Genomic DNA, 61145 nt, shown 5'->3' with positions numbered 1-61145 from the left:
CATAATTTACACATGAGGGATTCATCAATAAAATAATACAAAATCTCTCTAAATTTTGGTTGTTTATCATTTTCTTAACTAACTTTATTTATTTATTTATTTATTTTGGCAAAAAGGTAAAACTAAGATTTTAACTATATGTAGTAAAACACCATAAGTTCAAACCTGCAACATTTTGGTGACCAGCTTGGGTTCATTTTCATCAAAATGAATATCAACACATAAAAAGTGCCACTAGAATAGAATAGAATAGAATAGAATAGAATAGAATAGAATAGAATAGAATAGAAGCTTTTTTAGTCATGTGATATGACACTTATAATCAAGCTCAGTTCCATCAGGTCACATTAGTCAACTCGCATCAGCTGACTCTTAGCTGATCCACGTCTACCTATAGGAATACGACGCCTATCACTGTATACATATAAACTCCTTCAGTATTATCAGCAGCTATCACATTTCTCAGGAGCTAATTCCCTCCTCCATCCCCAACTCCTCCTCTCGTCCAGTCAGGATTTGGCATTCTGATTCCCCTTGAATCAGAATAAATTCTCGAAATTCTCGATTAAAGATATCTGCAATACATTCATGTTGGTTCTGTTCTGTTTACCCTAAGGGGGGTTATTGCTGCTCGCCCTGCTCTTATCCATGCTAGGCTGTATGGATGCGCAGGGAGTTCTTGCCCAGAACAGAACAGAACCATACCACCAATCCAAACTGTATGCTAATTGTCAATCATATTTGATGATAGTGGTCCTGACAGAAATGTAGATGGCAGCATTCAATATTTACATTTTGGGTGACAAACAACAAAGAAACCTCAGAGAAAAGTGACATCTATTGGAATGGATGCTGTGTCTAAATGAGTTAGAGAGACATGAGGGATGTGGGACCTCTGGAGAACTGTTTCTCTGTAAGTCGCTTCTTTGCAGCTGAACATGCCCGTTCCAAGAATGGGGATTTTGGCTGGAACTGGAGCTGCTTCCCCCTCCTCTTTCAGCATACGTCAGCGGCTGGCCTCAATGACTCGCTGCCCATGTCAGACTGGTGTTTTTCCTCCTGGGAAATAAAAATATGAATCAACAAAGTTGGGGCACTTGAACTCTTTAAAGAGCCAGACCCCGCGACGACCAACATGTGCGCACAGACGTCACAACAAACCAGCTATATAGTTAATTTATAGTTCAGTGGAACAACAAACAGCTCAAGTTGTACCTCTTATAGTCATCTGTTTCTTGTAGTCTTCTAACTATATGCTGTTGAACAAATACAGCCATTCACGTCCTACATGGTTAGAATAAGTCAATTACAGCTTAAGGGAATATAAAACCCTTTGACTGAATTTGATTAAAAACATTCCACGTATGGAGTTAAGTTAAACTGACATTGGAAGACAACTTGTTATAGTCTTTGTAAAAGCGGTGATGTTTTAGTCTCAGTAGGGGAAAAGCAAAGTGCAAACAAGCGAGTATCATGTCGTGGGCTAGTCTTTGTTCCTTAATTCCAGCACAAAAGGCCTGGAGAGACTGAGCCTCTTGTGGGGTGAGTAAACTTGCCTCACTACCAGTCTTGTCCTTTCAGTCTGGGAGAGAAACCTTTCCCAGAACCTTTCCGATCAGACTCTGGGGACACTGTAATACGCATGTGCTAAAGTTGTACAACTCAACCATACATTGTAAGCTTATCAAAAACATAACAGCGACTCATTACCTAAACCGACTGGCATTTGTGTTGGCAAGATCGGCCACCCTATACAAAGACTACGTCACAACTGCACAATCAGTGTTATGAGAAAGTTTCCCTATGTTTCCGGTTTAATGACGATCATAATCGTTCTTGGAATACAGTCCCTCTGATGATAAGAGGGTATTTCCAATGAGTTACACTTTGATGTGTACATAGAAGTGTTGTTGTAACATCATATATTAAGGGTGAGAAATATTAGCAGACATGTTGTGGTTTCTGTGTCTGGGTTATGTATTAGTCAAGTGTCTTACAGTTTTTTTAAATGAAGAAAATGGGTTTTTAATGTACTGTGCTGTGATAATGAGATGTTTAATTAATGTTTGACCAACCGATCAATCAATCAATCAATCAATCAACGAAACAATCGATCAGTGAATGAATGAATTAATAAATTATTATTAAACAATGAAAATGATTAAAAAAAAATGATTTATCACTTCTAATATTTGATCAAAAACTAGTATTTTAAAAGTTCAAATGTGTTGTGGAAAAATGCTTCCAAGCTCAAAGTTCAGAGAAAGAAGAAGCTGTTAAAGTCCAACTGAAATCAAAATTGACCCTATTTACTTTGTTAGCGCATATTACTAGTCTTGTGGTGAAAAATTAATCCGTGCAAGTTAATACACAGAAAAAAATTGTTTGCCGTCGTAATCTTTAATCAAAGTCTGAAAAGTTACTTCCGGTCTGGAATGGCGTTCCTTCTCTGATGACGTAGGTTTGACGGCTTGGGTTGGGAAACGCTTAACCACTCCCCTCAAACCGTTAGTCCGAGATGAGCGAGAGATGGAGAGGAAGAGCGCTAGAGTAAAACCTTGCCCTCTGTTCAATATTCCTTTTCACTGGGAAATACGTCACAACACTGGAGAAAAGTCGTTTGCAACTTCCGGTTCACGCGGACTTTAAAATGTGCACGGGTGATTTTTCCCACCAGTTATTTTAACTTTAAATGTATATATACAGTATGTGTCAATTGTGTTCAAATGTTTAATGTTCGTGCAAAGATTTTTATGAAGACAAAAATTGATGGTATAATGCATTGGAATTTTTTAAAATAAATGTAGTAGTGTGTGTGTTTTTAGACACATAAAATGTATCTTTTATGAGATTTGCAGTACTGATTTGCAGTACTGCAGCAAATCAGACATTTTGCTCAAACCACACTTTTACCGTAAACATTTTAACAGTAAAACATAACACAAAACGCAAAGTTAAAACGGGTCCGGTTGGTACTGAGAACCATGAACCATCAAACAGTTCAGTGTTAACTCATCTCAAAGTCTTTCTGCAGAGTTGTTCTGGGTTATGCAATATCCATTAAATGAAATTTGTAAGGATGTGATGTTCCCTGAAAGGACATTTATATGGCTTTCTCTGTTTGAACTTTAATGCACGAACTTTATTTTGTACACTGACAGCAACGTTCCTTCAAACACTGCAGTGGGCCTGAAAAGAGGCTGTGCTCTGGAGGGAAGAGGTGGTATCAGAGCCTTTCAGCCCATCCTGCAGACGCCAATATAATCTTCTGAGACTCTCATGAGCATATGGTGGCAATAAAAGACTTGACATCCATCAAACAGCACCTCACAATAAGCCACCACACCATCAATGGTCCAAAACGTCGCTGAGATTCCGCTTGTTGTTTTAAAACTCTCAGCAGTACTGTGGGACTCTGTGCATTAGCAACGTGGTAAAATGCTATACAGGAATAGAAATCTTAAACTGTAACATATGTCTTGTCTTCCCACCATGAATGTGTGTCATTTTGGGTGGGAAATGAGCACATTAAACTGTAAACCAAAAAACAGCATTGTGGTTAAATTGGTCCTGAACCATCGACTCATATTCCATATCCATCAGTCTCTGCGTCATAAACGGTTTCTCCTCATTAAACAATTAAAAGCATTAAATGCATAATTTATTTACGCATGAGGAATTTGATATAACCATATTTATCTTAATTATTTTTTGATATTATTCATCTGGGAATAGGGGATAGAAACATTTTGTACATTTATTAGTTCGGTGTGTATTAATCTGAATGCAATCTTTGCATAGTTTGGGGAAATTACATTAAATTGTGTTCAGCTATTACATGCTATTCTAAAGATTCCACATTTTTTAGTTTTTTGTTTTTTTTGAGTCTCCTACAATAGGTTTACATGCATCCAATGTAAAAAAAAAACTTAATTTTCTCATAATATACATTGCAGCAATACCTCTTTTCTCACAGTGTCTGAAACGCTTCGATAAAGGATTCAGTCTCTCTAAACTCTAAAGCCTACTCTCCAGTGATTGGTCAGATGGCTCAGTCTATTGTAATTGGTCGACCGCTTACAACGTGAGCCGTGAGCATGTTTATATACTGATTATATAATGTATCTGGAACATATGTGTGCATATTTTTGGTTTTAACAGTGTGAACAAATATGTGTATATTAGTGATGGTGTTCCCAGATATCAGGTGATTTACTGCAGCTCTTCTACACACCATTTCCTTTGCTTCTGTTATTGGAGGGCCGTGTGTGTCTCTAAGGCCCCTCACCTTTGACCGCTGTTATAGCATGATCCTTAAATCCTGTCTGAATGACATGCAGAAACACAAGGATGTACCTTAACCTTTCTGTACTTTAGTAGTGGCATCTGGATATCATGATGGTTCAAAGACTGTTAATGACCACCAGGCCTACTGTAGGTAGTTTTTCTGCATCTTATTTTGAGGAAGAATCAGTGCAATTCTGTAAAACGTGTTAAGAAGAGCTGAAGTTCCCACATATTTCCCTGTGGAAATCAGAGACAAAGAACTGTGTATAGCTGATTGTTTTCTTTATAGTCCTCGAGGAAACTGAATGTAACAGATAATATTGTATTATTTGGACTATTTACTGACTTTTATTTTTGGTCATGGAAAACCTGTAAATAAATAAAACTTTTTTTTTTTTTTTAAATGGAATATGGAGTGTGCTCAGCTCTCAAATATTTGATCAGCACATTGTACTCTTTGTTATTGTAACGGTCACCAGCTGGAGTGCCCTTGAGAGCCACCAGAGGGCACTCCACACCAGACTATTATCACTCCCTCACAAGCTACATTTCCCATAACTCACTGCCCGGACTCATCATCACTGATTGCATTCACCTGTGTCTCATTACCCTGTTAGTCTCAGCCTATTTATACCATGTTCACTCATTCACTCACTGCGAAGTTTTGTATGTTGTTGCACTGCATTTCCGAGTGTTTTCCCTGGTTTTATGTCTCTTGGTTTTTGGATTTTTTTTTTTGCCTGTTCGGTGGATTACTCTTTTGCCTCTGACCTTTGTTTGTTTGTACCGCCTACCTGTGTTTTGACCTATTGCCTGTATATTGGATTACGTGTCTGGATTTCCCCTTAATTAAAGCTGCATTTGGATCTCAACCTTCGTGTCTCGGAGCAGTTCGTAACAGTTATGTTCCAAGTAGCCTGACATGTATTTAATGTATTTTTCTTTCAGCTTGCTTGACGCAATAAACATTTGTCCTTTTCTTTTTCTTATCTTACACATTAGAAGCTTTTTGCATAATCCTATGAATTAACTTAAAAAAATACTGAATCAAATCATCTAAATTAAATGAATTGAATCGAAACTCATTCTGAATCAGATTGAATCAAATCATTCTGAATTTGCAAAAATCACTTCTGAATCGAATTTACAATTGATTTGTGAATCAAATAGATTCACTGTTTACCCAAACACTCAATTTCTGCACTTGCATGAATGCTTTCATCATGACTAACACAGTGCAAACACAATATAAATAAGAGCTTCATTGTGGAGTGTAGACAGCACCCTTGATTACTTCATTACTTCAAGTATTTTTTTGTAACTTTCTGAATAGCGTGGCATTGTGCAATAACTCCATGGCCTAATTTTTAAGAGAAAGAATGATTCTCAGTTTCCACAAACACTCCTCCAGTTGTCTGTTCTCCAGCATCACCAGACCTTATTCCCTCCTTTCTCTCATTCTCCAGAGTTAATTTTGATCAAAGAGCTCATCGATTCTGTTGAGTTCTACTTAAATCCTGTGTCCTCCTCCATGACAGTCCTGGTCTATCCTACTTCTGCCAAATCATCAATCCAGCTTAAAATCGGTTTTGAAATTGGAAGACCAAAACAAAGACCAGACTTCTGGGATAAATGAATATGGCAAACATAGTACTGCAGTTCCCCTCATAGTTTTGAAAGTATGCCTTGGCTTTGCTCATCCTATTTTCCCTTTCCAAGAATCCTCACAAATACTAATGCAAATCCTGCTCCTGCAATAATTCAATCTCTCTTGCATGCAGAACAACAAACCTCCCTGGAGTTTTTGGGTTGTATATTCTCTTCATGTCAAATGTCTGTACTGAAATTATGTGAACCTATAGTGACTGAGCTAAAAAGTTAGAAGTTGAAAACGGTTTTGTTCTATGATTCAGTCTGCCGTTTAAGACTGCTGACTGCTGCCTTCGGCTAGATTGTTTCCATCATGCACAGCAGAGGGTTTATAACCAAAGCATGTGAATTAATGTCTCTGAGTCATCCCAAATGACATTTTCCAATGCCGAAGTGTCAAAAACTCAAGTCGCAAACTCAATCAAACAATCTTAGAAGTAGGGCATTGCAGCTGCAGTAACACATTTGGAAAAATGTGGGACTGTTAAAGATTTTAATATATAATTTGATAACCTAACATAATAATCTCATGATCCTATAAATATATGGATATTTAAGTTTGCATTCACCATTAAAGATGATGTGCATCACACGAATCACCATTTTTGCATTTTCCAATTCATTTCACATAGCAAAAAATGTCCCATTTCGAATTGCACACCGCCCCGGAACAGACTCATATTATTAACAAATGTCATATCCTAGATCTTCTAGCTTTAAAACGAGGAAGCACAAGCAACCGTGAAATGCCAGGGTAAGAACAGCTCTCTTTAATCATAGCTGAAAGATTTATGTTGTCCAAAGTAAAAGATTTCAGACCCTGATTATGACCCATTACAGGTAATCATTAAAGTCATTCAAAACAATAATACATTCCGCTTTATCCACAAGACATTGAAATGCGGTTTGACAGTAGACTCTGGCAGAGCTTGGGTGTCTTAGGACAAAACTTTAAAATAAAGATAATAATAATAATATTTGGTGGAACAAAATAGAGAAGTATAAATCTGAAAAACAGGAAAATGTAGCAAATGTTTCAGTTTGCTCTCGTTGCTGTTTAGAAGGAGTTAAGACATTTAAGAGATCTCTTTTTTTCTGTCCTATTAATGTCATCATAAAATCATCACCACAGCAGACATGAGGTTTCTATACACCCAACACTGTTCTTGCGCTTGTCGGTTATGTTCCAGAGAGTATCCGACCCTTTAAACAGCAAGCACTTTCAACAACAGATGTTCAATAAACACAGGTCTGAAGTGTCAGCATGTCTTAAGCATTCAGAGATGCTATTATGGTAAACCTGACAAATTCCTTCTTGTCTCCGTCATGAAGACCAAATTAAAGGGCTGAACAGAATCATGTAACTAATGAAAAACCCCTGTCTACCATAATAAATAGTTAACAAAATGCCCTTAAAACAATATATGCAGTTTTTCGTTTTTTTTTTTACAGATGAGGGCATGCCATGCAAACTGTCCATGCCTAATATAGCTTTCTTTCATCAAGTGGCAGAAGTTGTGTATAGATTTTGATTCTCATTTTAAGAGGTTGCTAAGCCAGTTTATTTTTGATAACTACCCTTGTGAAAAAGAAATGCGCTTACTTGTATTAAATGTGCAGTTCAATTCTCCCAGCTAAACAAAAATATGTTCTTTGAATGTTTTGCTGAGATCCCCATTATGTTATGAAAATGTTATTTCTGAATGTTTTTTAAACATTCAAAATTGTCCAGTTTTTTTATGTATTAGGAACTTTCTTTTTTTTTTCTTGGTTAATGTGAATGTTTGAGGAACATTCCATTCTATCATTTTTGAAAATGTTATTTCTGAATGTTTTCTGAACATTCAAAATGTCCAGTTTTTTAAATGATTTAAGAATGTTTTTTCTCAACATTAAGAGAACATATATTAACTATTAATAACATTATAAGAATGTTCCATAAACATTATTTTAAGAACGTTTTGTCCTTACATTTACATAACTTTTAAAGAATGTTAGTGAAAGTTATGGGAACATTCCCTGTTAGCTGGGATGTTTCTTAACACACTTAAGTACTCTTTTTAAAAAGTGCTTTTAAGTCAATAACCTTTTATAATAAGATGTACACTTATTTTGAAGTCATGTCTAACATATTATTACAAATTGCACGTGTTATTTGATATTACATTTAAAGTTAATATATTTTAAATATACTAAATTGCAACTTTATAATTATAAATGTGTATAAAACGGATACATTTAAATATATATATATATAAATGTTTTCATAGAAAATATATTTTACTTTACCATAAATGCTTCAGTACATTCAGCAGTAGCCTAAACTTTAATAATGTTTCAAAGACAATAGAAGTATTATGAAATGACATAAAGATATCCTTAAGTCCTACTTAAGTGGGTCAAAATACACCCTTAAATTCAACCAATTGCATTTAACATAAATTTTAACTATATTGTCATGGATTATCAAGGATTATCTGTTTTAGTTATGGATGGTTTTATCACGTTCTAGTTTTCAGTTACTCATCGTTTGATTACCTGTCACACATGATGTTAATTTAGTTAATTAGTCTGCTCTTGTGTTTAAGCCCTGTGTTTCTTTCAGTTCATTGCCTTTCCTCGTCAAGCTTATGTTGGTTGTTCTGTTCGCGCTTCATCTAGTTCAAGTATCCAAACTCAAAAGAGTATTTTGTTTCTTTGAGTTTGTGTTTAATAAAAGTAGCTGCTTTTCTTTATTGCTGTAACCAGCACCTGAAAATTATAAATTAAAAAATTATAAATGCAGTTTATTATATATAGCCTACATATAGCATTGTTTTTGCATTGCCTGCTGTGACTCCATCATCGGACGTCCTAAATGATTTAGCAGAGTTAGACATGTTCCTGGGTCAGCATATTTTGTTGATCCTGGAACAACATTCCTGTCTGAAAATGTAATCCTAACCATATCCCTATCTCTAAACCTAACCTGACCCATAACTTATCCCTATGAGGGAAATGATAAGTGAATAACACTGATATAGAAGCTCTAACCCTGGTTGTAAGCCTAAACTTGACGTAAACTGTAGACTTGTCCCTCAAATCTGATTGGTTGATTAGAATGTTGTTCCAGGATGAACAATGTTGATCCAGGAACATGTTGGACTACCTGCACCGGGCCGGAGTGTGACATAAAACATGCATCTCCATGCGCTTAGACAACCTGTTTTATAAACTGTTCAGTAAGAATGTGTTCTGGCAAAGAACCAAACTGCCACTCTCGCTGAGAACTGTTTGTCTCAGATTTTGGACAGGCCTCGTTCAGTCTAGCTCTCTTCCAACAAAGTACTTGCTTCCAGGTATTCGTACCAAGAATTCATTTTATAACATGTCGCGCATCCACCGATCACCCCGACTGAAGTCTAAATCATTTATATCGAAATATCTGTGATCTGTAAACTCCCACTATTCTCTGTACACTTAAAAAGAGACAGTATGAAGTGTCAATGGAGTATGAAGAGTCGACCAGTGCTTGTGTGGTCTAGGGGAGTTTTTCATATGGTTCTCAACATATCCTGTTTATTGGACAGTATTTAAAAAAAGTCCAGTGACCTAAATAAATTTTTTTTCTCAAGCAAAAGACAGACACAATCGTAGTATCATAGTTTTTTATAGCCTTATTTTCAATTTGTGCAAAAAACAATTATCTTCTAGCTTTAAAAAGAAACCGAGGACATACACTGTCATCCTCTTACAATACTGACAATACTGAAAACAAAGCACAAATCTGAATATTTACACAAACCATTTTTAAAGACTGTACAAACATCATACTCAAATATATTGCTGCACTGAGGTAACCAATTTCAAGAAAGTGAAAAAAGTCAAATAAAAGTAGGTGAAAAGTACAAAAGTAATATGCTCCTCGGCCCATATTCCAAGAACATCTATATTTAGTATGAATCCTGGACTCTGAACACTATACAACTAAGAAATATGCATTTAGATAAGACATACTGTAGACCGCAGTCTCTTTCCTCTCAGAGGTATGACTTTACATGCTTTCAGCGTAAGTACCTTTTTATAATGTTGCAGTATAAAAGTGGTTTAAACAAATCGATGTTCAGCCGCCACTGTTCACTTGAGAAATAAAAAATAAGTTAAACTTCCAATGAAATTGCTTTTAGCAGTAATGTCGGACTCGGGGTTGACATTTGATTCTCAAGTGAGCACATATCATGTGTCACATTCATAAATATTTGGTTCTGTTCCACGTAATTTGCAGTTCTGAGCAGGGATTGAAGGACGCATAATAATAAATAACAAAAATGAAGGTGCCATAATGAAAGATGAGCCTAAACATGCACTCAGTGACGCTGAATTCTCCCAGGACTGCACACTGTTTCAATGTTTTTGCACCTTTACCATAATGACTGAGTAGTGTTGACTCTGGAAGGCTCACATGCATTATGAAGGGAAGTTCTCTTTTGCTTGGAGTTCTGCCTCCTTTTCTTGCCTTCCATTTCTCTGCATAGCATCTGTTTGCCCAGTCCAGGTCCAACAGATCCACACTACTGTATTGTACACACTCAACTACTATCGCTATAGAGCGCAACAGTCGGGTTCCGGAAGTAAAATTCCCATTCATTTTCTTTACAGGGAAATTGATTTTAACAATAAGCCTTTGAGGCTTTTATATTTACATATTTGTAATGTTGTGATTCATCTTGGAAATGGTTGGTTTGGTTCATGACTGAGGTTTTTTTCCCCTACGGATAAATTGAATTCGAAGAATAATTCTCGAAGCAAAACCGCAAAAAAAGGTGTGTGGTGAATGTTGCACTCTATTCCTGCTCTGGCTTAAAAAAAAAAATGATTTGAAATAAAGCAAAAAAAATTGAAAACCTGTACAGATTAAATACAGTGTAATCAATATGCATTTTGTATGGAAATGAGAGTTTTTGCATGTATTCAAAACTAATAGAATATAATCCAAAAAATAAAACTGACTTATTTGATTAAAAAACAACAACGATTTAAACCAGCACTGCTGTTAAAATACCATTTCTACCACACTGCATTTTGTTAAGAGTTGCATGTGTGGTCAAAATATTATTCACAATTGTATATAAAACATTTGGAAGCCCATCGATTTAAATAGTTTGAGAAGACTTTGGTCTTCTTTAAATGTCTCTTTCCTCCAAAAGTCAGAGAAAGATGGAAGGGGTTGCATTCCACTTCTGTCTTTCGAGAGCAAATCTTTTGTGTCCCGTCAGTGGCGTCTCACTCTCTAACAGCGAAGACACGGAACGAACCACCTTCTGTATTGGTTTTACTGCAAGACAGAGACAGAGAAAGAAACAATTAAGAAACTATTTAAAAAAAAAAAAACACACAATACATGCTACTTTATGAATTGGCCCTTGTGCAACATATTTTTAAAAATATGCTTAAGTGCTAACTGAATGGACACTTAATTTGATAAAAATGTTAAGTGTTATTAAATGAAAAGTGTAGTTTAAGTTTATATTACTGTAAATGCAATTATTTTTTTATCCCCAAAAGTAGGACTTAAAGGTTAAAGATAGTTCACCCAAAAATGAAAATTCTGTCATCATTTATTCACTCTCATGTTGTTCCAAACATGTATGACTTACTTTCTTCTGCTGAACACAAAAGAAGACATTTTGAAGAATGTTGGTAACCAAACAGTTGATGGGCCCCATTGACTTCCATAGTATTTTATTTCCATACTATAGAAGTCAATGGGAGCCGTCTGGTTACCGACATTCTTCAAAATGTCTTCTTTTGTGAAAGAAATTCATACAGGTTTGCAACAACTTGAGGGAGAGTAAATGATGACAGAATTTTCATTTTTGGGTGAACTACCCCTTTAAGTACATCTTTATATGTGAATTCATAATTACTTCTATTGTCTTTGAAATATGATAAATTATAAAGTTGCAATTTAGTACAGTTAAAAATGTTTACTTCACATGTAATGTCTAATATTTCAAATGTATTTTAAAATAAAACCTTTCATTTGACATTATTACAAAGTGCACTTTTTAAAAGTGTAAGAAACAGTCGACTTTAAGTACACTTAAGTGGCGTTTTATTTCATTAATATTATCTGCAAGTACAGATTTTAAAAGTGTACTTTTAAGATCTGAAGTACACTACAAGTGCACTTTCATTGAAATTAAGCACACTTCTTTTTCACAAGGAAGGACAGTCAGAAAGGAAACGACAAGAATTCAGCTTGGTCTGATCATCTTCTTAACTCTTGTAGATGTTCAATTCAAGAGTGTCAATGTCCTCTAATCGACGCGTACCTGCTAGATTCAGATTAGCTCTGGAAACCATGACATTAACACTGGCCCAGTGCTCGTCTCGTGCTGTGGTTCCATTCAGTTTTCTTCCAGCAGCCATTATTGACTACTGTTCTTGGCCTGGCCTTGGCCTTTTCATTTATTCATAAATGGATTGGCCTTCAGGTGCTGGTGTATTGGACATGTTGCTTCGTTGGCATCAGATGTGCTGTAATTATCCTTGACCGGGACCACTGAGTCAGACACCAACAACTTTTCCATCCAATGGTAATATGGAGAGCATGTGAATACTTCCCTGTTAATAAAGTTCTCACGACGGGCTGCCCCCCATTTCCCATAGATTGCATCATATGAATAGCGTGCGGTGAGGAGAAAATCTATCCAAGCTGTCAGTGAATGGCTTTACTATGCTCAGTTTATAGGCCGGTCAAGGCAACCGTTTAAGAGGCGAGGATCGATTCCTTCGATGATGGTGTTAGATTTCATTACACTGGAGCCGATTTTGTCGATTTAAGCACTTTGCGCGCAGCACTGGAGAATAAGCAAAGAGTCCCTGTGTGGTCCATCCTCGATGAGAAACCACACCATTACTCTTTAACCACTAACGTGCCACAGGCAGATTTGGCCCATCATGGCTTTTGACCGCTGAATTGAGTTACTGAGAGAAAGCAAAGGGAAGAAACCAGAGCAGAGGTGAAGCGAGATACAGGACGTGTACCTCTCGGACTGGATGCCATTCTTCATGGTCCCGGTGTAACTTTTCCTCTTATCCAGAGCCAGGAGGTCCACATATCCCCCGCCGGCTTTGATCACTCCAGCGTGGATAGCAGCTCGGCAGATACTGGAGCCCTGGACATGAAGAGACAAAAGCTTATTCTTTTAGTCGGCATGCTCTCCTGTGCCATTCTCTCACAGAGAGGCTTCATTAGTAGTTCCGTTGATTGATATCATGCTTCCTCAAAGCACACACTTGCACGTGTTATATACTACATACACTGTCGGTCAAAGTTTGGAATTTTTGGAGTTTTTGATGTTTTTGAAAGACCAACAATGCGTGTTCTGAAACCAGCTCAGATAACAGGATTTCACAGAGAGTATGTCCCCATATTACACAACGCAACTTCTGTGAAATCTGTCAACACAAACTGCCAAAATCTTCAGATTGCTCAGACTTTTTTGCAACTGGTGTCAATACTTCTGTAAATCAAAGCAAACAAACTGGACCAGAGTTGCAAGTACGAGCAACAGTAATAGTGATGCTTGCCATAGCACTGTGCAGCTATGTTTTTCACTCTCAATTCCACAGTCCTTGAGATGTAAACAGTCTAAAGGAGCCTAGACAAATGACATCACTTCGAGGTCTACAGTACACACACCAGCAAGGCCAGAGCTCAAGAGCTCCAGAAAAGGCAAGTTGGCCAGACGCCTGGCAGCTTCAGTGTGTGTATGAACTCTCTGGAACTTCATGTACCTACAGTTTCTATTCTTTTAACCTGGAACGTAGGTTCAATTCTGTCTGCTTCTGTCCACTAAACACTTCAGTATGACCCTAGAGATTACCCCGGTTTAAAGTAATGAATGTGCACAGCTCATCGCACATGTCTGGGTGGCATTATCTTATAATACTCATCCAATTGCTCATGCATTATAAGTGCACTTTCAATCAAAGGCTACCTTTACAAATGACCAAGTCCAAACCACTGTATAATGAGGGTTAATTAGTGCTTGCTGGAGAGCGTGCTCTGATCTGAGGCCAGCTCGACAGACGCTCAGCTTTTACAGAGGAATGTGGCCGCAACAAGGCCAAAAGGCAAGTTCATTTGAGTTCACACACCACTAAACAGCCAGGCCAGGTCTCTTCTCCGGTGAGAAAAAGACATGTGAGAGAAGCGAATTATCCAGATTGCAGAGAATCTTAAGTTTAAGTAAGAAATCATCTTTTCAATGAATCTAGCTGATCTATTTCACTTGTTGGACTTATTCAATTTTCAAGTTCACCTCACAGATTCAATGAGCCGGTCACAGGGTTTTATGAATGTTTGCTAGAGAGAAGTTGTTTGAAGTTATCAGTGAATAACTATACTTCTTTGAGAATGAAATTTATTGACAATCTTTGGATTTGGCGAGAGGCTTAGGCCCAAAGGTGCTCAAGCTGCCATACTAGAGAGCTTGAGATGCATCCTTGAGACACAAATCCCCCAAACCTTTTAATAACCAAATGTTTCTTAGCATATGTTTACAGAAGGAGATACAACGATTACGTACATAGAGTGAACTTACACTGTCTAAGCTGTTCCCTAAACAGTTAAGTGTTCCATAAGGCCAAGACCTGACCTCAGGCATGCATGAGTCAGTGTAAGAGAGCTGCTCTCCAGCTCCACTCACACAGCTGCTGCTCTGTGGTCAGTCTACACTCTGGGAGAGAAATTAGTGGCGACAATGGAGCCCACCTCCACCAACAACTCCCTTAAGACTCACACAGACAATTCCCGCGGTCGACCCTCACCACAAGAGTAGCACGCTCACTTTAGCCCCATAAGTGCTTGAGTACGAACGCCTGTTCTCCCTCATTTCCCATCTCTCAGCCCTGTAACGCTCACGGACAGAAGCGGGTACTCACATCAGCGTAGATGTTGCTGCCGACCACTGGAGCCCAATATGAAGGTTCGTTTATGCAGTTAGCTTGGCAGAACACTCTGATGAGATAGAGGTGAAACTGGTAAGGTGCATTAGAAAGTACTTCCAGATGACCTATTATAGAGTGTAATCTATATGGTGAGTATAACAATTCATTGAACTGTACCTTGGACAATGAGAGGTGGACGTCTTGAAGGGACAAATCTCTGCTACTGTCGTGTAGCAGTCTATTGTTTGCTCTAAAAAGGAGGAAAATACATCATTGGTGAACCAGACCTTCTCTCAAAGATAATGAAATGTTTATTATTATTGATAAAATAATATTAATATATGAATTACAATATACAGTATGTTATAAATATAATAATTACATTCATATAATACTATATCAATCAATAGATCAATTATAATATTTGCCTTCACATAATAATACACTTTAGTATACTTTTAAGTCAAGTCACCTTTATGTATATTGTGCTTTATACAATACAGATTGTTTCAAATCAGCTTTACAGTGATAACAGGAAAATGATACATTTCAGCTGAAGTCATAATTGTTTAAATTTAAATGAAATGCAATTAGTTGAACTTAAGTGTTTTTGACCCACTTAAGTAGTACATCTTTATATGGAATTTCATAATTCTATTGACTTTGAAATATGGTCTACTGCTGAATACAAGTATTTATGGTAAACTAAAATATACTTAAATGTAATTTCTATTAAAACTTGTATGTCATGTGTTTAAATTTACTTGTAATTACTCATTTGTAGTTATGCGATTTAGTAGGTTTAAAATGTAATAACTTGAAATGTAATATATATGATTGCATGCTGAAACAATTATAAGATCAATGAGAATATTTGCATTTACACAAGAATTATTAAGATAAAACAGTAAAAATCCTCACCTTCCACTTTTGACACCATAAATGCATTGCCAGGTTTGTATTTACTACAAACAAACGAAAAAAATCACAGAACACAGATTAGATTTAATATCTATCAATGTGGATAATTAATTGTGGACAAACTTAATTGAAATGACTATATCATCATAACATTCAGACTACCTGAATGACTCTACGCCATTCTTGGTTGCCTTTACAAAGAACGGGAAGCTGTCTTTTCTTGTGACGTCAACGAGGCCTCCATTGTTGTCAATTATTCCATAGTGGATTGCAGCACGGCAAATACTTGATTGCTACAATAACAGGAAGAAAAAAAATGGAGTTATTAAATAAATCGAACATCATCATCAACAACAGGACCATGTGAAATCTCAGAGTAACACTTACAACATCATAGTACAGCGTTCCCCACACTTTCCCCTTCTTATTTACACAGTTGGCTGGGCAGTTGTACCTATGAAAGAAGAAAAAGACCACCAGTAAATTTTCAGAACTTATCATCTATTAAAATCTTTAAAGAAACGTCTACTTCATTCAGACTGACCTATTGCAGGTTGCACCTTTACATTTGTCCCTCATTTTTGTCTCACACTTAATAATTTGGGCTGAAAGGCAAAAATGAATACTTTAGATAAATGTACATTATTACTAAAGTTATATTATTTGAATGGTTTTAAAATATAATAAATGCTAAAAATCGTTAAATTATTATTATTATTATTATTAATTATTTAATAATTATTCAGTTGTTTTAGAATTTCAAGTAATATTATTCACACTAACCTAGATAGGTAGTTCTTGTAGTCTTGGGTGAGGAAGGTTTGGCATTTACAGTTTTTTTAGGGGAGAAAGGCTTGGACTGAGGCTTAGTTGGAGTAGTTTGAGGCTGTATCGGCTCCTGAGGCTTCTCCACCTCATTCATATCTGGAGACTCAGGGACTCCTAAAAACAAAAAACTCAAAAATTAGATTTCAATCTTTACACCTGGTATTAAGTTTGGTCGATCGGATCACAAGTGGACGACGCTAAATACAGGTGTAAACGAGTTCGAAAACGTTCTGAGCTTGTCCACTTTCGACCACTTCCAGAGATAGTGGAAAACACATTCGACCGGATTGCTTTTGTAGTGTAAACGGTCATGTGTTTGAAAGCCTCTTCTCTCCGTAAGTCTCTGGTCGTGTTCATATGTAAATTGTGCAAGCTTATTTTGTCCATTAGATCGAAAGATCTGAAAAAAGCCCATACATTTACCCGCCCATAGACAGCAGTGGTTGAAAGTGAGATGGATTAAAACAGGTGTTAAACGGGAACGTGTCTCCCTCGCCTACTTGTAATCCGATCGAACAAAACGCATCTTAATACCAGGTGTAAACAGGGCCATAGACCCCTATATAAACTGAACCAATGATAAGTTGTAAATGTGTTCAGAAATCTGCAACAAATATTTTATTGCATAGACTATTTTAAGTCAAAAAGTGAGCAGGGAATATACGAATTTAACGTATGTCTTCGGCAGGCATGATGTATTATGAATGTATTATGTATTATCAGGGCAGCGAGTGCCTGAGTCCTCCTCTACAGCGCCCCACAATTTTCCAATATAAATATGTGGTGAAAAATGGAACTGCAGCGTGCTCTCATAGAGAGCCATTGGGGCAGATTTCAGACTGCCCCGCTTATTTTCACATTACCTTATGTAAACCTCGCTCCAGACCAAGATGATATCAATTGGCTTCAGCTATGTGTATATTAGTCTGCATCAGGTCAGTAACTAGTTGGTATTGTCTGTTCTTCCTATGTGGAGTAGCGTATCAAATTAATGAAAGTATAATATGAAAGTATAATATATATATATATATATATATATATATATTTCTGTTGTGTTTGTTTCATGTTTGAGGTTGAATAATGCAACCTCGCCCAAAAGTGTTCTGCATGTGTTCAGCAATTACACAATATAAAGCTTACAAAATGTTTCTCATAAACTGCCACCAAGACCCAGAATCTGCCCTACCAAAATATATAGTCAGGAGCTGCTACTGGTTATACCTTTGTAATCATTCTTCTATCCTCATTCATCATCCTTACCTTTGTAACAGAGGTTGTCTCTGCAGCCTCCTCCATAGCTTGGTGGACATTGGGAGCAGGGGCGGCCATGTTGGTACGGGGCTTCCCCGATCCAGTTTCCCCTAGAAGAGGGCACAGGTTCAGCATGAGTTTGGAAATTACTGCAAAATCTGCACATTTGACTGAGCACTCAAAACACATTATCACACACTCTCACGGATCTCAGGACTGATTTAGGAAAACAAACCCCAGCTGCCAAATTAAATCATTAGCTTGGAAAAGAATAGCATATTCTGTCAATGTTTTCCTTTCCGAAAATCCTTCATTTACCTTTCCATTTTCCAAAGGATAAAACTTTGCTTATAGCCTCTATGTTTTGAAGGATGGAATCTTTGCTTTAAAAAAAGTTTTGTTCCATATAGGATAATCATCAGGAATAGTGATTAGCCATCTGGTGTTAAGTGAATAAACGTCAGCAGAAACAGCACAGTTACTGGTCTTACTTTGGCGAGTAGTTGCAGACGAGATAGACAGAGTTCTCCCAGACCTCTCCCCAAACGTTCATACGTGGACACGTGTGTACAGCACAGCCAACACGATTGGTTGTGGCCCAGACCAGCTGCAAACGAAGAAAAATGCAGTAGTATTAGTGATGTTTGAATTCAATATTCCTAATATTGAACCTTGACATGTAAGTTGAAGCAATGATGGCCTCAAATAATCTGGCTTGTTGAATAGAACTGTTATTTCTTTTGTAAGCGATCTTGTAATTACAATTTTCATCAGAAAAAAAATAAAATAAATCCAATACACTTACATTGAGGATGGACCCAAGCCAAGTCTAGAGCTCTTTTTACTTGAGCTAGTAAGCAACCATATACAACATGTTTATATTAAGTGTCTTTAACTACTATAACATTTAAACTAATCATTTGATACCATCCACTTATTATGTACATACATTTGTACATAGTACTTATGGGTAACAATTGATCAATTTATTGTCATTGTTACACATTACATGTAGTTACTGTAGTAATAACTGTAAATTGTGCATAATTACATGCAATTAACCCTAAACCAAACACTCATCCTAAACCTAACCCTATAGTAAGTAAATGTAGTTAATTATTATTACTCAGTACTTGAATGTATAATAACATTGTAACACAGACACCTTAAAATAAAGTGTAACCTACTTATTTTTTACAAATACCTCCATGTAATTACATCTGTAATTAATATTTGTAGATATTACACGCCTACCCCTAACCATTAACCCACTCTTAAACCTACCCATACCACCAAACCAGTCCCTAACCTTACCCGTATCCAACCTCAATAGCAGCAAATGTGTTTTGCAATATAAGAACACAATAAGTTCATTGTACCAAACAATTATTATTATTATTGACGTAATTACATAGTAGTTAAAGAAACCTAATATAAAGTGGGCCCAAAAAAAACGTTTTAGTATGCACAAAAGATGCAGATCTCTTTGCTGTTGTTGGTGTTGAAAGAATAAAAAAGACATCCATATCAGCTCCCCCCAGACCAGAGGAGGAAGTGTTCCCCAACAGGAATCGGTCTCCGTTCTGGGGCAGCAGCAGAAGATTGATGGGGCCACGGGGGCCATGAATAGAGACTGCCCTCTTTCATTCTGCACTGAAGGGCGGAAGGAGAAGCACCTCAAGTGTGACCGGGCCAGTTTCCTGAAAAACGTGTGTGATCCTTCCCTTCATTCACTCTTATCCACACAAACAAAGTAATGCCTGCGTGCAGCCCATGAGTTGTGGTCAAGGCCCAAGCTGATTCGCTTAAACACAATAGAGTTCACCGGGTACAGTCCTGCAGCACGAGCCAAACCATTTGGCTGTGAAATGAAAGGGAAGTGCTTAGTCAGGCCTTTTTTTTTTCATACATACAGTTAAACCGTAGTGGGGTTGCATCCAGCCCCGTCGAGCACAACCCGAGGGAACACGTCTCGATGCTCCCTCGGGAATGCACTTCCTGTACGGGGGCAAAAAAAAAGAGGCCACAGGCGGTGTCGGCCATGGGACAATGATACAGCAAACTAATCAGTCTCAAAAAACACAAACTCAGGTTTATCCCTGATGGATCGTTTGGCAGAGAGAAGATTGAGGGGCCCTTGCACAGCACGTGAGAGAGGAGCAGAAAACAAGGAGAATTGCTGCGTGGATTTGGCATGGATCCCCTACGACTCTGCATCTTCAAAAGAATTCGGGTCAAACAGGAAAATGATTCAGGAGTCAAGGAACGCTTTCCAGATGCTGGTGACCTGCTTTTTGAGGGCCAGCAAGCTGAGAGAATGTGGGACAAATTCATTCCAGTGAAGTAAAGTCTGAGAGGACATGAGGCCATTGCCCAACCCCTCTCTCTTTCTTGTTTCATTTTTTTTATTATTATTTTCATTCTCAATTTTCTCTGTTATTCTCTCTTAGACTTTGGAAGGACCTCTCTTTCCTACTTTTCTTTTCTTTGTGCATTTTATCTGCTTGATCTGGCACGTTCAATATGTTTTGACAGTATCAACATTCTTTTTCAAATACCATCATTTAAAGAAAAAGGGATAATAAGCTGTTAAGAAGTGTAGAATGAAACAGAATGAGGGCTGCAGCAAACCACTGGTTACTTATAATAACCTACAGTGAATCTAAATAGTATTTGGACACTACAAGGGATAATTCCCAAAAAATTCACCCAAAAATGAAAAATTTGTCAACTGCCCTCATGTCGTCCAAACTCAGACTTTCATGCATCTTCGAAATGCAAATGAAGATATTTTTAATGAAACCTGAGAGATTTCTGTCCCTCAAGAAATTTGGCAATAAGAAATCGTATATGAATTGAGCGGTTTAATCCAAGTCTGAAGAGATGCAATCACTTTATATGATGGACAGATATAATTAGCGTATAAGCATTGATCAACGAATATACCTAGAGCATCAGAATCTCATACATTACATGCTTGGTGCATGAGAAAGAACCTCGATGGACTGTCAATGGATGGACAAAAATGATTCATTTTTCATTTTCGGGTGTAATTGCCCTTTTAAGATTAATTTACAATAGCATTTTTAGGACTCGCTTAAGTGTCCAAATACATTTTGGGGCCATTATATATTTATTACATGTGTGATACAAGACACTGTTCTGTGCCAGGTTAATGAACACCAGTGGTCAAGGCTGCACTCCATATGCTGTTTTCAATGGCACTTCTGTTTTAATGCAGGTCACACATGCTACTTATTAAACACCGCTGATGAGGCGTAAACTCAAGCTAGCAAGTGCACACCTTCGCACGCGAGTTTTAAAATCATAAACAAGGTCATGTTGTTTAGTCCCACTGGGATAATTGTTAGCCAACTAATCTTTCTCACTCACTTGTGTGTAGTGGGTGCACATGGGTCCAGAGCAGCGCTCAGGGCACCACGGGTTGCACTCATGCGGGTAAGGGTAGGTGTAGTCCTTCACCTCATCGTACCAGGCCTGTACATGGTAGGCAGGAGAGCGGTACCTATCATGAAAGAGACACAATTATTGAATATGATTATGAGTATCACACCACTACTTAAACAAGGGGCAGTCGTGGCCTAATAGCAGGGGCGCAACTACCCAGTGTCAGAGGGGTATGCAGCAACAATTTTGGCAAAATGTTGAAAACAAAGTATGTCCCCAGATCTGAATGAACAATTTCAATCTCTAGAGACTTTTTCAGGCCTGAAATCACAATTTTAAAATTCAAATATTCTAATATATCCATGTTTTCCATGACTGTGGCCATTAGTAGCACCTTGCACAACCGGTTATGATACAAGAACAGACTGATATGGTCTTTGTAAATGTGTGTGTGTACTCATACCTTCCCCAGTGCACTGCAAGGTTCTGCCCGATGGACTTCAGAAGGTCTTGAGGTCCATGTTCCCACTGGCATTGTTCCGCCCAATAGGTTGCCGACTTCTCCAGTTCATCATCCCAAACCTGGTCATACACACACAAGCTAAATCAAACTCCCAGCAGAACACAACAGATTCATAATTCTCATATGTTTGCACTGAGACTTTAACAAAATACTGAACATGCTGAGTTTTATTCCCAGATAATTCCCTTTGCCTTCCTCTCACTCTTCATCTTCAATATAGGACTGGGAATCAGGCCCAATACAACTAAAATATTGGTTACAAGCACGCACATCAGAGCTTGGCTCACATCCATTGTAAATCCCCAGCAATCAGGCTTAAATGAGACAAATTTCCCCAGCTTATTTCTCCACCTGTAGGGAGAGAGGACTCACTTCGCCCCACAGAACAGGGTTCTTCACCTCTGAGGAACTCTCAGTAAATTTCCAACTGCATTATGGGCACAAACACTCACACATTCTGTAACCTCAGTTCTAAAGGTGCTGTTTGGGACTAAGCCACATTTCTGAAACCCTTACTTGTTCGCTGAGGCCTGGCAGCGGTTCTGAAACCCCTGCTTGTGGTAGACTCCTGTCTTTCTTAAAGGCATCAGCCCAACTACATTAACCATAAGGCCTTTCTCTTTGTATCTTTCCCTTAAAAACTCACTACATCAACATTACATTCACTTTCAATGTACCATATGCAAAGGTACACAGGGCAGAGTAATAAAGCAAGGCTGTGCTCTCAGTAGGTCCCCAGAACACCTATGATTAAAGCGTTTCTTATGAAAAAGTTTTTAAAACTCAATTTCCTACAATACTTTGCATTGGCATACAATTAATGCTGCCATCTTGTGCTATCGGAATTATGGTAAACATGAGTTTCCTAGTTAAAAATTCAAGGCAGTCTACTCTCAAGTTGTATTTACCAAATACTGAGAAGCTCGGGGAAGTCCCCGAGAATAATCATAATCATGCGTATTGTATGTTTTATACAGTGAAATTAACCTGTATTTTAAATTCTGACAATCTAGATAGCTCGCTGAATGTTTGTATGGTTGTCAATGAATGGGATGCTAAATATCATTTTGGCTTTAATATGATTTTCCCAATAAATAGGCAAGAATAAACTTTCCAACAACAAAGCACTTGATTGCGACGAGCTCGTACACAACTTCAGAAGTGGGAATTAGAACATTTCCGATTGCACATGAAGGCAGCATAAGGCCTTCAAACTGTGTCAGTCTTTGTCAGAATACAGCTAATGAAAAGCCAATGTCTCACCTTTGCAATTAGCTTGTGTAACAGTGTAGGAGTATCATCTACTGGTACAACATAACCAAGCTTTTGCTAGGTCAGCATTACTTCTAACTGGAACTTCAAAAAAACTTCTTTTGTGTTCCACAGGAAGAATCGTACAGGCTTGGAACAACATGGCCAATGGTGACAGCATTGTCATTTTTGGGTGAACTATAGGCTAACTTGTGAAATAGAAGTGCACTTAAATGTATTGAATGTGCACTTGTAACGTACTTCAAATCTTAAAAGTGTATTATTATTTTTTTAAACTATACCTGTTGATAATATAATATTAAATAAAAGGCCACTTAAGTGTACTTAGAGTACATTTTCATGACTATGTTTCCTAACACACTTATTTTGATGTTTTGACAAAGATACTAAAGCACATGTAAAATATTTTATTATAATTTTAACTGTAGTGTGTTACATATTTATAGTTTATACATTTGAAATTGCACCATCATTACAGATGTGTTATTACAAATATATTTAAATACATCACATGCATTCAAGTAAATGACATTCAAATATATTTTAAGCATGAATCATGTGATGCTAAATATTATTTTGGCTTTAATAAGATTTTCCCAATAAATAGGCAAGAATAAACCAAGAATTCAAGGCAATGATTAACCATATTAGGCAAGAATTACCCATATTTCGAAGACAATAGAAGTAACAAATGAACTTGCATATAAAGTTGTAGTCCTACTTAAGTGGGTCAAGAAACACTCTTAAGTTCAACTAACTGCATTTCATATAAATGAAAACCATAATACATTTTCATTTAATTGCATTTAAAATGCAGTTAAGTGTCCGAAAACGTAGGGACAAACAAAGGGAATCCCTTTGACACGTGCGATTTCAAGGCAGCATACAGTACCTGCCATTTTTGTCACATAACTGGAGCCTCGTATCTGTTCCAGTAATGTCACTAATCTTTGGCTCTGTTTTCTACCTGTGTCGGGACTCCTGTCTCAGCCGGCGGCTATAAGCTACAGTGCAATTGTCTCCACAGTAAAAAGGCACCACACCACGCTGACTGCTCTGCGTCCCAGTGAGTTCATCTTTTCCAGACAAGATTACACTTGTAAAAGCAACGTCTCTCCCCATGAAGCCTGTATTTGGCCCCTAAGCAAACCTAAAGATATTTACTGCACCAGAAAAAAAAGATGACTGATGCTAACACAAAACGCAATTAGTATAAACCAGGGTCATTAATGCAGAACCGAGTGTTGGTTTTGTACAGCTGTGTGGTCGACATAAAAATACCTTTGCTGCAGACTAAACTCACAGCATCTCGGTTCTAAAACCAACTGAACTGTCTTGCTATCTACATTGACAGTTATATTCTAACGCAACTGAAATAGAACCTCATTAGTGACGGCTTTGATACACTCTTCATATGCACAGACAGGACTGGGAAACTAGACAAACTAATAGGATCTAATGTTAGCATGTTGCTAAGTTAACCCTGCTGAAAAATGCATGCTGGAAACAGCATGAGACGCTGGTTTGCTGGTCCCCAGTTTGCTGGACCAGCTATTCCAGCCCAATTTTGTTTGAGAACAGCATGACTGCTGGTCCACCAGCTATTATACCAGGCCTAACTAGCATAATACCGCTTGGACCAATATGGAATTCATGCTTGTTTATGCTGGATCTGTCAGCAGGGAACAGAGTATTAATAAGCGTAACAACCCTTGGGGAAAAAGAAGTGTGCTTAATTGCGCTTTGTATGCTTACATGTACTTCATTTTCACAAGGTAATACATAGCACACACAGAAATGTTGGGTAAAATGATGCATTTTCAAATAGATTGAACTATTTTGAATTGATGGTATTTATTAATGAATGAATATCAAGAATAAATCTGCCATCGTTGGTAAAAATGTACAGCTTGTCACATTCTGAGGTTTTCTTCTCAGTGTCTCTTTAGCCAAAATAAGGCACTTAGATGTCAGCATTATGTTATTGCCTACGTTTTGAAACAATCTTAGTGTCTGCCGCACACTTATGATGGCGTTAAAATGCTTTCTAGATAGTTAACTCCCTAGGTTTTGGAACAGAACCTTCTGAGTTTTCAGCTCAGTTAATTTTAGTGTCTCTGTACAGACCCTTGATGTTACAGTAAATCATAATAAAGTCGGATGTGAGTAAAATGACATTCTCACCATGTACTCCATGTTGGAGGCAGTCGGGTACACCACTCCTCTCAGCTTGTTGTGCAGTTGCAGGATCTCCTCCCTGTCCGTCCACTTGATGGCTCTGCGAGTGCGCACAGGCACTTCAGCTTTTGTGCTGTTGGGTTCCAGCTCATCCTGGTAGCGTTGCATTAACTGCCTCAGCTCCAGGGAGTCGGGAAGGACGAGGGAAGCAGACAAGCTGGCACCCAGGAATATCAGGGCGATGGAAACGAGACTGTTCATGGCAGCGTTGATGCTTTCAGGGTCGGATCACAGTAGACTGCCTTGTGTGAGCTGGTCTTCAGCGCTCTGTTCTGGAAAATCTGGAAGGAAATATGGTTTCCATGAGGATAAGTGTTGGGAAAGTTGTTGGAGAAAACGATGGATAGTAAACACATGTCTATGTGTTTACTTAAAAAGAGAAATTAGTGCTTCAAAGAGGAATTTGCAAAATTGGCTTCATTAGTCACTCTTATTGCATCCTGACTAAACATACACCACAAACAGATGAACCCAATAACAACAGAATCTGAGTTGCTATTCTGGGACTACATAAGATTCATCCATCCATGTTTTGCAGTAACTGCTCCTTTGTTTAAACTCTGCTTATCCATTAGCTGAATCAAACAAAAACATGTCCAGGTTACATTTCACATCCAAATCAGTAAACAGGTCATTTTGCATAAAGCAAGCACAATTTTAAGATAAATAAGCTTCACTGTCATATTACTTTGAGAGGTCAAATTCTTGATTTAATTAAAGTAATAAGAATTGCACTTAATTGTCATAAGAATATGAAAATAATGTCAAAATGCAAAACATCTTAATGGTCCTAAAAGAGACAATTCCTTGTTGGTTTCTTATGATGGTGCTGTGAAATGAAAGCTTTAGCGTAAGTTCTGCCGGGACGACTCAATTGTTACGTCAGTTATTACCTTCTCATCTATCCAATCGTGTTCTAATACTTGTAGTATAAAAGATCGGTTCTTCCACATGTCTGAGTTTGCAGATGCTGATGCCTACATTCACCTCCACCTTTCCCCACCACCACCACCAGGATGGTCCCTTCCCATACCTCCAGGGGGTCGGCCGCGCCCCTGCCTTCGTCTTGAGGGAGGAAATGCAGATTCCTCGGATTGCGAGCTACGGACGGGGTCTACGCCAAAGAACTTTATATCATAATACTTGCTTGCTGGGCTGTTAATAAGTGCATACTTGTTACGTTATTTTGCCTCCCGGGTCTTTCTGGCAGAAAAATGACAGACAGGAGTTTTTGATAAACAGAATTCAACCCTTTTTTTTTCTGCTGAATTGCCATAACTTGCTCAGATTAAATTTGCCATCTATCCTCACTGGAGCAGCACTCACACGTGAGATAATGAAATGGCCCACATTGATCCACATTAAATGAATAGTTTTGCTCTAATTTGAAGAATGTTCATTGTTTGTCATAGTCAGTTCGCCCCAGTTTGGACATGTCAACCAAAGGTCTCATCATTACAGTGAAAACTATCAAAGCCCCTCCATGACAAAAACCCATTGTAATCTTTCATCACTACTCAAAAGACCAAACTACTAAGCCTGATCTCCTTTGATTAGATGTGTTAGTTTGATGGACCAGCAGGTCTGTTTGATCTCTGCATGTTCAGCATCCATCCATACGCTGACCTTTGTTTATTAAACTCATTAATACCCTGAGGTGACAGTGGGACAAAGGATAATTCATTAGCAATAAGGAGAGGAATAAATCCACACTCAGCAGTGGTTTTACTCACATTTATCAAAGCAGATTCTTCTCTGTCCTAGACTGACTTTCTCTGGGAATGGAATTGTCCTGGATTGGACAGCGACTGGAGGAGGTGCAAGAATGGGAGAGAAGAGCAAGTGAATTAGGGTTATTTATTGGAGGAGATGGAAGAGAAAAGTGGCCACCTCCAGCCCCACACATCTAAATGCAGATGAGCCAAACACGTGAAACACCAAGCCCCAGAATCGTCCTGCTTATCACGATTTATTGAACAATCCAAATCTCTCTCATTTTTACTTCTCACACTTTCTCACTCTCTCTGCATAGCCTTGACATCCAACACCAAGTCTGAGTAAACACAGGCACTGCTTCAGTTCCAGCTGCCTCCCTTTTTTTCTCTCTAGTTCACATTCACTTCTGCTCATCCCTCTCCTGGATTTTTATACTATGACAGACAGCACAGCCAGGAAAATGCCAACCGGGCACCTAGTCCACATAAACATTGGCAGGTGGTCCATCTGCACTTTATAAGGCAAAATGCTTTTCGGTTTGTGCACATTGTGCTTTGCACAAATATTAAAGTTTAAAATGGCAAGAGATTGTTATGACAGCATGACAGTCGAACCACATGCACATTTTCCATTTTGGCAATGAGTGCAACTAATGTCCAAAATCATGCTCAAATTGTATTTTGATACTCATCACCTGAGCTCTTAGAACTATATGCTGATAAACACTGACTATCAATGGTTCATTACCAAAAAAGGAGAAAAAAGCTTCTCTCTTGATACTGAACTTCAATTCACTATGCATCTAAATGCAATTAATCAAGAATGCCTATGTAAAGATAACTCTCTCTGTGATCTCTTTTATATAATAAAAAGTCAAAAACATAGTTTACCTAGTCTGAATCTTCTCCACGAGCTATTCCTGAGGTTGCTGCAGCTCAGTGTCTTGCGGCTGGAGTATTTTCCTTGAAAGTCAAACAAGTGTGAGTAGTTGAGGCCGTTTGGCAGCTGTGGACTCTGACTGACTCTGTGGAAGCAGCTCAGCTCCTTTTATAGAGGAGGAGAGGAGGGGGAGGCTGAAGAAGGCTGTGTTCTTGGCAAAACTCCGTCGCTCTGACGAACGATGTCGAGATGAAAACGCAAAGAACATAAATCATCTCAAACTACCTCCAGAGACACAGAGGATTACTCAACACCACACGACAGCAGGATGTTTGTCGACAAGTTATCGTTTTGTAATTTGTCATTAGTTCTGTCAATACATTAATGGTTTTATAAATGCTTACAAATATTTATCAAATATTATTTTGCTCCAGGTTTAATTTTTTTATACTTTGCACTATTATGTGTGGTAACCTGCTGTTAATTAATATTTTAATTCCCTTTAATATATATATATAAGATAATAAATACAGGTGTAATATAAATACAGACTCTATATGAATATATATTTAAAGAAATTAATACTTTTTATTGAGCAGGGACATGGGCGGCACTAGGGAGGGGCTAGCAGGTGCTTCAGCACCCCCAAGAAAGACCAAAGCTCCCCAATAGCACCCCCAAAAATAATTTCTGGAAGCAATTACATTAAGGCTGTATTATATGGAAGCCCTGAACCGCATGGTGAAGAAAAAAAACGAAAACTTATCTTGTTATTTCGACATAATAAGTCATTATTTTCGACATAATATCTGTTATTTCAACATAACTCGTTATTTCAACATAATAACTCGTTATTTCAACATAATAACTCATTATTTCAACATAATAACTCGTTATTTCAACATAACTCGTTATTTAGACATAATAACATTCTAATCTGCCTTTAACCACATGAAGCATTCTTATAAGGGGTTTTTATGGGAGGAAAATGCTTAACGTGTAATTAAACACGTTAAGTGTTTTCTAGGCTCATCTGATTTGGGCTCATCTGATTTTTTTGTACAAAGTATAGCCTACTTTATTATGATTTTAGTATCATAATGATTATTAAATGCACGCACAATTATACGTGAACTTGATAAATGTTGCAGATAAGTTTTACTATGCACAAACAATTCAATTGATCAAAAGTGACAAAGGCTTTTGTAATGTTAAGACTTCTGTTTCAAATAAATCCTATTGTTTTAAACTTTCTTTTCATCTGTCATGATCACCAGTTGGAGTGCCCTGCATATCCACCAGAGGGCACTCCTCCCGAGACCACTGTCATTCTGTCCTGGACTACACTTCCCATTACTCTCTGCCTGGAGTCATCATGCCTGATTGTTTTACCAGAGTCTCCAGCCGTCATGGATGCCACGCCAGAGTCTCCAGCTGTCAAGAAAGTTGCATCTGCAACTACCAGGGCAGTCCCTCGTCGTTTGAGACTGGCTTAAAGTTTGAAGGACACACCACTGATGTCGGTGCGAGCAGCTGGCATCTCTGTTGGTATCTCATTTGAGGGTCCCAGAGGTTCTTCTACCGTCAGTAGTACTCCCTGTTACGGCGATGGCCATTTTGTGTGTTTGGGCCGCACACTGCTGTCCAGCCCAGGAGTCCGCTCCAAAGCCCCCACCAGCCCATGAGTCAGCTCCAGAACCTGCTTCAGCCCATGAGTCTGCTCCAAAGCCCCCACCAGCCCATGAGTCAGCTCCAGAACCTGCTTCAGCCCATGAGTTCCCTTCAGGGCCCACTCCAGCCCCATGAGTCCACTCCAGAACCTGCTTCAGCCCATGAGTCTACTCCAGAACCTGCTTCAGTCCATAAATCCACTCCAGAGCCCACTCCAGCCCATGAGTCTACTCCAGAGCCCACTCCAGCCCATGAATCTGCTCCAAAGCCCACTCCAGCCCATGAGTCAACTCCAGAACCTGCTTCAGCCCATGAGTCTGCTCCAGAACCTGCTTCAGCCCATGAGTCCCCTTCAGAGCCCACTCCAGCCCATGAGTCTGCTCCAGAACCTTCTTCAGCCCATGAGTCTGCTCCAGAACCTTCTTAAGCCCATGAGTCCCCTTCAGAGCCCACTCCAGCCCATGAGTCTGCTCCAGAACCTTCTTCAGCCCATGAGTCTGCTCCAGAACCTTCTTCAGCCCATGAGTCCACTCTAGAGCCCACTTCAGCCCATGAGTCTGCTCCAGAACCTTCTTCAGCCCATGAGTCTGCTCCAGAACCTTCTTCAGCCCATGAGTCCCCTTCAGGGCCCACTCCAGCCCATGAGTCCACTCCAGAACCTGCTTCAGCCCATGAGTCTCCTCCAGAACCTGCTTCAGCCCATGAGTTCACTCCAGAGCCAACTCCAGCCCATTAGTCTACTCCAGAACCTGCTTCAGACCATGAGTCCCCTTCAGAGCCCACTCCAGCCCATGAGTCCACTCCAGAGCCCACTCCAGGCCATGAGTCTGCTCCAGAACCTTCTTCAGCCCATGAGTCTGCTCCAGAACCTTCTTCAGCCCATGAGTCCCCTTCAGAGCCCACTCCAGCCCATGAGTCTGCTCCAGAACCAGCTTCAGCCCGTGAGTCTGCTCCAGCCCATGAATCCACACCAGAGCCCGCTCCAGCCCATTAGTCTACTCCAGAACCTGCTCCAGCCCATGAGTCTGCTCCAGAACCAGCTTCAGCCCATGAGTCTGCTCCAGAACCAGCTTCAGCCCATGAGTCTACTCCAGAACCAGCTTCAGCCCATGAGTCTGCTCCAGGCCATGAATCCACTCCAGAGCCCGCTCCAGCCCATGAGTCTGCTCCAGAACCTGCTCCAGCCCTTGAGTCCACACCAGAGCCCGCTCCAGCCCATGAGTCCACACCAGAGCCCGCTCCAGCCCATGAGTTCGTTCCAGGGCTCACTCCAGCTCAAGAGTCCCCTTCAGAGCCCACTTCTGCCCCAGACCTCTGTCCTGTGTTGGCTTCAGCCTTCATAGATGCCACGCCAGAGTCTTTATTTAATTCAATCTGCTCATTCACATCATTCTCTGTAGGGCACAGCTGATTGGTTCCTGCTGTATCAGTAGCCAATGCTCAATGCTCAACCTTCAAATACTCGGTCAGCATTTGCTGTAGCAGTTGCAATGAACCCTCCCCTGCTCCACCTGTATAGATTTACTACAGGTAATTCATGTACACTATATTGTACAGCAGCAGCATGTCTTACTTGCTCACAGCAGCGTGTCGTGTATGTATTTGGCAGTAGCAAGTTCTGTACTTGCTCAAAATTACATCTGGATAAATAATTGAACCATTAAATGCATGAACCATCACTGACTAATAAATTACTGTATAGCTATGTGTGTGTATGATGAAAGCAAACCTGTGCTTCTGCTCTTATTGGGTCTTTAGTTCACATCTTCAGACAATATAGTTTTATATTTTATTTGTTATATAACTTATTTGCCTTAAGAAATAGGTCCAAGTGGGGCAACAAGATTACTGTTTCACTCTGTCATTACATGTTACCGATCTGTCATTAACCCTAACCCTAACTCATTCAGCAAAAATCCCATGAAGCAACAATAGTGCATTATTGGCAACATCTATATTCTTGTCTTTACTTGTAAGCTCTAGCGTGTCATAAACTTGTCAATAAAGGATATGATTGTGAATAAACATGTCAATAAAGTATATGATTGTGAAAGTCTAAAATGATACTCTGAAATGCTTTTGTCACAGAAGTCGACTACAAATTAGATGTGGCTATAAGCAAAGAAACCCGGCATGTTTGGAAAAAGCTGAGTCAGATGGATTTGCTTGATGTTTGCCCACCACCAAATATTTCACATCCTCGAATCAGGCAATATAGGGTTTAGATATTTGGCACAAGGGTGTGCAACTTTGGATCATATAAACCAGAATAGGATTAGTAACTGGCTGACAACTTCTAAATCCAAAGCATCATGAGGTTTGAAGACATCTTAACCCTATAAAGCCTTCTGTATCATATTTGATACACACATTTTTAAGGCTTTTAAAGTATCAACATGATCAAAACTTTGCTGAAAAAACTCTTGTGCACCATCTACTACAGGGTACATGCCTTCTGCTGTCTAATTGATCATTTATATTTTTTTGCAAGTGAAAGGCCTTTTATATCATTCTAAAATGTCTTTTATATCATTCTAAAATGTCCACCATCAGGTCGTGGTACACGTCTTTTTGATGTGAAATCTTTACTGTTTTTTTTAATTAGTAATATTTCAAGAAGAACACTTACTGCACTGAAGCAATTTAGGTTTACTTGATTGTACATCAAACACATCAAAATACTTTTAAAAGGTATCAAATATGATACTTCAGGCTTTTGAGAAACGTTTATTTGTTCATCTCTCATTGGATTGCATTGCATTATATTTTTCTACAGAGCTTTGATCATAAAACTTAGCTTTTAAATATCATCTTACTAAGATATATTATTGGGACATATAGATTGACTGATTTACATTACAAGCTATCAGAACTTCTTGGACGTATAAATATCAGTAACTGCACCAAAATGTGTATTTTTGTTCAGTTTGGGCCTCTAAACAAAATTACGTTTTTTTTCCTACATGAGTGAGAACTCCATATTCTCACTATATCAAACTTTAAGAGCCATAAAAGGCTAATGTATCAAATATGATATTCAACAAAAAACACATCCATATTTTTGCCTAAATTCATTAAAAAAAAAATTCTGACTATTATTTTATATATCAGACTTTACAGGGTTAAGATATTATTTTCATGTAGTTGCTATACTGTATATAAATATAGTAATATGCAATATGTATTGGGCATTTTATTGACATTGGCATAGCAGTATAGCAAAAGATCCTCATATATCAGTACAGCACAGTCAATAACTACATTTGGTCCATCAATGTCTTGTTAATATGAAATGTTAGGTCTGGCTCTAGTGATTGGTACAGTAATGCTGACCTAGCAGCCGCATACTAGCTTTTTCCAAACCAGACTTATTCTCTACTTTGTGTATTCAAATCCCTTTTTCTTTTATGAGAAAACTGAGCTGTGACACTCTAAAGTCCAAACACAACAATCCCAGAACTCAGCGGTGAGAGAGGAAGCCATAATCTCAGGCTTATATAGCCGAGTTTGAGGCTCAGCCATTGACCTATTAAACATGATGTTTTTTAATGAGGGGGGAAATACGGGGACCAGCGCATCCCATTTTGCGTCACCAGAGAAACCTTCAGTGAAAGTCGACCGTTCAAACACATTGACTGTGCTTTTTTGGCGCTCAAACGGCAAAGAGTGTCCTTGGTGGTTCCTTTTCATTGTGTTTACACTGGCTCCTTTAGATCAAGCTGTGATTCATGGACAGCCACACATGGCAACATCACAATTGTGCATATAAAGATGTTTTATTGGCTTTCAGGAGCATAAAAACAATAACTGCGAATGATTGGTTTCTATTACGTTGACGTTTTATTCAGCAGTTTATATGTTCAGGCAAGATTTCAACAACTCCCCTAGTGAGAATTATGGGATGTTTACACGACAACGACGTATTAAAAACGGAAAAGTTTTTCCTTTACGTTTTCCACGTACAGATGACAGCGTTGTCAAAACGATCCCGGTTCACATGGATCCGTGAAAACGATTAAAATCACTGTATTCTTCCTTCAGGCCAGTAGTTGGCGATGTCACTTTGTAAAGAACACGTAATACGCATGTGCATGACGTCATTGTTTCCACAAATTCATGTTTTTGTAGTTTACATGGAGACGATAACGTTTTTGTTTCGTTTCGGTATAGTTTTCAAAAACGTGCACTTTTGAAGCCCGTTTGCAAAAGTTTGCGTTTTCAGGCCAACAAAATGCTGTTGCTGTGTAAACGAACAGCCAAAATGTTTTCTGGTTTCAGTTTCTGGTGTCATGTAAACGGCCCCTTCGCTTTTAGAATAGCATGCTAGCACTCTATTATTTCTGCATTGAATTGTACAGTATATTGTATTTAGTGAACATTGTACATTTATATTTTCTGTTTGAATACGTGCATGACCTAATACATTTGGCAGATTACTGGCACATTACAGTACATTTCCTAAATGAACATACAAGAACATTCATACAATGTAGCATATTACTGCTTGAAACATTTTAAGATGATTATGTTTAATGTTGTTATAACATGCATTGTGGAAAAAGAAGTTTAGCATATTTTTAACCCTTGTGCCGTGCTGAAAATCTTTTTGCAAACTTGTTTTCTTTCAATTAGGACAGGTTTTGTATTTCTTTTTGGATCTGTTTGGTCATATTTATCTAAGCTTATGCACCTCAATTTGTATGAGACTCTATATTATAACTTTTTTGATAATATAGATTAATGATAGATTTATAAGCAATTCTTTTGTAGGCCGGTCTGATCGGGAACACCACATTTGTTTAAAGGTCGGAAAAAGAATCACATAAAACATAGGGTTCACATAGGGTTATACCCTAACATTTACTGTGTACATCGGTACATTTACTGTGATAATGTTAACTAGCATTTTTGGGTAAAAGAGAATCTTCTCCGGGTCAAAATGATCCGAACACAACATGAGGAGTACTTATAATATACTTTTAAAGAATATACTTAAAGTGTGAACTGAATGTGATGTTTTCAGACACTTAATTACATGTTAATAGCAATTAAATGAAAATGTATTATAATTTATATTTAAATTAACTGCAGTTAGCTGAACTTGTGATTTTTTTTAACCTATAAGCAGGACTTAAGTACATATTTATATGCAATTTCATAATTACTTACATTGTCTTTTAAATATGGTTAAAGTGTGCCGAATGTAATGGCAAGCATTTATGTCAAACTAAAATATACTTTAATGTCATTTCTATTTAAACTTGTATGTCACTTGTAATGATTGATAAAATTGTAATTTAGTACATTTAAAATAAATTAACTTTTTTATATTAAATGTATATAAAATAACACACTACAGTTAAAATTATAATCAATTACTTTACATGTGGTTTAATATGTTAGTCAACACATCAAAATAAGTGTACTTCTTTAAAAGTACTTCTGTGTAAGTGTACTTTAAAACTTCAATGTAAAACTGTTAATTTGACATTATTACAAAGTGCACTTTTAATAGTGTGTTAAACAGTCATTGAAGTATATCCTTTAAGTACGCTTGAGTGATCTTTCATTTCATGAATATTATGTTATATATATAAACATTTAGGATTTGAAGTGCAAATTCAATATGAAGAACACTTCATTTTCACAGAGCATATTTCAGTATTAGCAGTTAATTCTGAGCATATTTCCAATCTGGAATATTTATTTTCTCATGTAACCACTAGATGGAGCTAACCTTGATTTCCACACGAAACTTTATTGCAGGTCGTGGTGATTTATAATCCTCCTTGGCCCATGTTGATTCAATTCTGAATATCAATAATCCGTTCTGCACACAAACACTAAAGAAAAAAACTACATTACACAAACATCCTCGGTCAGTTGTGCTGCAGGGCTGCATTAGACTTCATGTAATCAGTGATGGTCTGGGTGTAATTTCCAGTGGTTCCTCCGGCAACGATCACAGATCGCAGTCATGACCTTGACGGAGAGAAGCTTTGGTCCAGATGGCGACCGGGAGTGTGTGGAGGTCACGCTTACCTCGGCCTCATGGTCAGTTGTTTATTTGGTGAGAGCTGCAGATCCTCTATGCCCTACGATGTTTATTAGCTTCCCTTGATTTAGTGGTGCTGTTTGGAGACTCTCTCAGTGAGTTGTGAGAAAACCTGCATGATGTGAGAACACACGGCGACAGATAAATACGACCTAGGTCTCTATGAGGGCAGTGAAAATATCAAAATAGGAAGAACTACTACAGATGCATCGCACTACTAGAGGATTTAAAACTTTTTTAGCTTATTTTAAATCATTTTAAGTCATCCTGAGTTCCTTCTCATTTGAGAACCACTGCACTAGATAGCAAAGTGGCTAAAATAGAGGAGGAATAGGTGGCTGAAACCAAGGGGTTCAGATAGCCCCTGCTGGGTAGAGGGTGTAACTACAACATTTTCATGTAGACTACACTCAAAATTGACCATATACCCTTTAAAATTATTTTTTGCAAGCAACACGTAATAGCAAATATTTAATTATAATTAAATGGATCTTTATTTCTGGCTGCTTCTATTTTAGGGGGCTCTTAAAGGGATAGTCCAAACAAAAATGTTGGTAACTATACAGTTTCAGTTAACGTTGACTGATATTGTATGGACAAAAAGTAAAATGGAAGTCAATGGGAACCAAAACCGTTTTATCATCAACATTCTTTAAAAAATCTTTTATGTTCAGCAGAAGAACAACAAACAGGTTTGGAATGACAATTCAGACAGAGTAAATGACAATTTGCCTATTTTTGGGTGAATTGTGCCTTTAAAAGCATTAAATCGGCTCTTTTGATAAATAAAAATAATACTTTTATTCAGCAAGGATGCATTAAATGAACCATAAGTGATAGTAAAGACATTTATCTTGATACAAAAAAAATATTTCAAACAAATGCTGTTCTTTTGAACTTTCTATTCATTAAAGAATCTTGACAAGCATGTATCATGTTTCCACAAAAATATTAAGCAGCATAAAATATTTTTCAACACTGATAAAAAAAAGAACCATTATTAATAATTGAGCACCAATAATAATTGACAATAAATGAGCACAAAATGTGCATTTTACAATGATTTCTGAAGGCTCATGTGACATGGCCAGGTGATGAGCGATGCCTGGTTTCCTCCAGACATGACGCTTGCCATTCAGGCCAGAGATTTCAATCTTTATTTCATCAGACCAGATCATTTTGTTTCTCATGGTCTGAGAGTCCTTCAGGTGCCTTTTGGCAAACTCCAGATGGGCTGTCATGTGCCTTTTACTGAGGAGTGGCCACCACCATACAGGCCTGATTGGTGGAGCGCTGCAGAGATGGTTGTTCTTCTGGAAGGTTCTTCTCTCTCCACAGAGAAACGCTGGAGGTCTGTCAGAGTGACCATCGGGTTCTTGGTCACCTCCCAGACTAAGGCCCTTCTCCCCCGATCACTGAGCTCTAGGATGAGTCCTGGTGGTTCCAAACTTCTTCCATTTATGGATGATGGAGGTCACTGTGCTCATTGGGACCTTCAATGCTGTAGACATTTTTCGGTACCCTTCCCCAGATCTGTGCCTCGATTGCAAGACAATCTTGTCTCGGAGGTCTACAGACAATTCCTTGGACTTCATGTTCTGACATGCACTGTTAAAGGGATATTCCACCGCTGGAAAGATGAATGTGTATTTGAATTGGGTCATTTATGTAGTAGAAATGTGAAATTATTTTAGAAGTTGGTGCCTTCTAGACTGAGAAAAGCCAGAAAATGTATTTTTGGCTCATGTGGATGAAAGACAACAACTCCCAGAATGCACTTGCTTCGCTGCCCTACGAGGCCACTCCCAAGCCACGCCTACCGGTTACAGAGGGCAGCATCGTAAATAATGATACAACTAGGCTACTAGTCGACTCGAAACTGAAAAGACTGTGTTTAATCGTGAGATCCCCCTATGGGCGGGTTGAAAAAATGCGGAACGAGCTCCTACTACTGGCTGTAGTCTCTAGGCTCTGGCCAAAAACGCCTCAGATGACGCTAAATGAAGATTTTTGCGTTATCAGAGGTTTTTTTCCAGACACACAATACAGACAATGCAGACCCCTGAGACACAATACTCTCGTCTCAGGGGGACATGAGGGAGGGAAGCACGGTCATTCGAAAATAATACCGGGTTTCTACTGATACAAGGCTTAATGCTAATCGGTGAAATATCCCTTTAACTGTGGGACCTTATATAGACAGGTGTGTGCATTTTGGAATAAGGCTGTAACATAACAAAATGTGGAAAAAGTGAAGCGCTGTGAATACTCTCCGGATGCACTGTATGTATATGTATCTCAAATTAAAAAGAAAACCGAAATGAAACTAAAAGGTAATTGAAAATATGAATAAATATAATAGTTCATACATAATAATAAAAACACCGCATGGAACAAAATCCCACATGAAGGCAAGTAAATGATGACAGGATTTTAATTTAAGTAAATTATTCCTTTCAAGAGATTCCTCTTACGAACACCTAGAAAAAAAAAAAGTTATTCTTTCTTTGGCATTTTTCATAGCTCAGCAATAACTTGACCACAAAGAAAGAAGAAACCACTTAGAATGGTGTTTCCAGTGAAACAGTACATTAAATACATAATGTTCATTTCAAACCGGCGTCCTAACGCCTACTACCGGAGCACTGTGCCAGGATCCACACTGTAACACAGCCATTAGAAACAATTTGTCTGTTTTGAATATGCTGTTCTCCTTGGGCTGAGGCACATGTTTGAGATTCCTGCGCACTCCAGACTCAATGCCTGCAGTTTGTTTGAGTGAGCCGGATTCAGTGCCAGCGCTGGATGGGGAAAGAGGGAACTGCTCCATGTCAAATGCTAATTATGGGATGGACAGCAGCACCAAGACAATTTATTGATGTAAGAACATGTAAAAGATCTTTCCTCTTTACTAAACAGAATTCCTTTAAGGTTTGTTCAAGCAGCCAAGACAATCATGAAGTAATACTACATCATTATAAGAGCCCGCAATCAGAGCCCAATGTATAACTGTGATGGTGGGTATTCAAGTTACAAATCAGCAACAGCTTTAAAGACCCCAATGAAATCAGAGTTTTGTGGCTTTTAGCCCACGTGTTAGCTTTCAGCTAATCTATTTTCTTTTCTTTTTTTAAAAAACCATCCAAGGCCTTGTTCACACCAGGTATTAAGATGCGTTTTGGTAAATCGGATCACAAGTAGACGAGGGAGACACGTACCCGTTTACACCTGGTGTTTTAATACGTCTCTTTTGTCCACTTTCAACCAATTCTGTCCTGATTTCTGCGAGGGGAGGGTCTATGTATGGGTTTTTTCAGACCTTTCGATCTAATGAAAATAAGCTTGGGCATTTTACATATGACCGGAGATGACTGAAAAACATACGGACAGCATCAGCTTTCGTTTCTGTCCTGAAAGCCGCAAGACAACACACCGAACGCTGAGTGCGTGTTAGAAATCAGGAATGGTGAGAGAACATTGTGCTTGGTACATTTTTCGTCTTCAAACAAAACTTGGGTCTCCAGCCGACAAAGTTTAAAGGGTTAGTTCACCCAAAAATGAAAATTCTGTCAGTAATTACTCACCCTCACGTTGTTCCAACCCCGTAAGACCTTCGTTCATCTTCGGAACACAAATTAAGATCTTTTTGATTAAATCTGAGAGCTGGATCACTCCTCCATAGGCTGCTAGGTGACCGAAACTTGCTGGCCCAGAAAAGTTATTAAAGAGATCGTTAATATAGTCCAAGTGACTACAGTGGCTTAATCTTAAAGAGTAACTAAACCCCTGGTTAGAGCCTGACTCCACCCACTGGCAATATTTGAAAAATGCTGGAAAAGTAGGCAGAGCCCAGTGGAGAGGGGGCGTGCATCTGAGACGTATCTCTCTGCAGGCAAGGGCGTGGTTATCTGGTACCCTCTGACATCAGAGTGTACCACAACTTCCAATAGGAAAATTAAACTGCAGTAGCCACTGTTCAACCTGAAGAGGGCAGCACTCAGACGTTTTTACACCATATTTAGTAAAATTAAAATACTTTAAACACAAATGTCAAAAAAATTACTTGATTCAATGAACAGCACTAATAAAGCCCCATTCTTACAGATCATTCACTAAAAAAAGTTGGTTTAGGGTTTAGTTACCCTTTAAGTATATCAAGCGACGAGAATACTTTTTGTGTGCAAAAACAAACAAAAATAACGACTTTATTCCACTATTCATTTCCTTCTCTCTGGGCCTCGTAGTGTTTTTGCGCTGCGCGTCTGTGTTGCACGTCAACACGCATCACACACATGACCAGCTTCGGCCAATTGTGAGCCTACGTGGTGACGTGTAACACAGACGCGCTACGCAAAAACACTACATGAACCAACTAGAGGCCCAGAGAGAAGGAAATGAATAGTGGAATAAAGTCGTTATTTTTGTGCACAAAAAGTATTCTCGTCGCTTGATATACTTAAGATTAAGCCACTGTAGTCACTTGGACTATATTAACGATCTCTTTAATAACTTTTCTGGGCCATCAAGTTTCGGTCACCTAGCAGCCTATGGAGGAGTGATCCAGCTCTCAGATTTCATCAAAAATATCTTAATTTATGTTCCGAAGATGAACGAAGTTCTTACGCAGTTGGAACAACATGAGGGTGAGTAATTACTGACAGAATTTTCATTTTTGGGTGAACTAACCCTTTAAATCACGTCTGGCTAGCGCGCTTCCCATAATGTTTACGCACTAAGTTCAGTAGGCAGAGAGCAGGCCGTCTTTTGTGGCTGTTTGAACACTTTCGATCACACAAGCATCTACACTACAAAAGCAATCCGGGCAGTGCGTTTTTTTTACTACCTCTGGAAGTTTTTAGACCCCGTTTACACCTGTATTTAGCGTCGTCCACTTGTGATCCAATCAATCAAATCACATCTTAATACCAGGTATATAAAAAAAAGACATGTTTTTAACATGATGCTGAAAAATCAGCTATAGCATCACAGAAATAAATTACATTTTAAAATATATTCAAATGAAAAACTACATCAAATTGTAATATTTCGCAATATTACCGTTTTTACTGTATATTTGATCAAATAAATGGAGCCTTGGTGAGCAAAAGAGATAAACCAAGTTTTTCAAAAACAACTTACCAACCCGTAAGTTTTGAACAGGAGTGTTTGCATATTTTATAAAATATTTAAAATAAATAAAATATAAAATGTGTAATTAATATCTAATACTGAACTAGATACAAATCAGTTATTTTTAGGAAATGTATAATTAATTTTAATAGATATAAATCAGTTATTTTTAAGATGTTTTGCACAATTGTGTACGAGTCATCTATGAAAGAATTTTCACTCCTACCTACCTTCCTTATATTATGTATGTGTGTGTATATATACATACACACACACACCTCACAGCCCCCGTACAGAATCTTAAACTGTATTATAACATTACCAAAAGAAAATAACATTTGATTGCATGTTTGTGAGCAACAACCAAACCTGTGTGGAGAACCATGGAAGGGAAGCTCTTTTGGCCTCCTAAATGATGAGACAGCCTTTAAGTCAAACAGTGAGGCCACGTATCCCAGAAACCGCACACTGGACCCGCAGGCAGCCAACTGAGCCACAAGAGCATGCAGAACGGTCAGACTGAGAACATAACTATGGCAGAAATGTTGAGCAATACACAAAGAAAAGAAATTCTGAAATTCAACCTACTTTGGTTAGTAGGTTAATGCATGCTAAGGAGAATAGCAAGGATCAGTTTCTCTTTATTTTTATTGTTTGCTTGTGGTTACTCTGTACATTCCTCAGGAGAGGGGTGACATGTCGTGGAAAAGACTGTTGTTTGAACTGCCCCATTCAAAAGGCTTCAGATATATCTGCTATAGAAATAAAGCTTTGCCACTATTTTTTTATTTTATTTGAATGGTTAAAAAAAAAAAAAAAAAAAAAATCAGAAGGCTGAAGGTCAAGGATGAGACAGCATATAGTTTGTATTTAGCTCAATTTGCCAATGCATCAAGATCTCAGAAGACACAAGGGTTAGGAAGCACAAACTGAAAAGACAAACATCATTTTAACTATACACTAGGACTTTCCCTGACCGACATACTGAAAGAAGAGAAAGAAACTGTCTCAAGGCATGAAGTTTTACATGAAACCAGATTTCCACCTTGAAACAGACAAGAGAAACAAACAAGACACGATGAGTGAGTGAGTGCATCAAATATGACTAAATAGACTTCAACACATTTTAACCAACACTCACACCGTGTCTACACCGGACACGTGTCGCACTCCAACAGCTTGAGGCGGTCAGGATGCAACAAAGCGAACGATGCAAATTGATTTGTTCTTCGTGTCAAACAGTAGCGCAAACACACCAGAAATGGAACGGGGCATCAGTTAACCGTCAGGAATTTGTCGTGTCACTTCGCGCCGCATCCAGTACACAGCATCTCTGTTTACAATGGTTTCTATTTGCTTTTGCTGTGTCGCTCGCATCTGGTGTAGACACTGTGTCAGGAAAAGTGGTTTCCAAAAGCTCCTCCTGACGATGAGTCAGCTGAAATCAAGTCAAGTTCTTGAATGGTGCACAAGACGACATCCAAGTTTGGGAAGTTGGGGGGAAAAAACTTAAATCGTACATTTTTATCTTCTAGCAATCATGAGGCAACAGTATCTGTTTATACAAGTTCTGTATCCTTTGGTTTTTCGTGGGGAATGCATTCCTTGTGTCCTTCTGCAGATTCAAATAAACCAAATTCAAGAAGTTCATAGGGGCACATGGTAAAACAGGACTTGGCAACTGTAATCACGCAGTTGAAAAACGCCAACCTCTTATGTACACAATTAAATCCAAAAGACTGTAAATGAAATGACCAGAGACTGGGATTACATGCATTTGAAGGAAGATTCTGACTGCAGGGATAAAATAAGCTCATTCAGATGGATGTGAAATTCACACACTGCATTTCTAGAGTGGAAAGATGAGTTCACACCAGCCTAACCTGTGGTCAGAGGCAGGAGTGTGTGAAGAGCTCAACTCAAAGGATCTGTTCCTGGAAGCGACGTGTTCACTTTCAACAATCGCCAACAACAAAGTGCATTTGTGGGGGCTGTAATGCACCTGATCGCTTGTGTAAAAAGTTTGGATATAACAAGTGGTAAGCCTGAAACATTCCCGGAAAGGTTTTTTTTTTGTTTTTTTTTGTTATTAGAGGTATATGCAGTAACAGGGTAATGAACAGGCCAACAAAGAATGTGTGCAGAGATTTCTTTAGATTTCAAACACTCATTCAAACCACTTTTATTTTACAACTTAACTCATTTGGTGATTCTTTCAGCGACCAACAAAAGTTTGTAGTACTCTCTGCTCAATTTACATCCGCTTTCCCTGCAAAAATCAGTGCAGAATATGCAAAAGGTCTGCATATCCTGTCTGGGACTAAGCAAATAGAGCAATTTTACTAGTTATTAAATACATAAAAATGTTCATGTCAGTGGTACTTTTATTTTGTGGAGAACAGAATTTAAGTTGACAAAAAAAAAAAGCAAAAAAGTCCAAATGAAATAAGGTCGAGCATAGTACTTGTATAACTTTATTCATTGTTGTGCTTTAACCTTGGGTAATTTCCTTTCAAAATATCAATTTAAATGGAACAGAAATTGTATGCAAATGGGGAATGAAGCAAAAAAAAAACAACTCAAAATTCAACTAAATACAATCAGGTATAATATTGATGATGCAAGGTCTCTGAAACAGACGCAAACATGATTTGTTGTTTGTGCACATCTACTGTTGCACTTCAGGCTTCATCAGGCAGAGCTGATCTCACCTCGTAGCAACACAGCGAATTAACTGCAGTAAGAGACACTTCTTGCTACCCATTCTGAGATGATATCCTCAGAACTGCACACGGAGCCTCAACATGCATATCCCAGGCTGACTGCTCCGAGCGGGCTAACACACAGAATGAGATGCAAACCAGATGTATCTCAACACAGCTCCCTCTCAAACTTGGCAGGAGTGGCTCAGTACTTGCTGCTCTACTGACATCAAAAGGCAGTCAGTGGACAGTGGATACACTATTCATATGATACAGGAAAAGATCAAACAGAACTAATGAAGGATGCCGAGAGGGGACAAAAATAAATGCGAGTCAATGTTCATGATGGAGTCTCGGACATCATTTGTATCTCGCCAGCATGAATGTGTGAAACTACACAAAGCCTAAAGAACAAGAGCAATTCCCCCAGGGAGCTGATCAAGGTAACCGCCGCCCAGATTCAAATTTTTGCGTTTTTAATACTTTTAAAACTTAAATATCTGCAAGAAATGTGCAAACGATGCACATCCGCATTTTAATCGACCAGTTTTATATTTTAACGTGCACAAAGCTTTTGTAATCATTTATATCCTAAAGCGCATTAAAACTGTAAGATAGTCATTCTAATCCTACACCCAAAAATCACACTGAAGGTCAAACAAAGCCAATTTTAGTTTTTTTTTCTTTTCTTGTTTTGCTTTTTACCATTTCAGCACACTGCAGCACCTTCCCGCTATCTTTTTTTTTTTTTTTTCTCCCCATGACTCGAGTAATCTGAAGCATCAGGATTGAGAGAGAAATGGGGGAGAGAAGAGGTTGTTGTGGTGGTGGTGGTGGTGGTGGAGTTGAGTGTCTTGCTTGTCGACAAACTCCTACATTGAGATCTACACAAATTTTGGTAGCTTGCTGGTGTAGGGTCACTTTGATGCTCTAGTCAAGAATTGAACAGGCTCCACTTAACTGCTGCAAATTAGGCTGACAACTCTCCTTGCTAAAAGGCAAAACACTTCATATTTTTTTCTATGCCATTTTAAAAAAGTAGATTAAACAAAAGAAGAAAAAAAAAAAAAAAGGAACGATTTTCTCCAGCAGTCCATCAGCCTCGACTGGTTTGAGTTCTTTCCGCGGGGATCCACTCTGGCCAGACAAGATGAGGCTGTGAACATAAGCAGTGATTCAGGTCTGTTTCTCCGAACTGGAGCGCTCTGCAGTGCTAACATTTCTCCCCTCAACTTCTCCAGACCCAAGCAAGGCCGTGTGCAAAGGGGGAAAACACTATTACAGGAAAGTCTTTAGATACGTCTCATGTCTTTTCCTCTTCCAAAAAAGAAAGAAAGAAAAAGTTGGAAAAGCTGGCTCTCTGGAATAGCGGGGTTAAGGAAGGGAGGACAATCGTGAAGTTGGGCAGTGTTCCTGTCGAGACACATGGTTTTGTGTGTGTGTGTGTGTGTGTGAGAGATTGTGTGGATGTCTGCATGTAAACGTATGTTTGAATGTACGTGTGTGTGTGTGCGCATGTTTGTGTTGTACGAGTACGGTTTCTACAGCAGGTCCAGACGCCGGTAGTACAGCAGGTAGGCAGTGCGCTCTGCAGTCTGCTTCACCACCTGATGCTGATTGATGATCTTCACCGCCTGGTCATCAATGCGCAGCCAGCCGTTCAGACCGATGTGGAAGACATCTGTAGTGTAGTGGCCACCCGTGGCACTGTTCCCATGGTGATAGACGACTGCGGGAAGATACAAAGGATTTAGCATGTACAACATTCATTTCCATTCAAATTTCCAGGGCTGGACAAAATGTGTCAAACTTAAGACTTTGCTGCCCCTTTTATACTGTGGTAGACATTTTTGTGGAGCTAAGTGAAAATTCAGTGGTGGATGCGTCCAAAACATGAGGCAGAAATTTATGGAGTTTAGCCATTTACAGTAGTCAAACAATATCATAACCTCCAGCATTTCAATTGGTGTGCATATATTGGCTTTTTTATAATAAAATCAGATTGAACTGCTTGCATTTGTGGCCACTCTTTCACAGGCCAAAATACTGTTAACAACCTTAAGCCAGATTTAGATACTACATAGAAAGTATAAACTACAGCAAGAACTACATGGTATCAATGGCCCTTTAACATTCATCGTACAGTAAAAGCGGTAGAGTACAGTCTTGATAGGACACATGCACTTTTTTATTGCAGTAAAGGCTTGGCTGCCAGTAAAGTTTGGTAAACTGTAAGGAAAGGTGATGTATATTGTGTGCTATATCAGTGGCAATTAAAAGAACAGTTTGGAGACAACGTCTCCATTTTCCACCCGTTCCAGATGTTCAAACATGGGGAAAACAGTCAGAATAGAGGCTTAAGGGAAATGTATTGGTATGGCAACTGATGCTAGGGGTTACTGGAGAGGCTTTAGAAAGGAAAATAAATGCCTGACAGCAATTCACTCTTGAAGGCGGGGGAAAAAGGTGAACATCTCCCACAAAGGAAGGCCATGTGTGTTTAAACGGGTCAGTGAGTCACGTGTGGTGGCAGTCAAAAAAGACAAGGCCTAACTAGTCAGCAATAGGAAGGTGCTAGAAGGACAGAGGTGTACGTCTTGACAGCTTGTTGGAAGCCAAAATAAGGGAAGCCTGTCATGTAAGCTCATATAAACAGGATTAGTATCAAACTGTGGAAATGGTCCAAATGACAAATCACTGGCAAGGAAATGTTACACAATGCTGTATCCACCTTATTTTGCAATGTGGAAGCTAATTTCTGTGAATGTGGGATTCCCAATTCATTAGTGCCTATAGGTAGATAACTAGTCATAAGTGCAGCAAACAGTAAATCTACTAGTTTTTTTTTATTATGACAATGCATTGAAATATGAAAGATACCAGTTTTTATATAGACAAAGGAATAAAACAAAACATACCTGCAAAGAGCCTGTAGGTTCTTTGGCCTTTAAAAGTTTTGCCCCGCACCCCCGGTGACAAGAGATCTGAAAATCATGAACCATTTTAATATGCAGCATATTTACAGAAGGCCAACTTCAAATATTAAGACGATCCATTTGCTAGTTCTGAGAACCAGCATAAAAACAAAAAGAAACTCATTAAGAAAGTTAATATGGAATACTGATCTGAATAGCGTCCAGATGGACTAACATGCAGACTGGCATTTAGTGACTGACATGTAGCCTACTTTCATAAGCAGGAAACCATTTACAATAGAGAAGTCTTTATGCTCGCTCTTGTTTATTTTGCTCAGGTTCATATTTAGTGTGGGAACCTGGTCTCTTTGCAGAGTATTACTAAAAAAAATTCACTCTAACACTATTTTCACAGAAATGATTTACCAACTTGGAACAATCCATTAAAATAGAGGTTTGTGATGTGAAAATAAGGAAGAGAATAGACTAGACCTGCATAGTGCATGTGCACAAAATTATGAAAGCGTGTGGAGGATAGAGACTCCAAAGAAATACAAGGTGCTCTGAATGAACAAAAAACATTTCAGATGGGCATGGCACAGATAGCCTATAGCTTAGTAAACAATTTTACTTTTGCATAATTCCTAATAATAAATAAATATATATATATATATATATATATATATATATATATATATATATATATTAGGGCTGTCAAAAGATTAATCGCGATTAATCGCATCCAAAATAAAAGTTTTTTTTTAATAATATATGTGTGTGTACTGTGTATAATTAAATTTGTATATATAAATACACACACATGCATGTATATATTTAAGAAAAATGTGTTATTTATATATAAAAAAATGTATATATATTTATATATAATATAAACTATATAAATATATATACAGTATATGCATGCAAATATTTCTTAAATATATACATGCATGTGTGTGTATTTATATATACAAAATAATTATACACAGTACACACACATATATTATGTGTAAACAAACTTTTATTTTGGATGCGAATAATCGCGATTAATCTTTTGACAGCCCTAATATATATATATATATATATAGTTGAATACAGGTTACTAAACAGATAAAATGGCAGTTATAGTGGGATGCAGTTGGCAGAAAACAGGAATTTTCCTCCTGATGTCACCAGGTACAGAACAAGTGCAAATGAAATCATGCAATCCACAACTAACTGACTAGTTGGTAAAACCTCCTAAAAACAATGTGATATCAGCGTTTCAGTGGATAAAAAGAAAAGTGAAATGGACACCTTTACTGATCTCCAGATCAACAGGGTAATCAATATTCTTGACCAGTTTTTGACATCCACCGGTCTTCTCAAAGACAAATCTTTTGAGGTGAAGCACCAGCACTGGAGGAAGCTCTTCAAGAGTCACTCTCCGGCTGATCTCAATCTAAAAGCAGAAAAAGACAAAGACAAATGTTTAAATACTTTCTCCTATCCCTTCAAAATATGAAGAGTGGACCATAAGCAATTTGTACACTGTACATTTTTTTGTAATTTTAACAAGAAATACTGTAAAAATGCTACGGTAAAAAACGGTTAATGGCAAATTTCCATACTATATATTGTGAACTAACATATCTAATAGGATTTTTTTTTTAATTTTACAGTAAAATATTATTAAAAAAGTACAGACTGAACATAACTAATTACTTGTTTATTCTTTGTACTTTTATTGTGGCATTTACACAAGTAATAAGATCCTGGTTGATGTGTCCTGATCTTCCAGCGCAGTTTCAGCTGTGCGCTCCTGTTCTATTGCGCATGCTTAAATCAAGACCTGTCAATCTGAGTGATCAAATAAAATCCAAGCATGCTCCAGCTGTAAAACAATGTCGATTGGTCTCTACCCACTACACCAATGATCCAGTTTCCATTGGTTGAACTTTCAAACGATGTTGGAAAACACTGTCATGATCGAGACACGATCAGATCCCGGAAGTCCTATAAGCTTTAGCCAAGCAGCATGTCATGTCACTCCGTGATCTACACATATCTTTATTTAGAGCAAGTGGTTCTGAACGTACGCAAAAACAACAAGACAATGTGATCCGGTTTGCGAAGTTACAAACAAAAACGTGGCGCAAAAGCATTGTGTGCATTTTCATTACAAAAACTTGGTATACTTTGGTCTCTAACAAACAAATATGCTTGTATTCTCCTAGTTGAGACCTTTTCAACGATACGACAAGTCTATCCGTTATGTACGATGCTTTTACAGATCACAATTTCAAGTAAAGCAGTTATTTTTACTCTATGAAAATAGAGCACTTCTAGTTTGGTCATTCACTGTAAAGTCAAGCTTCTAAGCTTTAAAATAACATCTATTTTGTGTTGGTTAAGCAAGTGGTTAAGTAACGTGATAGCTTGGAGGCTATTACATCAATAATGTACATTTGGGTTGTTACATCTCATGATTTTAAATGAATGTTTATTACTGTGTCAAATGAGAAACTGCACAATAAAAATCAAGAGACAGACAAACAGAAAGATGAAAGGACGACAGCTACAGATTTGCTTACACCAGATATTAAAATCCATCTCAGTTATGAGGGGGAGACATAGCAACAGTATACGGTGCCAGATCAGCAGGTCACTGAGTAACTAACATTGACATGTCTGTGGGAAGATGTTTACAGTTAATGATTCGCACCTCTTGCTTGCTCTTAGTGGTGTAGCCCTGAACGGACTCCCGCGCCACCAGTACCTCCAGGGCCTCCTGGACTGTGCGGATCTTCTCTGATTGGATGTCCAACTGCAGCGTGAAGAAAGGCTGCAAGGTGGCCGACTCTTTTGAGCTCTGCTGGTATACCACAGATCTAAAAAACAAAAAAATAAAATGGGTTTTAGAAAAGAGAGGAGTGTGACCAATTTTAGAGGTAAAGAGTAAACCATTTAAACTGTTACAAGAACAAAATAAAAAAGGTCAAAATCAATTTAAGAAATTGTTTAATCACATTGCCTAGGGCAACTGTAGAAGAGAATATGCTACTATGAATCTAAAAGCCCCAAAATGTATTTCTCACAGGAAAGCAAAAGAAGGGCTAAGCTATGCAATTAAATTCTCCATCAGGCTACCAAAGACTCCATAGCCAAACCATAGACGCAAATGCTAAGAAAAAAGCTTCATCTAATCCTTGACGCCCCCACACGTTAAGGCGTCTGCGTTTCTGCAGCCACCAAAATTAGCTGGGCTGTGGTGGTGAGCCACAAGGCTTGTTATTTTGCAGTGAATTGTTTGTAATGGCTGTAGCCACACAGCTTGGAGGAGCACCAGGACAGCAGGATGGGCTGAAGATAACACCAAACTTACCAAGCACTTGTGTCATACCACAAACAATGTGAGCCAATGAAAAGGCCAAACCTGGTGCCATGGCTTTACTTTTCCACAAGTTTATTTTTCTTGCAGAAGAGCTGCACCTCTGTGGTTCACCTCTGTGGTTTGATGCGTCACAGAGGTCAGTGTCTCACACAGAAACTATTAAGGCCCTGATATACTTCAAGCGGAATCATAGATTGAACCGGCGTGACGTCATATCGAACAAAATCAGGCCAAATCAAAGTTTGTGAGGAGTTCATTTTGAGAGTTCGAAACAGCTCAAAGAACACTTTCCTGAAAAGTTTGCTCTGGCTGGAAACCAACTTGGGACTCTGGGACTCTGGGAAATCTTCACCGGTCTAATTTCCTCTGTTCAGTTTGTCGAGATCAGACTCGAGTAAAAACATGAACACACTGAAGATCTGCGTTATAACAGAAAATATAACCCTGATTTTTCATGTTTAATACAGTAAAGCTGCTTTCATTTAAGCAATCTTTTGTATTAAAGTGCTACATAAACGTGAATAGAATGGACTTGGCCAAATTGCGAGATTATGCAAACATATCCACGTTGCTATGATCAGATGCTTTTTTTAACTACTGTTTTCCCACCGCTGTCACTTTCATTGTGGGTTTATTTTGAGATGAAAGCACGTAGCACATATTCATATAAATGACGCACCCAGCATCATGGGCAGCGCCGGGATGTTCGATGAACTTCTTTTTACCCCTAAGCGAAGAACAAAAAAGAACTTTGTCATGAGTATATCAGGGCCTTTATGAGGACAATGACTCTACAGCAGTGGTTCTCAAGACTTTTCAGGTCAGGTTCCACGTTTGAAGTTATGAATACCACATTGGAGCTTTAACACTGGGGATAACACAGAGGACCAGCCTGAGAATCACTGCTCTACAGTATCTAGAAGTAGCTGACATGGAAACATGCATTCAATGCCTACCTGATGTGGCCACCAAATATGTCGGTGATAGGTGTGCGGATGAAATCTGCCTGCCGGGTGATGGAGGTTTTGTTTCTGGGACCGACCTGTTCCCACTCATCATCACTACCTTCTTCCTTCTCAGCAGGGTCTTCCTCCACACCAGGCTGAGACTCAGGCCCATTTGGCGTGGGGGCTTCTACTCAAAGACAGAAACAGACATCAAGTTAATATGAAGCAATCAGAAACCTGACAAATCTAGAGTGGGCAGGACACCAGCTGAGAGACAATTCTCTTGCAAACACTGCAGAAATTAGAATGGAACATACTTTCTTCTTGTGGAGAAATAAGCTTCTTCAGTGCCAGCATTTCCTCATGCAGTCCGTTTAAAATGAAACCAAGGTACTCCTCTGCATCCTCTTGGCGACCCTGAGAGAAAGACAGAGAGATCATTAATACATGACAGACTTTACTCATCCACCACACATCACGCTACACTTACTGGATTTCAAACCAAAAGCAGTCACCAGTCAGACAATTACTAAGCTTTTAAATTAAGGTAATACTTCCAGATATACTGGCATTCAAGGCACCATATGCCTAATAAGATAACAAAATTATAATTACAGCAATGCTTATTTCTTAATAAAACTGGAATAAGAATAAATTCTCTTATATTTTATCAACTGTTGAAATCATACACTTTTAAATATAAAAGGCATCCATGGAACCTTTCCATTGTACATTCTTTATAGTGGAAATCAAATTAAAATGCATTGCGGCAAAAACATCCTTTTGGAACCCTAATTTTTAAGAGTTAGGCAACAAGGGATATGCCCATCCTCTGTATACCGCCAGCTAAGCCAGCTTTGTTCAGACACGCTGTCGTTCTTCCACATCCGAAAGACTCCATCCACTGATTCAGCTCATTAATGGCTGAGGAATGCCATAACGGAGGGCTTTATCTTTCTGCTTTAATCTGTTCATTAGAGTTTCCTGACTCACTCATTCCTGAATGTGCAGACATATACAAACAGGGATGGAACAGGAAGGTCCTGTCCTCAGGTGTGCCAAGTACTGGTGTCTATCATTTTGACCTCATTGTTCAGGTGCCAGCAATTGTGAAACAGTGTTAATTTTGGCAGCCATTTTTGATTTAGTCTTAGTTTTCATCTTGAGACGAAAATACTTATTGGTCTTAGTCACATTTTAGTCATTTTGTCTTTAATAGTTTTAGTCTAGTTTTAGTTGACGAAAAATCATTGCGTTTTTTTGTCAACTTTTAGTCAAACTGCAGTTACCGACATTCATTTTGGTAGCTATTTATATGTAGTCTTTAGACAAAAAATGTCCTACATTTTTTATCTCTAGGCCAATTCAATTAAGCTTATGATAAATGTAAATTAAGGTAACAGGCTGTATTGACATTGCACTCTTTAGCAGTAGCACTTGTGCAATTCTACATACCCCTTTTCCTTAGTTCAGTGGTTTTTAGAGTGCCCTACCCCCTGGTCCCCTCTCTTCCACTTAGACTGCAGTCACACTTTTTCCATTAAGGGACAATATTTTTTTTATATATATTTTTAAATTAAACAATGTTCAATAAATATGCAATGATGGTAAAAACTTAGTGATACCGGTACTTTTAAAATATTAAATTAAAGCCAGTAGTAAGTCACTGTCTTTATAAGTGAGTCATGGAGTCATTCATTCATTCAGTAAGGAAGCAAGCTGCTATTTTTATGAACGGGTCATTGAATCTCACGATTCATTCTAAGCCACAGATTCGTTCACGAATCACTGCTGTGTGCTGCAGTTCTGCTGTGGCATTCGTTGCAAAATAGAGCAATAAGCCTATGACAATACTGTTTTAAATGTAGTAAATCATTTAATGTTACCCTTCTGTTTGTTGAACTGTTGTATAAAATCAATGTCACATTTGATTTGAAATCGTGTGGATATTCAGGAAACATTGCATTCTTGCTCGTATAATATGATCGAAATTAAAAACACTGGATATCAGCCTATATTTTATTCGCAGATTTAGTAGCACAGATAGCGCAAACGGCTCGTGGCAGAACACAGACCGACTGAAAGACACTTTAATTTAAGTAGAAAATCTCAAATGAAGATCGCTAAACTCCAGCTTACTCGTCTGTTTTGTTTTCAGATCATCTGCGCTTCTTCAGCAGTGTAGAGAGCGCGTGCGCATGGTTGCCAGCAGGGCCGGAGTGGGGCCACTTTTCAGCCCGGGAGTTTCAGGCCCAAGACCGGCCCACTTTTTCCATGGTGGAATTCCAAATTCCAAATAGTACTTTTTCCAAATTGGATAAATGAAGCAACAGTTCAGCTCTTACTATTATGTAGTTTGTATTAATACCATGGTTCAACAAGGTTAAATAATAATTCACTTAGACTTTATAAGAAGCAATTGCGACTTTATTTCACACAATTCTGACTTTATAACACGCAAATTTTGCGACTTTATATCACACAATTCTGACTTTATATCACACAATTCTGACTCTATATCTCACAATTCTGACTTTATAAGAAGCAATTGTGACTTTATTTCACGCAGTTCTGACTTTATATCTTGCAATTCTGACTTTATAAGCAGCAATTGCGACTTTATTTCACACAATTCTGACTTTATATCTCGCAATTCTGACTTTATATAACACGCAATTGCGACTTTATTTCACACAATTCTGACTCTATATCTTGCAATTCTGACTTTATAAGAAGCAATTGTGACTTTATTTCATGCAGTTCTGACTTTATATCTTGCAATTCTGACTTTATAACACGCAATTGCGACTTTATATCACACAATTCTGACTTTATATCACACAATTCTGACTCTATATCTCACAATTCTGACTTTATAAGAAGCAATTGTGACTTTATTTCACGCAGTTCTGACTTTATATCTCACAATTCTGACTTTATAAGAAGCAATTGCGACTTTATTTCACACAATTCTGACTTTATATCTCGCAATTCTGACTTTATATAACACGCAATTGCGACTTTATTTCACACAATTCTGACTCAATTGCTTCTTATAAAGTCAGAATTGCAAAATATAGAGTCAGAATTGCATGAAATAAAGTCGCAATTGCGTGTTATAAAGTCAGAATTGCAAGATATAAAGTCAGAACTGCATGAAATAAAGTCACAATTGCTTCTTATAAAGTCAGAATTGCAAGATATAGTGACTATTTCATGCAGTTCTGACTTTATATCTTGCAATTCTGACTTTATAACACGCAATTGCGACTTTATTTCACGCAATTCTGATTTTATATCTCGCAAATCTGAGAAATAAAGTCAGAATTGTGAGATTAAAAAGTCGCAATTATCTTTTAAAATGTTTTATTCTGTGGCGGAAACAAGCTTCCATACCTCCTGGCCTCTTCCTCCCATCCATCCTCCCTGACGCGTACCCTTAAGGTAGGGCGGGCCCAGCTATCGGTAGGCGCCGGTGGTGCCGCGGTAGCCTACCTGAGAAAACGTTTTGGAAAATACGGGCTATGGACCCAACCAACTCTATAGGATGGGAGGGGAGAACTCCCTCACATGGTACAACCCATGCAGAGGCTGCGCGCTGCGGTGTCAGAATGCGGAACGTGTGTAGCCTAATGTAACTAATGTGACAAATGTGAAAAAAAAAAAAAAAAAAAATCCTCGACCGGCCCAAAAGTGAATCGGCCCACCGGGAATTCTCCCGATTCTCCCGATTACCCACCCCGGGCCTGGTTGCCAGATACTATTGAGAAGACCGGGTAGAAAACGTGTTCTTTTAACAGAAAAGCTCTGTCTGGGGATTTAATTATTAAAATCTGGCAACCGTAAGCATGAACACTCGTAAAAACAGTCAATGTGTTGTTGTCTCCTTTATTTGACAAACAAGTGGTTTTGGTTAAGTTTCAAAAATGTTTAAACACATTTCAGTCTCGTCTTTTTTCGTCAACGATATTGCATGTTGATATAGTCACAGTTATCGTTTAATGACGTGGGTGTCGTCTCTCATCGTCTTGTCTTAGTCAGGGGACAAAAGGTCGTCAACGAACATTTTTCGTCATAGTTTTCGTTAACGAAATTAACACTGTTGTGAAACTAAGTGACTAATGAATTGGTGGCAATTACAACCAATCATTACCTAAACTAGATTTGTAATTGTAGTTGTTTTCCCTGTGTACCACTGGGGGCCCTCCAAAAACAGTGCTGGGGCCTTACCAAGTCCAATTAAACAATGGGCTTTATTGTAAATCTTCCAGTCTCGATGCTGCTCACCTTCTCAGAAAGGCTTGATTTGATGAGGGTGAGGAGTTTATAGATGTAGGTGGGTTCAAAAGGAACACCCACTCTAAGGTCTTTCATTATCTTCTCTCCAGCAGCTACAAGAGAAGCAGAGGATAATATAATATATAAATACACAGGTGAAAAAAGGAATGTAAAGATGTTGTCCTTCATTATCTCAGGACAGACATTACCTTGCTGTTTAGCCTTGGAAGGGACAGGCATATTGCTGAACTCATTCACAAGCCGAACACTACAAGACAAAAGAGTATGGTCAAAACTATACATTTAAAAAAATAAATGAACGAATTTCCCTGCATGTAATGGAATGAAACAGCCTAACACTGCCTGTAACTAGGCTAATTCTTTGGAAAGCAGGATCTCTTTGGCTTTAAGGGCCACACTCCAAATGTTTATAGCAATTTATTAATGTGGCAGCAAGCATACAATACTATAAAAAAGTTAATTTGTTCCAGAAATATCACATTAAAAATGATTGAATTTATCAAAAACTATATGCATTTGTTGTGTTTTGCACAAACTTGATTAATTGAAGTCAACCAGAATTTTTAGTTGAGGTCAGGTCTGCACATTTCAAATGAAAGCAGCCACCCAGTTACTGCATCTGATTTGATTTATATTTTCATCTTAATTTGAAACTTTGACGCAATCTAAAATATATCATCATTCATTTATTATGGACAATAAATCTGACATCAGTGTACAAACAGATGCTTCCCATTATATAACACTTGACTTCAAAACAAAAAATTAAAAACCTGTAATGCTTTATTCTGATTTATCACACAACTGTTTCACTCTTGGCTCATCCAAGGTAGACTATAGTTTTCTGTTTGGCATCTTGACCAGTTCACATTTCTATTGACAGTGTAGGTCACACCACGCACCCAGCCAACTTATTCAAAAGGGGGAAAAAAAAAATTATGGTTATTGTAAAATTATGCAGTTGCCATGATGCCGCAAAAACATGGCTCAAGGGCCGCATGTGGTCCATGTTTTGAGTAGTATCATATTACGATTGATTACATTAGCCCCTCTAATGCCAATAAAGTCTTAGAATAGATGATATGCTTTGACATTCCACATCATGTTAATATAAACACACTGTGTAATAAAAATGATAGTAATATTTAGGACAGAAAAAAGCCTGAAACTTACAAGTTATCCATCATGGGTGTGGATGTGCAGGGTCTCTCACTGAAAAGGGGAATAGACTTCATCAGATGATACATGGGGGGACACGCAATCAGGGCCTGCAGGGTCTAAAGCTGAGAGTCAAGTGACAATAAACAAATAGGACAAGAAAGGCTTGACGATTCATTATTGTTTAAGCAGCTCAATAAGACTGGATGATCTGAGGCAAAGAAAAAGGATACAGCATTGATATAGCACCAGTTTCCCTTGTTTATCAGTCCTCTTGGTTGCAAAGACACTGGTTTGTGTATCAACTTCACATTCTCAATTAATTCTGATGGATGGAAAGAAAAATAAATCATGTTTGTGAATGAAACACTAGGGAGGTGCAAAACCACATATTTTTAGGATTAATTAACAGGCGAGTTGCCCGAACAACTAGGCAGTCTTCACGAAAGCCCCGTATAGCCGCGTTTCCACCGAAATTACCCAGAACAATTTGTACCAGGAACTTTATCCCCCAGACCTGTTGCTGTCTGCATTTCCATCGCGGTCTAAAGTACTGTGAAGATTTGGCAAATTAGTCCGGTGACGTGGGACTACGTGCGACTTTTCAGCTCCCACTGGATTTCGCCCTCTGCGTTTAAGCTCAATAAAGCCTGTCCCGCGTCATTGGTCCGTCTGTCGAATTTTAACCCCATTGTTGATTCGAATAGCTAACAAGTCTTACTGCACACACAGCAACAGACTTAACAATGAGGGGGGGGGGGGGGGGGGGGGGGGTGTTCATTTAGACCCTGGTCCCTGAGGTCCAAACACACCGAGTACCAGCCCAAAGTTCCTAGTTCCTGGGGAAAGCTCCTGTCGTGGAAACGCGGCTCATGACTAGTCTAGCTGATTGTTTTTTGGGACATATTTACATGAGATCTTTCCATTCAAAAAGACATTTAACTAGATACAGAGTCTAAAGACACAAATCTAAACAAACATCATAATCACTAGAAGAAATGGAAAATGATGTGATGTTCATCACTCCAACCTTGCTGATGTGACTGATGCACATGAAGCTGATTGTTGAAAAATGATGAGATTTTTGTACCACGCCTAGGAAGGGAGGCTGAAATAATGCTACAGCTCCCATGGTAACGTGGAAATTTGAATTTAGCATTATATTTTAATAGAATTAAAGTAGCATGCATAGCTGAACTAAAAAAAAAAAATCCATTTATCTTTCTTTGGACAGTGGGGACATAAAAAAAAAAACATTTGGAACCCATTGTACATTTGTAATGTGATGAGAATGTCTCAGAAGTAGGGATGCACCGAAAGGAAAATTTAGCCTAAATTTGGGTGCATCCCTACTCAAAATAACATTGGCCTAAGTGACATCAGAAGAAAAGTTAAGTAATTTGATTTGTAATGATGATAAATTGTACATAAGACCAGTAATGTGTATAGTCAATTTTGATTTCATGTTGACTAAAGTTAGTTGCAAAAAAAAAAAAAAAAAAAAAAAGAGAGAGAAAGAGACAGCAATGGTCATGTAAATCTAAATAATAAATAATGTCACTAATTGTATTGCATGTCTGTGGCTGGATAGATTTAAACCAGGCCACATCATATTAAATCACCTCCTCAAAAAAAGCAGCTAGTATAGAAATTCATCAAAATGGCTCTGTAGATTTATTCTGAAAACTAAAACATACGAGGGCAGCCAATGGTCAGGAAAAGAACAGATTCATCTCCACTTAGTGCCTGTCCAAGTGTCTTACATCAGGGGAGATTAGCACATGACAAAAGGAATGCTGATGGAAAGACACTTGTTGCAGCTTTTTTTGCACAAGTATATATGTATAATAAAAAACAGATTCACATGTTAATAAATCCTATCATTAACTGCTTTGAAGAAAAACACATCTGAAATAGAGATATAAATGCCATCAATCAAGCAGATGCTCTTCCTGTTATGCAACAGAACATGCATTTACCCAGGAGAAAAGTCTAGAATGTTTGAGTGCCACATAAGCCAATTCTGAGATCAATTGATTGTGTCCCATAATAATTTGGCAGGTCCACACAATACACCACACATCTGTATAAAAGGTCAGATTTAGAAATTATCACCATGTCTATTTTTTTTTTGTTTTTTTTTAAGGTCTTGCGCAAGATTTCTCATATTTGAGGAACAGCAGGGGAAACCCAGAGGAAGATTTAATGCAGTGTAGAGTCCCAGTGATTGGTTCCAAGGTCAAGAAATCATTGTAGAAGTGTGTTGAATGAACAGTAGCCATTGTAGCAAATCAACACTCAGGCTCTGGACAAGAAACCTCCCTGCTTTTGTTCTTCAGATGGAGAAACAGTGAACATTGTTAACAATATCATGGGTAAACACAGCACCTTGGTGGGCCTTTCCTCAAAACCTGTCATGATTCATTTGAGCAACAAGTTGAGGAAATGCGGTTTTAAAAGAATTGTGAGCAAAAAGGCCTTGAAGTGATTAGGGCCCACAGAGGAGCTTATGGGTGCCGCCTACAGATCAGCAAAACAGGCTGCTGCCGCCATCTTGTGGACAGAAACATGAACCACACAGAGCTAAAAAGGAATAGTTCACACTTAGATAAACATACCAGTTCTTCCATTATTCACTCAATGTTCCAAACCCAAATGCTGTTATTTTCTTCAAAGTAATACAAAAGGAAAATCTTAAGAACATTTATGCAGCTCTCTTCCATATAGCAACAAGATGTAGTGACCATGTCTGTCCACCTCAAGAGACACCAAATTCAATTTGAAAGCAATAGAACAAATGATGGCAACATTCTCAGTCTATTTATAATACACAGCTATTTTATGGCTTCAGAAGATCTGAAATACAGCACACAAGATGAACGGACCGCTTTCATGGTGCTTTTTTAAGCTTGACAGACATGGTCCCAATGAACGGTCATTGTAGGCAAAAGAGCAGCTTGAAGACTCTTTAAATTAGGGCTAGTGGAAAAAAAAATAGATTTTGATTAATCGTTTTTTTAAATGTGGTCGATTCAATATAGTTATTTTTTCGTATTAATTTCCTCAAACGTTGGACATAATATATGATTGACGCTAACCTTATTACTAGTCTTCTCCACAAGATGCCATCCTTTTTTTTTTTACCTTGCGCGATGTTACAACGGGGACTATGGTCTTTCATTCCGTGCTTAACATGGCGGAAGCAGGTTCAGTGTAAAAGACATTCCAGACAGTACTGCATGGTCACTAAGTTTATAATTTTCACGTGTTTTTAAGCCTTGCCAATTTAAACATTCAAGCGCAAGAAGACGTGAAAGAACTTGTGCGCTGCGTGAGAAGTTTTGTGTGCGCGCACAGAAAGCTGCTTCTCAGACAACATACAAATAACAAAAAGTTCTCTTTTCATGCCTCCTTTGCACTTGAACGGACAAATTCACAAAAATGTATCTCAAAATGCCCGTTTAGGCGAGTATCCTAATAAACAGTCGGTTATGTCTTAAGTGAACATACACAGTTAAGAAAGAATGTGTAACAGTATATTGTATCAGTGCATTAGTCTTAAAGTGACAGCAGCATAATAAACTACTGTTAGACCTACCTGAAAAAAAAAACTGAATTTTTTTCATGTAAAAATGTTATTTGTATCTTTGTTCTACTGTACTTATTTGTCCCATTACTTGTAGTTTGATTATTTGTTCTTTTTTTATTAAATGACTGTTTACTTGTGTATAATAGCGTTCATAATTTATTTAGTAGTTTTCGCTGTGGTATTGAAATTATATGTGAATTGTGAAATTTCACCTTATTACAATACAAGGATGCATGGGTTTAAAAACAACAAAAACAAAAAACTCTTTGGTGGAGCCAGTGAAAATGTTTCACTGAATCGAAAAGATATCTTGCTGTTCGGAATTGAATCGGGACATTTGTATCAATTCACAGTCCTACTTCAAAGACAGAAATTATCATTAAGATAAATGATTATTCAGAAATTTCATTAAGATAAATTATTATTTTAACAGATTAAAACTGATGATTTAAAAACTGAATAAGCTAATATGTTAGTTAACTGAAATCAGCTGGCTAATAAATGAGAAATATCTACAGAGTGAGGCCTTGATCATGTGAACCAATGATACAAAAATACTTAAAGGGGTATATTAAGGGGAAGAGGTAAAGGGATTTGTTCTAGCGCATCAAAGTAGTATGGTTGAGATTTTGTTTACCATATTTTATGTGCTTTGATCAATGTGAATAAAAGCCTAAATTAAAAGACTCTTCAGAAACCTTGGATTACATCACTTGATCCATATGGATTACATTTAACTTTTAGTGGAATGGACCTTCAATGGATTGACAAATCTCTCCGATTTCATTAAATATCTTCATTTGTGTTTTGAATATGAACTAAAGTCTTATAGATCTGGTAGATTATGCGGGTGAGTAACCGACAGTTTTCGTTTTTTGGGTGAACCATCACTTTAGACAAGCCAGCATTCACTTAAAAACAGACAGCTGATTGGCATGTTTGTGGAAAACAACATTCTTTACAGTTTGGACTCGAAACCATTAACATTCTCATGTCATTTTACCTGCCAATTTTGGGGCCATAGGGTCTTCAGACACAGGGACAGGGCCCTCATGCACCTCATTGACCTTTTCAGGCAACTCGGAGGCAGCTGGAGTGATCTCGACAACAGCAGGCACGCTCTTCACCTCAACATAAGCCTGAGGACCTCCAGGCAGAGGCTTGGAGTTGTGGAAGAGGCTGGCCCAGGATTTTGGAGGGTTGGCAACAGGTGCTGCAGGGGGAACAGGCGAGACTACCGGCTGAACTTCAGAGTCTAAGGAAAGAGGGGTAACAGAGGAAGAGGACTGCACCTCGCCCATTTCAGACGAGTCTTGGAGTTCATCTGCGGCTCCAGCAGCCGAGGCAGTCTCTTGCAGCCCGTTAGCCTCCCCCGAGCCCTCGGCCTCCCTCTGAT

At 38.3% G+C, this 61145-nt stretch overlaps 2 protein-coding genes across 9 annotated transcripts in view; both read right to left on the bottom strand.

The window, feature by feature from the left end:
- Window positions 1–10159: 10159 nt before the first annotated feature.
- On the bottom strand, window positions 10160–28056 carry crispld2 (cysteine-rich secretory protein LCCL domain containing 2). Of its 2 annotated transcripts, XM_079865484.1 has the most exons (16): window positions 27922–28056; window positions 27049–27123; window positions 25262–25596; window positions 21746–21864; window positions 21268–21400; window positions 18366–18481; window positions 17884–17984; window positions 16579–16737; window positions 16340–16400; window positions 16183–16249; window positions 15958–16088; window positions 15796–15839; window positions 15052–15124; window positions 14869–14944; window positions 12967–13097; window positions 10160–11251 (listed from the first exon to the last, which is right to left on the bottom strand). In XM_079865484.1, the coding sequence occupies exons 3-16, from the start codon at window positions 25514–25516 to the stop codon at window positions 11200–11202; spliced, it is 1518 nt and encodes a 505-aa protein (XP_079721610.1). In that variant the 5' UTR covers window positions 25517–25596; window positions 27049–27123; window positions 27922–28056; the 3' UTR covers window positions 10160–11199. The 2 variants fall into 2 exon arrangements, with proteins under 2 accessions (XP_079721610.1, XP_079721611.1); XM_079865485.1 differs by lacking the exon at window positions 27049–27123 and having other exon boundaries at window positions 27922–28038.
- A 14498-nt stretch (window positions 28057–42554) lies between these two features.
- usp10 (ubiquitin specific peptidase 10) overlaps window positions 42555–61145 on the bottom strand; it is a 47997-nt gene continuing 29406 nt past the window's right edge. For 2 of the 7 annotated variants that reach the window (XM_079865474.1, XM_079865470.1), the window contains 12 exons: window positions 60753–61145; window positions 56394–56485; window positions 56176–56279; window positions 55191–55249; window positions 54991–55094; window positions 51021–51120; window positions 50713–50890; window positions 50436–50483; window positions 49088–49253; window positions 47680–47824; window positions 46387–46452; window positions 42555–45197 (listed from right to left, as the gene is read on the bottom strand). The exon at window positions 60753–61145 is cut by the window's right edge and continues 798 nt beyond it. In XM_079865474.1, coding sequence (XP_079721600.1) covers window positions 45010–45197; window positions 46387–46452; window positions 47680–47824; window positions 49088–49253; window positions 50436–50483; window positions 50713–50890; window positions 51021–51120; window positions 54991–55094; window positions 55191–55249; window positions 56176–56279; window positions 56394–56485; window positions 60753–61145 — 1643 coding nt within the window. In that variant the 3' untranslated portion in view covers window positions 42555–45009. Of the gene's footprint in view, window positions 45198–46386; window positions 46453–47679; window positions 47825–49087; window positions 49254–50435; window positions 50484–50712; window positions 50894–51020; window positions 51121–54990; window positions 55095–55190; window positions 55250–56175; window positions 56280–56393; window positions 56486–60752 lie in introns of all 7 variants that reach the window. The other 5 variants (XM_079865469.1, XM_079865473.1, XM_079865472.1 and 2 more) reach the window with 3 other exon arrangements.

Source organism: Squalius cephalus, assembly GCF_949319135.1.
Source record: "Squalius cephalus genome assembly, chromosome: 3".
In the NCBI taxonomy this organism is placed as follows: Eukaryota; Metazoa; Chordata; class Actinopteri; order Cypriniformes; family Leuciscidae; genus Squalius; species Squalius cephalus.
Note: the sequence above shows the minus strand (reverse complement) of the source record. Positions and strands in the feature narration are given on the sequence as shown.

Coding starts and splice junctions, on each gene's coding strand:
- crispld2 (XM_079865484.1), bottom strand. CDS start 25,516: ATGAACAGTCTCGTTTCCATCGCCCTGATATTCCTGGGTGCCAGCTTG. Junction 18,482..21,267: donor TGTGCACCCACTACACACAA/GTGAGTGAGAAA, acceptor CTTCGTTTGCAG/CTGGTCTGGGCCACAACCAA. Junction 15,125..15,795: donor TATGGTGTCAAAAGTGGAAG/GTGAGGATTTTT, acceptor CCTCCTTTTTAG/AGCAAACAATAGACTGCTAC.